Here is a 72,089-nt window from a genome sequence, read left to right as displayed (position 1 = left end):
AAATCAATTTGACAAGTCTTTTAACTTTTGTCAGCTAAATATTTGTTCTTTACATGAACGTATGATGTGTTAATGATCATTATAAATAATTTAATAAATGACCTTTTTCTCAAAATAATGTAAAAAAACGTTAGGTACCATCTTGCACTGACCCCTTCTATTATAATGTACAACATGACCAAGTTCCACATCCCCGGGACAGTATAGAAGCTTTTTCCGAGAGAAGGGAACAAATTCTCTCGCTATTGAAATGCATACTGCAATTATGTTGGGCAAAACGAGTCAGAGTTTTAACTTTTATCTGTCCTTGGCAAATTCTATCACCAATTTCAAGTCTCAGTTCTGATGGCCTCGATAATTTTTTTTTTGTTAGTTCTCGCTTTTAATTTGTGTAGGAAGGACTGTACTTAAATTTGATGGGTTTTCATCGTTTCCTTAACACAATTTGTGCTGCGAGTATTTTTTAGGTAAGTTAATTTATGTTTTATACAGTCTCTTAAATTAGACTATTTTAATATTTAATGTTTTTAATATTTTACAAAAGAGTCTGGTATATAATTGATACTATGTGTTATGCAAATGTTGTAAAGAGCGCTAAAAAATGTGCACTCTCTGTATTATAGATTACACAGACTGTAAAAAGTGACTGTTGGATCGGATTTACTGATAATGGAGTAAATCAATTTGGGTAATTATCGTCTTGCATTCTTGCTTTCTATTTGATTAATTGTGAGCGCTGGCACACTCTACAGGGATCCTTTAGAATAGAGTACCAAAGTAGAACACTGTTTGGTGGTCTACACTCAATTAATTAGGGTGCACTTTACGGTAGAAATGCGCATTGACAAACTCAAAATGATGATAAATAAAGATGACAGCGGAACATGTAATTGACGATAGAAACATAAGCAAAATAAAAGGAGACAATTTCACGTTTGTTTTTCCCCATGGTCAAATGACAGTGTGATTGCGGATATACAGCTTCTTATTAAATTCTGGAGCACTATTCGCTGAAAAGTGTCAATTAGAGATCCCTCAAGGGTGTGAGAGAGCGCGTAGATACCCTACCTTAGTTCTCAATGTAAAAACGGAATTGATACATACAGGTACATTGTAAAACGTAAATTATAGACCAAAAGGGATCTACAAAGTGATATGCCGTTTAACTGATACACCGTCAGTTGATAATTTACTTAAGTACGAGTATCTATTGATTTTTTACAAAAATAAAATTGCTACATTTAACATAATTAATTCAGTTATTTCTCAGCAAAATATGTTTGGTTCTTTTTTTCTGAACATACTGATTTTGTTATTATTGTCATAGATGGACAGATGGCAGCCCTTCGGATTTCACACACTGGAATGGTGGAGAGCCGAATGATGCATTCGGAGCTGAAAAATGTGCTCAAATTAGAGCTTCAAATTGTAAGATTAAAATTCAGAATCATAAGCGTTTGCATAATGTCATTGACATTTTAAGATTGATATGCAAATATTCAAGCGCAAGATAGTATTACTGTTTTTCAAGGAACGTGGTGAAGCTAAATAATGTAGTACAGTACAAAAAATCCGTGTTTTCTATCAGTGATTCGAAATGACGTTGGTGACGAAATACCATTAGGTAGCGGTTGAAATTACATTATTAATTCAGATATGGCATGAATAAAATTAATTGTTTAATAGAAATGATATCAACCGTCCATTGTAAAATCCATTCCATTCGACATTATATTATAACAATCAATATTAACGACATACATTTAACAAGGTCTCGACAAGGAGTGGGGTTATTTAACCTGTTGTAAACATGCCGATTTGATAGTTTGCTGAGATACATTACAATTTTAGCCAAACACATTTTTCAAAAAATAACGTGATGCTTAAAAAATCTTTGATTGGTTGATAGTGACTTAAGCAACTTTTCCCTTATGTTGACAATAATGACAGCTAAGCCGTTCTTAGTATTTTCTTACTTTTTCTCTTCAAGAAATACATGTGTATACGTAATGTAATATACACATTAAACAAAACATAAATTTAGAATTAATTAAACATCTTTTAAAAACAAAATCTTAATTATATATGTAATATTTCAGCGTACTGGAATGACAATGATTGTAACGAGAAGTATCATTTCATCTGTAAACGCCCAACAGGAAATGTTAAACCTACCAATCCAGCGCCGACCACGCCCATAGCTGGAGGATGTCCGACTGGTTTTACTCCTGTTCCACATGGTAATGATATACTGAACGCCTGTATTACAATCCATTATGTAAATGATGTCATCGCATATAAGTTGGTACTTTTACAAATCGTTAGTAAATGATTTCCGAAAATATATGTCAAAAACTTAGATGTTAAATTGCCAACAGAAAATCTGGCTCTCGGACTTATCCAGTCAAGTCAAAGTGAAGAAACATGGGCATTTATGATTTGAGTTCTATATTCATACTTGCTGAATGCGTGTAACAAATTTGCTCAGCTTTGAATTTAGATCAGTCCATACTACTGTCAGGGAATTGCAGTTTTAAAATACGACAACGCTGTCAACAGTTAAGAGCCTGGTCAGACTGTAATGATGTGCAGGCTAGCGTAGTTCTATACGTGTTACAAAGTCTTAAGTCACATTTGGATTAAGCAGGATAAAGGTTAAAGAATCTGCATGAAAAGCAATTGTTCATTACATGAAATGCCTTTGTGTTCACTATGTACAATAAGTTACAAATAACAATTCGGAAGTATATAGATATATTTTGATACATACAGGAAATAAATGTTACAAACTGATTGGTGCTCGACAAACAGCTGACAGAAGAAACTATACTTCAGCTAGAGATACATGCAGGCTGTATGGTGCCGGGTACGATATTGCAAGTGTTACAAACCACTTAGAGCAAGGTAAACTTATTACTTTAAAAACAAATGAGCCATGTCACGACAAAACCAACATAATAGGTTTGCGACAAGCATGGATCCAGATCGGCGCAGTCTGATCAGGATCCATGCTGTTCGCTTTCCAACTCTTTTACAAGTAGAGAAACTGATAGCGAACAGCATGGATCCTGATCAGACTACACGGATGCTGGTCGCAAACCCACTATGTTGGTTTTGTCGTGACACGGCTCAAATATGTTATGTTTGTTTGATTGGATGAGTTTTAAGTCACATCGGCATTTTCGAAGTCAAACAGCGACTTTCAATCTTTACCGCTGGAGAACACGTGCGGTGCCATTTTGTAAATTGTTTCAGGAGAACCACAAACATTCCATTATCTAGATTTCTAACCTGTGTCTTATACTGTAAACAATTATACATATTGGTTTTGACTATCTCGTCGATGTTTGCGTCGACGTTTTTTAAGCTCTTTTGTTATTGTATATTTTTTTAGCAACAAATAAACACTATTCACACCAAAACTTGAACGCATGCGTACTATCTTAGGGTGCACCGTATCAAACGGGAGATAACTTATATATTATCCTGATGTCTTAATGCATTTCAAAGGGCCGATAAACTTTTATTATTTTTTGCTGTTCGATACCCTTTTCACCCATGCTTAATTGTATTGATACCTTCCACCCCTGACAAAAGTGGAACGTGCGGTCCAAGTCAAGTTCATGTTCGTCTTTTGTTATCAAGATGCAGCTAGGGTTGCTTCAAATATCATGATATCATACATATGGATATGACCTTAGACAGTCGCACCGATCTTTTTAATTTACAAAAGAGCCGCGTCACGACAAAACTAACGTAATGCGTTTGCGACCAGCATGGATCCAGACCAGCCTTCGCAGTCTGATCAGGATCCATGCTGTTCGCTTTCAGTTTCTCTACTTGTAAGAGATTTTGTAAGCGAACAGCATGGATCCTGATCAGATTGCACGGATGCGCAGACTGGTCTGGATCCATGCTGGTCGCAAACGCATTATGTTGGTTTTGTCGTGACACGGCTCATATATTCCTTATTAACAACTTGAATTGTATTTGATGTTTATCTACCTGCAGCATCTTTGATCGTCTTGGTAAATGGAATGATAATAGACCAGGCTGGGGTATGGATTGGAATGAATGATTTGAACAATAATCAACGGTTTACCTGGCAAGATAGTTCCAGACTTCAGTTCACAAATTGGGATAAAAACCAGCCACAACGAGGAGTATGCCAATGGACCTTTTAACGCTTTTAAAACTTTTGGATGAACTAGTTTAAAGTCTTTCTTGTATTGATTCCATTACATTGATTAATTTAATAAAATTGTTTTGATCAATTTTTGATACTTTTAAAAATCGATTCTTAACCTGCTACTTTCAATTTCATTAAGAATCACAAGTACCAAATTAAATTTGTCGAAAATTAAGCAATCAGTTGCTTAGTCAGTTTAAATTAATTTTTACATTTAAAATGCTCAAAAAAAGAAGTATTTTTATTTTCGTACAGGGGAAGTGTGTTGAGATGTATACAGATATGAGGCATGCTGGGAAATGGCATAACATAGATTGTGGGGATAATAGACCTTTTATATGTGAAATTGCTGAAAGTAGGATTTTTATCTGTATATGAGCCGTGTCACGACAAAACAAACATAATGGGTTTGCGACCAGCATGGATCCAGACCAGCCTGCGCTATCCGCACAGTCTGATCAGGATCCATGCTGTTCGCTATCAATTTCTCTACTTGTTATAGAGTTGTAAGCGAACAGCATGGATCCTGATCAGACTGCGCGGATGTGCAGGCTATTCTGGATCCATTCTGGTCGCAGACCCATTGTGTTGGTTTTGTCATGACGCGACTAATACATATCCATCCATCCATTCTTATTTCACTTAAAAAATGTTCAACATTTATGCTCTGATATATAGAATTATATCCCAATACATATAAACAAATTATACACAAATACTAAAATACAAAATACAATCCCGCATTAAAATTGATTGAAAGGAAAATTATGTTCACCTATTCATGCCTATTGAAGAAAAAAAAAGAAAATAATTTTCAATGTTGAATTTAAAACAGTTTTAATTTATTGAAAAAATGCGTAAAAATCAAAACGGTATTATACTTTCAAAAACTTTTTTTCTGTTTAGATTTTTATAAGTGAGAAACAAACCAAAATCGACAATGCGCCCCCAAAATTGTATTGCTCCAAGCAGGATGTTTCCTAGATTCTACAGAGTGTTTTTATTTTTTTGTTCAGGTAAATCTTGGAAGTATATTCCACCAGCATGTACAACCGGAAACTTACCTGGTTATACTGATAACAATATGGACTGCTACAAGCTTGACACTGTGTATAGAACCTGGCAAGATGCAATGGATAACTGTCAAAAGGACGGAACATCACTGGTATCTGTTGTAACAATATACGAACAGGCGTTCATTGACACACTGATAGGTACTTTATCAACACCTGTATGGATAGGCTTGGCAGATCAGCAGGTAATAACACATGCGTAAAAGACTAATGAGCATGTAAAATAAACACATTTTCATGATTTTATACACATTTATATGACATGCGTCAGGAACTTTATTATGGCGTTTATATATGAGCCGCGTCATGACAAAACCAACATAATGGGTGTGCGACCAGCATGGATCCAGACCAGCCTGCGCATCCGCGCATTCTGATCAGGATCCATGCTGTTCGCTATCAGTTTCTTTACTTGTAAAAGGGTTTGTAAGCGAACATCATGGTTCCTGATCAGGCTGCGCGGATGCGCAGCCTTGTCTGGATCCATGCTGGTCGCAAACGCATTAATTTGGTTTTGTCATGACGCGGCTCAATTATTTTGCATATCCGTTAGTCTACTGGTACCTATGTATGGCAAGATGGAAACAGTGTGAGATACACAAGCTGGGACAAAAATGAACCAACGTACGGTGCAGGAAAATGTGTTGCGTCACAGAACGGTCTCTGGAATGACCAAATGTGCAGTAATCGGTATCCATCAATCTGCAAGAAACCAATTTGTGAGTAATTTTGATGATAAAAATTTGATGATAAAATACCAATATCAATGCCTCAATGTCGTTGAAAGGTCCTTTACTCTTGTATGTCACATTAAGACATTTATATATTTGAGAATTTGGACGTTTTGACAAAATGTTGGACGTGCTGACCAACAATTAAGAAAGTTGCTCTCATCTACAACCATTTGAAAACAACTATACTGGAACATAATAAACAATTAATTAATTATACCTTTTACTTACTTTAAAAAACACTGTATAAATTATCGGACTTTTGTAATCAAGCATGAATAACTAAGTAATATTTCAATTGTGTTCTTGTAGTTCCCCCGATGACCCAAAAGACACCAAATCCGGGCGGATATTGTCGGGACGTAACATGGAAACAACACAACAACTTTTGCTACTTTTTAAGCCTGAATGTAAGTAGAGTTACTGAACTTAGATTAAATGTTGCCAAATACGTAGTAAGCATGTCTCTCGTGGTCATATGTGCATTATCTTACGTTGACACTTCAACAATTATACAACTGTATATTTTTTATATTGCGAAACAGTGATAACTGGATTTTATTTTTTTTAAATTAAAAATTAAAAAAGATATTTCATATCAATTCGGGGCGATCGGATAACAAATGTACATGTGCTATGTATGATAATTATTTCAGCGAACGCGATCCTACGCTGATGCAGAAGGAGATTGTACAAGTAGGGGAATGCAGCTAGCTAGCATATCGTCAAAAACTGAGGAGAATGCCATTCTCACGATGGTTGATAATGACCCATCAACCTCCATCAATATTTGGATCGGCTTTAGAAAGAAAGGTGTGTAGAGTTTTGTAACAGTTTTGATAGTTTTCGTAAGCGTTCTTTAATGATTTGATTTTCATTTATTGATTCTACCTTTATTTGTTCTATTAAAGTAATAAATTAAGTTTCAACTGTAAATCTTTGTGACTATATTGCGTTGCGTTGTTCAGCAAGGTGACTAGTTCTGCTTTAATATTTAATATGCCTGTCAATAAAATGTATGCCTTCATTTTTGTCCTGTAGATACCTTTAGTAATAAGAGTACACTTTAATGTATTGTCTCATATTTGGATAGCTGGTTTTTAATATTAAGGCCTATCTAAATATTGATATGTGTACATTATGTTTTCAATTTTGTCTATATATAGATGCACAGTTGTTTTAATTGTATATTTATACTGTCTTTTAACTGAAAAAAGAGCAGAAAATGCACAATTTAAACATTGATTTAAACAGATACCGCCTTTTCACTACTTAAGTACCATAATAAAAATAGTACATATTCACATTATATCAGTTAATTACATTTACATAATATTCATATGTTTAAAATAGTGAAATATAATTTGTTTTATAGGAGGATTCTTTTCTTGGTCGGATGGATCCGGCGTTGCGTATGTTAATTGGCTGAATGGACCGACTGGTAATGACTGTGTTATGATGAGACATACGGATGGGAGGTGGCAGGACTCTGTGTGCACTTCACGAAAAGGCTACATCTGCAAAGCTCCTAAACGTAGGTTTTTAATCATTTTAGGCTTTTTCATATATATATTCATGATAAATAAATTATATATGTTTATCATGTTCTAATGCGTTCCAGTACCGATGATGTTTTAATGTTGTTTTTATGTTGTTTATCTTTGGTATATATGTAAAAGATTTATGGGGTTTTTACAGGATTGCGTTTTAAATTAAGTGTTCTAGCTGTGTTTTAAATAACATCAAGTTGATGTATTATTAAAACGCCTCAAACTGTCCTTCATTAATATATCTTATTAAAGCCTTTTCATCAAAGTACATGCATAATTGTTAGTTATAATATGATTTTTGATTTTTTATCAAGTGCCGCCAACAACCGCCCCGCCTACAACAACAACGTTAAGCACTTCCACAACACCATCGACAACATCATCAACGATACCCTCAACTTCTACATCGTCATCATCATCCTCACCCACATCACAATCACCAGCTAGAGTGCCGCCGTTCACAGCTCCCTCGCTTAATACAGCAATAATTAAGAACCCAACTTCCAGCCCTGGAAAGACGAGCGCGGTAAATAAGTCATTCCAACCAAAGTTCTCTAGGCCCGCAGTCACTATTCCATCAGTTGCAGATAAACAGAGGCAAAACCAAAATCAATCAAACGGTAAATGATGATGAATTTATTTGTACTAATGTACATTATATGTATTTTTATTTTGATATTTGCACTTGGAACGATGCACATTTTGTATATCTTCAAAATATCGTCCAGTATATTTTTATAGAAATCTGTATATCTAACAGGCATAAATGAATAAGATATTCTACGTTTGTAACTAATTGCCTTCGTAACTTTATATAACTGTGAGATAAGAATGGTGCATGGTTAACATTGTTGAAGAATTGATTGTTTACAAACATGTTGTAGAATTAGTAATGAAAGAAGTTTGTATAAGGACATACCAGATTTTGAATATATTTCGTTTTTCATTTCAATTTTTCTGTGATAGTATTTTTAACTTAACTTTAATTAAATTATGTGCATCTCCCATTGTTCTTTTCTAGGTGATCTAAGTGCGGGTCAAGTGGTTGGTATCGTTATTGGTGTAATGCTTTTGTTGGCAATAATCTGCGCTGTGCTCTTGGTCGTGAAGAGGCGGCAAGGTGGCGAGATGTTCTCGTTTCAGCGGTTAAAATCTCTCCGGTTAAGAGGGACTGATACTGGGTTTGACAATGCCACATATGACAGAAGTATGGATAAAGTGAATATTAATGATTCAAATGGACATATTCATGAAAATGGGAAAAATGGACGGGTTTCAAACGGAAATAGTGTTGGTTTCAGAGACTTTTCAGAAGACATGGACTGTTAGCTTATTATACATAGAGTAAACTTCTTCATTTTCATTTACTTTAAATAATGGCATTTATAAGGGAAAAGTGCAATTAACTGTGCAATAATTGTGATGTGGAAAGCTGTCTATGTTAAATATGCATTTTGTATTCCAGTTATCATTGTATTTTAATTTCACTGTATGCTTGATTTAGGTTTTATACTATACGCGTTTTCAGTCATCCGTAATTGGAAACATATGATATGATAAGTTTCTATGTTATGTTTAATGAAAGATACATCCTGAGTTTAACTAGCGTTGAAGTTGAGGAGAATAGTTTGGTTGAATGTATTTATTTAATTCATTTTACACGAAACTTTGTGTTTTTCGCATAGTTATGCAATTACTGAAATTTTCTATGTTCTGACATTCACAGGGGAAATTACAGGGTACGGCATTAGCATCTGTTTCACACACATTATATCATTTTTAATATTGTATATCGAGGAATATATGTATGTTTATTTTAAGACAGGAAGAAAATATGCGTTACCTGATAATAGAAGCGCTGAAAATGCATTAAAGTGTCATAACGGCAGCAAAACGTAAAGAAAGTTTTAAGATGACTGCAATACCTTTCAAAATAGTAAATTACTATATAATTACACCAATTTTAAAAGAGCAGCTTTATGGCAAATAAGTAACCTTTTAGAAAATTTAAATGTAACAGGACACCAGCAGTATAGGTGTTTTGTGAAATAAAAAGTGTCGTGTTTTTTTAACAGAATGTGTCTTTATATGTAACAGTTAATTCTAATTATGCGTAATATTCCGTAATTGTTAGTTTTCATACAAATTTTAAGGACAAATGTTTCGTAAGAAATGGAATATTGTTCTTGTTTCATATTTTCATCATGCTATCATGTTTTATATTTAAGTATATTTCAGTCACATTAAACCTCTAGAATGAAAAAGATAAACAAGTTGAAAATATTTGTATGTATTTATATCATCTTTTTTCATGAAATTGATACCTTTTAGTTAACATTAAAGCTTTAAGTGTATTTTGTACTGTATTTTAAATAAATTCTAAAACATTTTGTTATCGTTGTTTTTATTTCGCTGTATGTACAACAGAAGACACAATGGGCCTTTAGAACTAAACTTGAGCCAAAATACAAAAAACATATGGTGGCTGATTTACGCCATGTTGTGTTTTTCGCTTCTTTGCTTCCAAAATGCAAAAGCACGGAAAGAAGACAAAGTCATTTTTTCGTCTCTCCCTGTTTTAGCTTTTTCGCATTTTCAGGGCAACAATAAGACACGTAAAATATGTCGTCTATATGCATTTAATCTTTCGTATGTTCACTCTTTCGCATTGTTGCATTTTGAATTTTTCGCATTGTTTTCAGATTGATGGACTTTGACTTTTTGCATTGTTGTGCTTTCGCTTTCCCGCATTGTTGTATTTGTACATTTTTGTATTTTCGCTTTTTGGCCTGTAGCAACAATGCTTCATTTATGATTAACATATGGTGGTTGATTTACGCGATGTCGTATTTTCGCCTCAAAATCCGAAAACACGGAGAGACGACAAAGTCGTCCCTTCATGTTTTCGGATTTTCGACAGCGACAACGCGCCACACGACAACGCGCCGTTTTTCGTGCTTTGCTAGCGACAGAACACCAATTTAAGGCTCCTACGTTTACATTTTTTTGTAAACGTTTACACGATTGCAAAGAACAGAAACGATACCGTTTAAACGGTGGTGCTTCTATGTGCTACACTAGTCGCCAAATGATGACTTACTTTCTATTTTTAACACAAGTACACATGATAATGTTCAGGGCTCATCACGATTGAGTCGGCACACATTTTCTGCATTGTATCCTCATTTCGCTCTTTTGAAAGATCAAAGGAAATAACTTTTCAAACAATTTATTATGTCACGAGAGATTATTGCACGGTAATGCTGTGTGGAGGGTTGTTAATACCTATTTTCCGTATTTTACTATTATAAACCAATTACAATTGACAGAATTCATTAATTACAGGCCATGAGTAAGATATTTTGTAAGACAATATGGTCATTTCGATTAAACGGTAAAAATTATCGTAAACGTTTACGACTGAAAATCGAAACGAATCCATTTAAACGTGGAACCGTGGGGGCCTTATACATCATGGTCTGGCAAAAAGTTCCTGACCTTATAACTATGGACGCCACGCCACGGTTACAGATTATAATTACTATTCTTACCACCCGGGACTGTATACCATTGGAACAACTCACCACCCACTGTTGCCCTCAGAGATCCAGTGCAGTCTATCAACAAATATTTTAGTTGACGAGCCTTTTGAACTTTAGAATTAAATTATTTTACTCTTCTATGGTGGCTGATTTTAACTTGTTAATTTTCGACTTTTCGCTTGTCGGGGTCGCGGGACGAAAACACGAATGGCACAAATCAACCACCATACCCTTCTGACATTTGCCTTCTTTTAAACAACGTCTTTTAACCACTTTCTGAATTTGCAGCACGCTCCTCTAGGGGGCATTTTATCAACGTTCTACGACACGTCGAACGCTATTTTTGTCGCAGGTCGGTAAGGTCTTTTTTATGACAGCTTGTCGTAGCCTACCACGTTGTTTGACAAAGCTGGGAGTTGAATCCATTCAATTTTTAGTAGTACTGACATAAAATCAATTTCATTTACAAACCTGGCCTATTGTTTATGATACGTTTTTCTTTCACGAATATACCTTCTTCAACAAAAGAAAATTATTTTGACATAAAATACGTTCATTAAAGGATGAAGGTAGATGCTTGAAGTGTACAAGAATGATCATAGCATAAACTGTTTTAGACTTTTAAACATATAAGCTTTAAAGTATAAAATCCATATCACGAACGCCCTCTAGAATACAGTCAAGCGGCACTGTCACTGCAGCTTAACCACTTTTACACTTCGGGTGAGTATTTGTTATAGATTACAAAAATCCTACTTTCACCTTACTAAAAGCGTACAGGACCGAAACTATCCGCACAGATTTGTTTCTATTACTATTATCATTTTCTTTATTTAGTTGAAATAACCTATTGGTGAAAAGTTATCATTTTGTTACATCTACAAGAAAATATATCTCACACAAAAATAAGTTTTTTTATTTTACATTTTATAATGTTGATAATGGCAATGGTAGAAAAGTTAAGGAGGACCACTGCGTAGGAGTTTGAAACATTAGGTTTTTCAGTCATAACATGCACGGCCAGTCAATTTATTTAAACAAAAATATTAACAAAATTGTTCATGTAATTAAAATTTAGAAATTCATTTGTGGACTTTTTTAATCGACGAGGAGCTTAGTCAAGCCTTATTAAAATCTTGTTCCGTTCTTTCTCCGTACTTCGCAAAGTTAATTATCGTTATCAGTCAGCCTGTAAGAGCGTGAACGTCTCTAATAATCTATTATTGACTGTTGATTATCAGTGAAATGGTACGGTCAAATTGATCAGTAAATAATTAAAGTATTCAAGTGCAATATTTTATTTCCAAGATTTGACATCGATACACTTAAAATGTGACAAAGAATTAATAAAAATAAGGGCGAGTATTTGCATTTCTTTTCAAAATTTCAATCAGAGTTCAAAATGTCATAAATATTCTTTAATAATACCATTCCTGTATCAGTTGTCATAATGAAAAGGTTAAACATTTCTGACGTGTAAAGTACCTGATTACAAATTTAACTTCATACATAGAACAAATGAATTTAGTTTCAAGCTTTGTCACGTGATAGTTTGAGATTGCACACTTCAGTTTTCGGGCGTTTTGCAAATAACATATTTCTAATTTGATAAAAATAAGTTTAACCCGTGATTTGGTTTCAGATTTTAACATTAGCAAGGTGTCTAGTCTTTTAAAATGATCAACAACGTTACAACAATGTTTCATTATAAATCAAGATTAAATCATGATATTTTCATAAAATAAATCACTCTGATCGTTGATCATTATTATCTATTTGATTATGTTTATAACTCATTTAAATTTAAGCGAAACATCCGGTAGAGCATTTCAGCAGACATGCACGTGCTATGTTTATATCACATTGTTACGTAAAAATTCTTCATGTCTCATGTTTATTTAAACAAATAATAAGACGAGAAACGACTTTCATCGATAGGGATATAATTATATTATATTGTTATATACAAGGTGATCATTTAGACATTTAGTTTAAATGACAAATAATTTTGCAACATTTAGCAGCGGTTGCAGCTTCTAAGAGAAATTTTGCGACATTTAGCAGCGGTTGCAGCTTCTAAGAGAAATTTGCGACATTTAGCAGTGGTTGCAGCTTCTAAGAGAAATTTGCGACATTTAGCAGCGGTTGCAGCTTCTAAGAGAAATTTGCGACATGTAGCAGCGGTTGCAGCTTCTAAGAGAAATTTTGCGACATTTAGCAGCGGTTGCAGCTTCTAAGAGAAATTTTGCGACATTTAGCAGTGGTTGCAACTTTTAAGAGCAATGTAGTGATAGTGAGAAGCAAAAGGGTCATTTAGCAGCATTTTGACATATAACTGCTACACGTATACATACATGTATACATACATGTACAAGCGGCAATTTGATAACATTTTTTGAAAGCAAAACAATGGTAATTTCAGTGAACTCGTACACATAATCTTTCTCAAAGCTCTTTTGCATAATTGTACTGTCTCTTAATTCAATTTTAGTGAATAGTAAGATAAAAAAAAAGTGGTATTTATCGATATACAGGTTTTTTTTGGGGGTATTTTTTTAGAATCACAATGTTCGTTCACTTCATCGCGCTTTTCCCCGTAAAAATTTTAACAATTCCTTGGCATGAACTCATCCTTAAAAACGCAATATAGTTCTCACGAGTTTGTAATATCACCCAGCGATGCCCCATCTAGCGTATTTATCTTTAGTCAAGCATCAGGTCCACTTTGCTCATTTTAAAGGTATGTTGAAATTATTTTTATTGTACTACAGGGATACTTTATTTGACACTAGTACTGTTTGGTCAGTAATCAGGGTAATAAAACACAATATTTCCTGATTTATTGTATACACTTTACACATACTTCACTATAAGTATTTATTGACCTGTCTTGTTATAGGGTCACCTAGGAAAAATGTATTGTTTCAAATTATTGATAAAATTCAACCTTAATGACATGTTGACAGAGTAAACGAGGGTTGTTCCTTTTTTCTGCATTCATATACTTTAGCAGCTATAGATTCTGCCATTCCGCAAAAGATTTTTAACTTGTATAAAATTGTTGAAACCAAAAGAAAAAAAACATAGTTGTGAAATTCATCGTACAAAGTCTTTGATACAACCTTATTTTTTGGTTATGCGATAATATATGAACAAAGAACACTCTCGATTAACAATGTATTAAAATAGTATCTCAGAGTAAAATGGTTATCTTCATTTGCACATATAACTGATTATTATTACCATAAATGATTTTCTCTTTCTTTCAAGTGGCATTATATAATTTTAATTTACATCGTTTTCATTTTGTAGGAAATGTGTTTTCATTCCACCTATAGGACAGGACGTGCACCTGCACTGTTTCAAACTATAGTTTATGTTATGGAAAATGATATTTTATATAAACTTTTGGAAAGTATTTTTATCTGATTTACCGAAATAGCATTGAACTTAATGTATATTTGACGCGTATGCATGGGTATTGAAGTTCATTGGCATATGCAATTAGAAAAAACAACATTTGAAGACGACATCGCCTTCCAAAAACGATAAACGCTACATATACATGCACTGATGATATGGAGTATTAACTGGCTGTACTGATGATATTTGGTGGTCGCCGGCAAACCCTGAGGTATCGATCCGTCCTGTAAAGATTCATTCAGATACTAGAGAAGTAGTCCTGACAAACTTTTAAAAGAAATAGGGCCATAGTTCTGACAAAAATCATGGAACTGTAAAATGCCAACCATATTTACAACTAAACCTGGTACTGATCATTCCGGTAAAGTTTGGATGCAATTGCACCAGTAGCAAAATTAAGCAAGTAATTACCTGAAAATCTGCATAATTCTTGAAAATCAATTAACGAACATTAATTCAGTTTAACCGGAAAATGAATTTTGACCGACCCTTGAATTGGATGTTTCAATGTACTGAATTTGACTTTATAAAAGCATCTGTTACCTTTATATCTACCTTTATAAGACTATACTTACCGAGGAGACAGTTGTTCTATTTAGCGAAACCGTCCAAGACGGGCGCGAGGTTTAATTCTTTTTAAAGTGATGGGACGTAAGGGCGTGTTTTGGTTTTTGATGACTTTTATGATAACTATAGAAGGAACATGTAAGTTTAACTTATTAAATTGACATTAAAGTAATTATTTTTTTATATCACAAAAAGACTGGTTACAAAAAAAATCGGAAAAAATAAAGAATTAAAATAAGATTAAAATAAAATAAAAGGAAAAATAATGAATAAAGATAAATGCATAGATAAAAAGAAAGGAAAAAATGGAAATGTACACTTTCACCAATTGCAATGTAACATTTATGGTTGTCATAGATGATAACTATTCTAATTTTGCTAGAATTTTTAAAAGAGTCAAGATTTATTTAGATTTCTTAAGAAACAAGTTTTTTTCAGATTAAATTTAGAAAATGATTTTGCAAAAAAAAAAAGGAACATAGGCGCCTATCTACAGAGTAACATCGGTGTAAATAATTTGTTTTGATTTTATATACAGTTCAAGGTTTTGTCACTGGACATTGATTTTAATTATATTTTTGTTAAATAACCAATACTTTCATTTTATATAGTACATAAACTGTCATGTACTATGCAGATTGATTTATTTTTCTCCCTTAAAGCTGCAACGAATATTGCCCTCGGACAACCTGCTGTACATACTCAATCCCTCGATTTTGCTGGATATATGTGGGAAGCTGGGCTAGCGGTTGATAATGGTAAGCCACCTTTTCCGGACAACAATTACGAGAATTCTAAAAGTTGTAGCTGTAGTATCGCTGATGGTGAAAACACCTGGACTGTTTACCTAGACCAACCTTATGTCCTCCAAAACGTTATAGTGCATGGGCGAAGTGGTAAGTGCTTTCGTTTATTTTTTTATTTTCTTCCCATTTATCTTTTGAAGCGGCCATATAGTGTTATTGTTTCAATAAATTAAATGTTATGTTATTGTTTCAATTTATGTAAGATTAAAGCATTTGTATTTGATTTGTATGATCTTCACTACATATGTGTTAAACTGCACACTTTGTTCAAGCGTTGTGTAACTGTTTTGACAGTATAGAGTATACATTTTTGTATAAAAGGCGCCCTTTTGGTAGCGGAAACACCATGGCTCCTTTATTATTTGACTTTTAGTGAAATGCGTGGACTGTAACACGTGATAGACATTATCTTTCAATAAGCGTTTCGCACTACGCATATCACAAAAGGTCACGTGATATTGGCACGCACCGTGGTGTTACAGAAAAGGTGCGCTTTTGGGAATAAATTCCTATAATCTGGGGACATATTGCCCTTGTCTTTGTTCTCAAGTAGATTTATTTTTGTAAAAATGTAAAAATGTGTCATATGATATTGAATGGTTTCTAAATTCACAGATAAAAAGGAATATTTCTAAAACGAGGTAGTTTATGGCATGTCATAAACGTTAAATGGCTGATAATAATAATAATAATAATAATAATAATAATAATAATAATAATAATAATAATAATGATGATAATAATAATAATAATAATAATAATAATAATAATAATAATAATAATGATGATGATGATGATAATAATAATAATAATAATGATAATAATAATAATAATTATTATTATTATAATAATAACTACTATTATTATTATTATTAAATCTTAATTTAGAGACGGTAATATACAAAGTTTACACAAAAAGAGGACATCTGTTCTTATTTTCAGTACAGCTTTTTGAATAACCAAAAAAATAATAGTAGATCTAAAAAATGAAATTTAGTTTTCAATGTAAAGGTTAATATATATTTTCATTCATTCATTCATTCATTCATTCATTCATTCATTCATTCATTCATTCATTCATTCATTCATTCATTCATTCATTCATTCATTCATATTAATCATAGTAATTATAGATTAACTCATAACAATTAAAATCATAATATATCAACATTAACAATATAAAGTAGTAAATTTTCATCTAATTGTAAATTTAGAAAAATGTTTTAATTTTTATTAATTCAAAGCTGTGTCATTCTAGACATTGAAACCCAGCTAGAGAACTTCCGGCTTTACATTCGTCAGGACCAGTCTTCTCCGGAAGTACAAGTATATGACAACAATGGCGTTCCATACGATAACGGATATTTTGACATTCCAATTTCATCAAGTATGGCGGTTACTGAAGTTACTATTAAAAGAAATCCAGGTCCGCTGACGCTCTGTGAGGTTGAGATATATGCTGGTAATTATTTCTTAATATTTCCGGTAATAAATTGTTTTCGTGATTTTTCGGCACTTGTAGGCACAATCCGTGACTTATTGTCTATAGTTTAATAAACGAAATTCTCTGAAACGTCGAAAACATGACACTTCTAAAGTACGATAATTAAAAACGGTTAAACATCAAAGTCTGATGGCGAAATTTTCAAAAGAATGATGATTAAAAACTCAAAGGAATGATGGTGAAAATGCTACACCTTTTTAGTTCTGACATCGCTCGTGATATCGTGCTTTTGGAGAAGCTGCACCGTCATAGGCATTGTAGGCATTACCTCTTTTGAAATGATGTTACCCTAACTCGTCTATTTGTTTTTTACGAGTACATCTACACTTCAGAACATTTCTATTTGTCACTTCCTAGAATTCGTTGTTTCGAATTTTTTCTCTACATATTTTTGTTTACATATCAATATGACGAAACAATTTTTTCCTATTAAAATCTACTATGCGTGACCAAAGTAAAAAACACAAAAAACAGATTTCAACCATGGGCAGCACGAGGAAAGAATGATTGTTTGTATCAAATGTTGTAATACATTCCATCCCTATTCATGGTATTGAATATTTAATTAGAAAAAGAAAAACACCATAATATTTGCCAAAAATGTCAAAAACAACTTAAATGTTGGCCCTTTGAACTTTTTTGCGCCTGGTTTTTACATCAATGTGAACATTAGTTACAGCAGAATAATCTCATAAACTTGCCGGACTGCATAGAATAATACTTGCAAGAAATAATAAAAATCCCATCGTAATTCCACGTGTTTTACTTTCCTCAACGTATCTTTTACTCATCATGTTTTGCCACTTACGTCAGCGTGCATTCGATTTTTTTCCCGTTTACATTTCATCTGATTTCATTTATTTTATTTAAGGCGTTGGCCCAAATGGAATTTTGCACAAAAATTAAAATTAAAAAAAATAATAAAAAAAAACAGTACATGTATATGCGAAAATTGAAATATTATTCAATCCACAATTGAACACGTTTTTAAAATTGAATAACGAAATGCACATAAATGCACGTTACTGATACAAAAAGATATAAGTACGCACTGTTTTTCTGATTTTCAAAGCAATTACAAATATCAACGTGGAAATCTATTATAGCAGTTTGCTTCAGAAAAATTATATACTACAATCTTTCTCTGTTTATTGAACAAATAAATCACATAGAAGTAATGAAAATATTTTATCAAAAGTGTTTGAAAGTTTATAATGTCAAAGTTTCGCAAGTTCGATCCTTCGCCTCTGAAACTAATATGGCATTTAGTTATTTGCACAATGGTCGCAGATATTGAATATAAATAAACATTTTCATACACATGCTTCATATATTTTTAAGAAAAATCATCCTTAAAACACGTACACGTTATGTCATTCAAGTTGAGCCGACCACTAGCACATCAACCGAGACGCCAACAACTACAACAACAGAAGCAACAACAACAACAACAGAAGCAACAACAACGGTCACAACAACAACAACAACGGCCGCAGGTCCTTCCAGTAAGTACAAACTTTCAGCCAGTTGAATGTTTAGACATACGCGTAATAACTTCTTTTCCTATTGCATATTTCAGAGTTTATTTGAATAATTTGAATTTGCCAACCGTGGGTTTATTTGTATAAATATTCAATAAATTAACCGTTGTATATTTATTTTCAGGTTCGATTGTGTCTAGGTTTAAACCAACAAATCAATCCTTTACCTTAGACTACTTCTTTCTCTGGACATCTGACAAGGCCGTTGATGGCGACTACAGAACAAATAATCCAAACTCGGACGAAAGCTGTGCCACCACACAACAACCTACTAATAACGAGTGGAACGTCAACCTACTATCTCAGTTCCTCGTGGACAAAATTGATATTTACTCGCGAAGTGACGGTATGTTAAGTTTGAAAGTAATATTTAAACTAATCTCATTTGTGAATTTTGTTCTTATACTTGAAATGAGTATTTGTCTGTCAGTACTATTGTTGCCTGTGCCATATAAGAAATCGTTGCAATGATCCACTTCTCTGATGCCATATAAGAAATCGTTGCGATAATCTTGTTATCTGGTGCCATAAAAGAAATCGTTGCAATGAATTAGTTGAGTGATGCCATTTAAGAAATCGTTGCAATGATCTTGTTATCTGGTGTCATATTAGAAATCGTTGCAATAATCTTGTTATCTGGTGCCAAATAAGAAATCGTTGCAATGATCCACTTCTCTGATGCCATATAAGAAATTATTGCAATGATCTTGTTGTCTTGTGCCATATAAGAAATCGTTGCAATGAATAAGTTGAGTGATGCCATATAAGAAATTGTTGCAATAATCTTGTTATCTGGTGCCATATAAGAAATCGTTGCAATGAATTTGTTGAGTGATGCCATTTAAGAAATCGTTGCAATGATCTTGTTATCTGGTGTCATATTAGAAATCGTTGCGATAATCTTGTTATCTGGTGCCAAATAAGAAATCGTTGCAATGATCCACTTCTCTGATGCCATATAAGAAATTATTGCAATGATCTTGTTGTCTGGTGCCATATAAGAAATTGTTGCAATAATCTTGTTATCTGGTGCCATATTAGAAATCGTTGCGATAACCTTGTTATCAGGTGCCATATAAGAAATCGTTGCAACGAATTAGTTGAGTGATGCCATTTAAGAAATCGTTGCAATGATCTTGTTTCTGGTGCCATATTAGAAATCGTTGCGATAATCTGGTTATCTGGTGCCTAATAAGAAATCGTTGCAATGATCTACTTGTCTGATGCCATATAAGAAATTATTGCAATGATCTTGTTGTCTGGTGCCATATAAGAAATCGTTGCAATGAATTAGTTGAGTGATGCCATATATGGAATTGTAGCAATGATCTTGTTTTCTGGTGTCATATAAGAAATCGTTACAATAATCTTGATTTCTGATGCCATATAAGATAATGTTGCAATAATCTTGTTGTCTGATGCCCTATCAGAAATGGCTGAAATGATCGTGTTCCCTTGTGCCATATAAGAAATAGTTTAAATTCATTTAGCTGTCTGGTGCCATATAAGAAATTGTTAAAGATCGTATTGTCTGGTGCCATATAAGAAATATTTGCAAAGACAAATATATACTGTAAGATACAGATACACGTCATGTTTGCCTCTGAAGTACAACTGATGGTAACACACCATTATCAGCAGAACCACAAGCACCATTAGGTATAAACACTTGTATATACAAGATTTGTGTTACTTATTTTAGGTCAAGATCAAATATCCGGTTTCCAGGTGTACGGACAGGCAGATGACGGGTCTCCCAAATTCCTGATTTATACTGATACCCAAATGCCTGGAACCAGCTTCTTTACGGTTTATGTGGTACCAGCGACAAACCTGAAATATATTACAATTAGAAGAGACAGTATTTTGACACTGTGTGAAGTTGATGTGTTTAGAGGTTGATTTTTTCGATATTACTATATATACATTTACGAAATATATTTATTCTACAAAATTTTATAACAGTCTATAAATAAAATGCAAACAGCATTTAAATGCTTACAATGGATATTCTTAGTCATAGGATTTATCAGGATTATGTTTAAAATTTAACTGCAAATATAGTATTGTTACACGTACATTTTTCGATTGATACCACCCCAATCAGATACAAAACAAGGGTAGTTAATAAATCATAATTTAATCCCATAAAAGTGTACCTATCTGCTATCAAAATATTCGTCTACTATTATTCAGTCACAGATTAAACTCACTTCACAGTAAAAAATACGGGTATACTCATGGATATTATATTATTGTATTATATATGGATATTTTATATCGCGAAAGATTCATTTTTGGACTTAATTTATTTTTTTACAATACATGTATATCTTTAAAATGTTTCATTGTTCACTTTTACTTTCAAAATTAACCTGACACAACAGCAGCACCCCCAAGTACAGAAGCTACAACAACAACACCACCACCAACAGAAGGAACGACAACAACGGCCCCAAGTAAGTAAGATAGATACTTTAAATAAGTATTTAATTATATATTTCGAACATTCATTATCGTCTGTCAAAGGTGAAATATAAAAGGAGAAAGGAAATGAATATCTTTACAATGGTTAATTATAGATCAAAATGAAATCTAAAATGGGCCCCTTTTTGTATCAAATTTTATTAAGATAGCAAGGTAATAATAAAAAAGACACTCGCATCCATTACATAGAAATTATTCAAATATATATATGATAATTTTTAAAACAATTTTTCCTACCGCATTTTACTAGCAAATAATGATTTATAAGTTCAGCGAGCAAGTTTAAATTACACAATTTTTACCAATAGTTGGCAACGCAATTTGGAAACAATTCCTCGCGGTGACGAGCCGCTAAATATCAATATACTAATATAAAAATAATAAACAACAGCAGCAACAACAACAATAACAACAACAATAACAAAACCCGTACAAATGTCTACTCAAGCGGTCACTAAACTTTTTTGTCAGACCAATAAATAATTTACAATCTGACTAAAATCCAGGGGATTTTTTTTTCTTCTCTCTCTGTTAAGGGCTGTTTAATTTTTTTTTTTCAATTTTGTTAAGCTAAGTACTTCCCCATTCTATCCAGGGTCCTAAATTTTTTTTTGAAAGACCCTGTTCTATCTTAATTCTATGGAGCATTTTGATTGATAATTTATAAGAAATATATAAATACATGTGTGTGTGTGTGTGTGCGTGCGTGCGTGCGTGCGTGCGTGCGCGTTTTTTTTCTCACTTCCATTAATTTTGTGTAACTATTCTTATGAAACTATCCGGAATATATGTATTATAAAGTTTGACTTTGTGGGAAGGGCTGTTGCTAATGTTGTAATAACTTGTAGCCCCACCCATTTGCACTATACTTATATGTACATTTGTTTTTGTTTCTTTGTGTGTTATTTATATCTTACATGTATTATATAGTTGCAATAAAATATTATTAAACTAAAATCCAGATCATCTTAAGTTATTTCTTGTCTAATGCATAGCGTTTATGAAAGGCGCGCTAACACTTACATAATTAAAATAAAGAGGGAACACCTTTATTCAAGAAATCATATTAGTTTAACAGAAAACTTTGCTCACGTTCGCTGACAGAAATGAAGTTATATTTCGGCCCAACTTGTCCATGCCATTTTATGGCTTAGTTTACACCTAGTACCCTGTCAAATATTTCAATGCGAATTTTACTGATCCTTTTCAGGAGTGAGTGTTGCTTTCAACAAACCCGCAAGTCAGTTAGAAGATTTGAATTATGGGTTTGTGTGGTTTGCCAGTTATGCTGTTGATGGTTGCTATGAAAGGACAGACCCTAACAACGTGCAATGTTGCTCCACGTCAATGGGAACTGTAAATAACTACTGGACGGTTGACCTTCAGACTGCAGTTTTCGTTGACCTCATTGTTATTTATGGAAGAGCTGATCGTAATATATTTTACTTTATTAATTATCATAATCTATAAACAATATTTTATTTCCAACATTTTTCAAAGGCGACCCTTTCATCTACTTATGCTTCACTCCGCTACAGAAGTAAATTAAGGCGCAATGATTGCTGAGGTTTTAACATATTTGACTTTTCGATACTTTCCCTTCACTGTATTTTAAAAAAAAATGAAATGATTACTTTAAATAGTAATTGAAACAAAATGCTTTGAAGTTTATAAATGAATATTTTTAAAGTCATTTAATATTACCTTAACCATGTAACTATATTAACTTGAGCCTTAAAGGAACTCCAGCGAGGTCCAAAAGCCTAAAAAACAAATTCTTTAATTTCTTGCAAAGATTAGCTGTCGCACTTAAAACAGAAAGGCATGCAAAGATAAATAGGAAATATATTTAGAAATACATTGAAAATCGAAGTTTGCGCTTGTCTCAGTACTATCTGAGTGAAAAGCTTGCAAGGTGGGTGATATTTTCACAATTAGAATAATTGTTCTTGACAAACAGGGCGAGCGAATGATCTGAATTTATGGACATACGTTGTTGGTCTAGACCTTCGTCAAATGGAAAATTATCTTAACAAGATATTTCCAAGCCCTTTATTAAAAAAAACAGTGGAGTCCCTTTAAAGTCATAAGTTTACTGTAATTCTAGAGGATGATCAGTTACCCGGATTTCAAATGTTCTCTATCGAATTTGATGGTGACGCCGAAGACCTTGTTTACGACAGTACCGGCGTTCCATATGGTTCTGGAATTTATTCCATTCCAATAGACCCACCAAAGCTAATGAAAAAAGTAACGATTAGACGAGATGGCATTATATCATTGTGTGAAGTTGATGTTTTTGAAGGTAAGGTGTTCTGAACTGTACTTTGCTTCTATCTGTGTGTGTAAGTGATTGTTTGAATTGTTTGATTGATTGTAAAAACAAAGGTGTAAAAGTTTAAATTACTGAAGGAAATGTGTTTGATTTTGTGATTCTTTATGCAATAATAGCGCCACTATGACAAAGATCATCATCATCACCATCATCATTGATCATCATCAACAACAACTACAACAACAACAAAAAAACAACAATAACATCAACTTACTCTTAAAATTATAAAGATTAACAGAAATTGTCGAAGTTTGCCAAATAGATACAAATGCGATATAAAATATCAAAACTGCGCAACAAGGCGTTCAATTGATGTATGTATATAGCATGTAGCACAAGCTGACTTTAGGCGAGTACGAATTAATTATAAACAAAATCACGATATTTTTTTGCGCGTCATAAATCCAATTATCACAACCATTGATGTTTTATATTATAGCTTTGCTTTAGGCATGACGGTAATCTCAATTTTAAGGGACCATCGCACCAACCCCTGCGTATTCTAGGCGGACATATTGTAATTGCAACATTTGTAAACGATTTATGACATTACAGCTATTAATGTTCCAACCGAACCTACCTCAACATCACAAACAACATCAAAAACACCAGCAACAACAACAGATTTAACAATCGATACGAGTTCAGAAGGAGACACAACAACAACCGGTGTAACAGTAGAACAAATAACCACAGTCGTCACATCAACAGACACGCCTACTGCACCGCCTACTGCTTCGCCTACTTCTGCGCCGCCTACTTCTGGTACTAAGTTTGCCTTGCTTGCGTTTTTTCATCAATTTTGAGTACAGATTGAATTCATTTCTTCCTTATTCTGACAAAAAAAATACAAATGATAAAAAACGAGACAGAAAATAAAGATTCGCAGCGTTTTTCACCAAACTTAAAATAAAATATGAATGTTAGTATTAAGTAACGGTTTGTGTATTATAAACTTTCAAAATTGTTTTTCAAATCGATGCATTTTTGACCGACACAATTTAAATGCAAAAGTAAAATGTCAACTTCTTTTCTTCGTGATTTTATTAAGAGGTTTAGACTGTAATAATTTTATTTACAAAACACCATCACCGCAACATCTTATTTTTTCTGTGAGTTGGCAGTTGATTGTTCTTGTCTTCGCGCATGCGCGTCTGTCAGCGAAGCGTTTAGTGTCATGGCAGTTAAAAATTCTTGATAGTTATTAAGTACATGTTACTTACACAATCGTGTATCTTTTTCCTTGCATTATTTCAGCACCGGACACGTCAACTGCTTCAACTTCGACAGAGCCAACCACCCAGCCAACAACACCACAGCGTGAGTCTAAAACCTTTTTTGTCTGTATTATAATATCAGTTATAATCGTTTGTATGAAGTTTTTCTTTTTTTATGTCATCTGTTACAAAGTTGTACTACGAATTGCCAGAGTAGTTTTTATGGGTAAATTGTTATGGTGTACGTATAAGGAATTAGTTTTATTATCCTTTTTCTCAATAAAAGAATCAATTTAAAGGACCAATCAAATTAATATGTTTTATCTACTGATATTTGTTGGTATGGATTTTTATGATAAATTCTGACACATAAGTTTGAACTAAGTCCCCCCGATGAACAGTTTTAGTTTAAATAAATTTTTGGTATGTTTTCTTGCTAAAGTAAAAGGGTAGACTAAATAATAAATATACATTTTAACGCTATACTTGTATTTCGTGCTTCGGGGTCTTATATTTTTACTTTAATACATGATATCTTAATGACAGACGCATAATACTAGGGTGACATTCAACCAAATTGTGATGAAAATTCTTCGCTGACCATTTAATCGAACTAGTAAATGCAATTACATTTAACAAGAATAGTTTTATTTCTATAATTTTTATTTTTGTTGCAGCTACTAACGTCGCTTTAAACATGTTTGCCAATCAGACTGATACTCTGGACTTTAGCGGTTACCTTTGGGAAGCAGGTCTTGCTGTAGACGGTTGCAAACCGCCCTTTGCTGGAGATGATTATGAAAACTCTCAATGCTGTAGCGGAAGTTTTGCCGCCGAGAACACATGGACAGTGTACCTGATCGGACATTATGTGATATCCCGTATTATAGTTATAGGACGAAGTGGTAAGTGTGTTTACCTGGTTCAAAGGCATTCATTTTATGATGGGTAAAGTATCTTGCCTAGCCTGTAGTCATTTGAATGTAAACTTTCCCTTTTTTTAATTTTCGTTCTTGGTTCCTTCCCTAGATTAAGAAAGCCGAAAGATAATCTCATTTCCCATTGGTTACTTGTAAGCCCATAACCTCCTGACAAAGAATTAAGTGATCTACCTATCACAATTCTGTTTCCTCTCTTTTAACCTCAAACAAGTCTTTACAGCACCGCAGCTTGTCAAGCCGCAATGATTGAACAGTTTTTCTGAATTAATATTACCGACTGATAGTATGTATTACCTGTACATGTTTTACGTGAACACAATTGCAAAACATATATCTAGTTTTTAAAACTATTTTTTTGCCCAATAAAATTGCAGTATTTCAAATTAACCATAGCACACTTACTTTGTTTAATTTAATCAGTCTTGTAAATCGACAGTTCTTGACCAATTTAATTTTGTAAATGCTTACTAATAAACGCTAATCTGTTACAGAACAAAATTTGGTGTGAATTGTTTTATCTGTTTACAAGTTTGCATCAATTAAGGCAACAATATATTTTTTTTGTCCATTACTTTGTCAATAACAATAATATTACACATGTTTCCTTGTATCAGATCAGTCAACTCAGCTGGAGAATTTTCAAGTGTACATACAGGAAAATTCGATGTCTCCCGAGATACTTGTTTATGACAACTCCGGCGTTCCATACGGAAGTGGATATTTTGAGTTTCCGGTTGTTTCTATGGTACCCGTGTCTCGGGTTATTGTTAAAAGACTGACTGGGCCTCTGATCATGTGTGAGGTTGAAGTATATGGCGGTAAGATTTTTTATGGCGTTAGATTTATTTCAAACTTATGAATATACATTTGTTTAATTACGTTACGTATCGCTTATTTTATCGACTGTCAGTGTATTGTTTTCGTGAAAAGTGTGATGTATTTGTGTTTCGTTCTGGTTTATTTGTTAAGTTTTGTGACAACATTGATTCCACCTTGATTTACATTTAGGGTATATTTAAATTTTTATTTCTATAAATGCAAGAGTTATTTTCATCGAGTGGTATGAAAATAGATATGGCACGAGTGGCAGTGTGCCCATAACACGTGACTTAGATGTCTTTTTTTGTTGTTGATTATACGGTAAGCAGAAATAGTAAATGAACCACTCGATTAAAATATTCAAAATTCACTTAAGTTCTTCATGTCTTTATTAAATATGACAGAATAAAGTTCACGGTAATGATTTTTTTGAAAGATGGAAGTTTTGATGCGAAAACGGGTAAGCTTTATCCCCAACCATCATGTTTTTCCTTACCGTACACATATTTAGGGTGAAATATAGTTTGTTCTCGTTTACCTTCAGTCGGGCCCAAATTGTCCAACCTAAAAAAAGTTATTACCATGCACTTATAATATACAACTTTTCTCTGAGCTAAAGAATAAAAACGTTTTACTTATAGTACCGTTCGTTGACACACCGTCTACAACGACGACAACAGCTGTAACAGAAACAACAACAACAGTTGTAGACACAACATCAACCGGAATAGAAACAAGTAGGTGTCCACATAATAACTTGATTGCTGATGTAAAAAGATGCTAAAAGATTGAGTTTTTGATATTGTCTTGAATTTATGAAGAAAAATATTGAGAATTATAAAACAGTTGTCATTCAATATAGCCCTAATAGTATGTGAAATGTTTTTAGAAATCTCACTTAACCTTACTAAACCAACTGGCAGCAACTGGGTCCACCGATGTGACTATTACAGACTAAGATCAGCTATCTGATTATGGTCTGCAATGTTCTAAAGTGGTTTTGTCCAGATTGAAAGATGGACTTATCAATTTATCATACTCAGAGTATTAGACCAGTTTTATACAACGTTTCTGTCATGAGGCTAACCTTAGTATATACATAAAGAAAAAACAGTGTAAGATTTTGTTATTATATAATCTTATCCATCGTCGGATACCCACGACCGAACCTTTATCAGTTAAGCCCATCTCACACAGGACACACGGCTTACACGGTTGGCCACCCGTGTAAACCGTACATACAACCGAACTAACCGTAGCGTTATCCGAGTTACACTCGGGCCATTCGAGTGTATCCGTGTAAGCCGTGTATGATTTTTAAAACTTTAAAAAAACTGGTACGGATGCCATGTCCGTGTATGACCGTATAAGCGACCGTACAAGACCGTAAGAGACCGCGTGAGACCGTATGATACCGTATATACAGCCGTATGTGAAATTCACTCCACGAGTGAGCCCAACCGTATCAAGGTCGTATATAAATCGTATGGAATCGTTCGAGACCGTCCCCAAGTCCTACATCCAACACCTGATTAACACCCAAATGTCACAAGATCACGGTACGATTCAAACGAGTGCACACACGGTTTCATACGATCGCCATACGACCAATACGGTTCATATACGAAACATACATGGCCGACACGGTAAAGTACGGGTATACAGGGTCTCACACGGCCTCGTACGGTCTAACACGGCCTCTACGTCAGCAAGAACTTACAAAAAACACAACTACCTGCTGCCACCCTACCAAGAGTGCTTGCTGCATCACATTAGAATGTATCCAAGAAGAAGTTTTGGACGCATAGAAGGAATACAAGAAGAGCCATCCAGGCCCACCAACCACTCCAACTTATTGACCCTGATAAGCTAGAGGACTAACCGGCAATAACCGTGTCTCCCAGGGATTCAGACTCCAATGCCAGCTCGGTGGACCCTCCAGCAACCGCTACACAACTGAAAAAAGACACATTCATTTTACATTGCTTCACTTTTTATTCATTTATTGATGTTAATATTAGTTATAAAGATTGTTGACAGGTTATATGGCCTTATATTAACGGCTGTTTGTAAATATAACCCGATCCGCTAGGCGAGGGTTATATTGCAAACAGCCGTTTATATAAGGCCATATAACCTGTCAACAATCTTTATAACGAATTTATAATACAGCAAGCATCATTTTTAGAGGAATAAAGCGAGATTTCTTTATTAATCGACAGCAGCCGTGTATATAAAAATGTATAAACGTCACGATTATCCAATGAAAAGCGACGTTACAAACGTGCAGTATTATAATGATCTTTCGTTGAAATTTCGAAAATTCATGAAGCCAAGTCATCAAAATGGGTTAATTTATATCAAAACATACACAAATGTGTGATATTTCGAGCCTTACTCGAACAAAAGTCGGCGGGACCCTATGTAAATCCTGTGAAAGTCGAGTAAATCGAGTAAAAGTCGTGTTTAATCGTACCAGACCGTACTAGACCGTACTTGGAACCGTACAACAGTCGTATGTATTCGTACGCAAATCGTGTTCAAACCTTGCTAGACCGAGAATATCCGTGCTCAATTCGTACATACTCGTGCTATATTCGAGCCTAATTCGTGCCAACTAAACCACAAACACGGTTGGAGCTCAAAACTCGTACCAGTCAACCCGTGTATAACCGAGTATACCGTATGGGAATCGTGTGTCCAACCGTGTTTTGTGTGAGACGGGCTTAAAGTCAACCATAGGCATCCGACGTTGAATCTTATCTTACATTATATTTAAAGCAAACACCTTCAAGTGATAAAAGTCGAATTGCAAAACATAATTTACTAAATGATGTTACATTGTAAAATAATCAACATTTTGATATGTGATAGATGTAGAAAACAAGATAGTTTATATACTGCAGTAACTATATAATGTAGCTGCTTTCATTTACAATGACTTGTATATTATCCACGTGTACTATTATTAGAACTATATGTTATTATCTTAGTATCGGTATGCTTGGTTCTTTGTACATGTATAGATCTAGCTGCTTTCAGGTTAAATATATGTAGTTGAGCTAAACTATATTTTCATGGTAACAAACCTGTTCAAGTTTGAGAACTTGATTATTATCTATAATAAAAACAGGTTAGAAATAGCATGAAGAAATAAATAATTGTGTGTATTACGGAAAGCAAGCATTCAGATATAAGTTAATCTTAAATTGTTTCATTTAATTTAAGTTTAAAATCTATTTTTTTTCTTTGAAAATGATATTTTGTTTTATCAAGTGTACTTCATTGTCTTGTCTGTTTAGCAAAATTCTAAATATCACATGCTGTTGCAAGCTGGCGCTTTTCAATTCTATTACAACTGGTTCAGGTACGGGTGACACGCAGACGACAACAGACGCAAGCGCAACAACCACAATATCATCATCAACTAGTCTTATGACGTCAACGTCAACAGAACAATCATCATCAACTGATCTTACATCGTCTGATAATACATCCCCGCCAAGCGTAGCAACAAGTACCTCGGGATCGTCTGCTACGTCGCTTCCTTCCGGTACAATATCCATGCGCATGCGTCATATTTTTTTTTTAATATTTGTGTTGCTTCATTTTGAGCGTACATTATTCAATATTCTACTATCTCATATAATTTGATGTTCATTTCTATCGAGAACTAGACCACTTCTTTTATTCAATAAATGCCGTGGCTGAATGAATGGAACCCGAATCATAACAATGTCAAAATGCAATGCCAATAGCAGCTATAGCGTCATGGTTTTTTTTTACTTTCTCTGAAGGCGAATTGTCAAGAATGTGTTATGGTAATCACAGAATTACAACTACACTAAGAATGAAAACTATGCCAGCTGCATTTATATGCGCAATGCCAATATTATACATATTTTATATGTTTAGATAATAGCAATATATATGTTTTATCACTTGCAGCAACAACTCAGTCTGACACTACAAGTCCCGACCAAGGTTAGAATGACAATATTTTGAATTTGTATCATTTAACATTTGAAGTCTTCCATTGTTCATATTTGTATACATTGCAAGATAAGTAACGAATCATAAGACCTGATTATTTCATGTATATTTAAACAAAACATCTGCTAAATTAGCTTCTCATATACTTGCAAATTTGTTTTGATATAGCTTTATCATATCCTTTTAAAAATAATATAAATTCTATGTAATACATTCAGTATTATGTGTCTTAACAAAACAGTTTGTGTTTTATAGTATTAAATAAAGGAGGGGAGATAACTACGATTGACATGAAGTCGTTTTATGTACATATTTGGATAATATTTCATTGGATATTTATTTTAATTAAATTTAGATTTTTCATTTTTCGGGCACAACCCAACTTCAAAAAAATTTAAATGGCCGGGGGGAAAAACGTTTTTGGCCCCCTGGGCTTTAAAATTTGAAAACGAAGGCCAAAAATTTTTAAATAATACCAAATGCATTTTTTTATTCTTATAAAAAATTCCGTTCAAAATAAAATTAAAAATAAAAAAAACTAGCCGACGGGTTTTTTAAAGGCCAGGTGGCCAAATAAAAACAATTTATATTTTTTTTTTAAAAGCAAATTTAAAATTTTTAAAAAAAATGTTTTATCATTTTAAAAAGCGACCATTTCATTACATTAAATTTTCCCGGCCAAGGTTAAAAATTTTAAAAATTTTCTTTTTGAACAAAAAAATCCAAAAAAACTTTTCCCCATTTATTTGAAAAATTTGTTTTGATTAAACAAACCCCTATTCAAAAACTGAAAAATTTTTAAATTTTTTTCTAGGGGTAATACCTTTCAATTCTTTTGGGTTTAAAACAAAACCCCAAAAAGTTTGGGGTTTTCCATAAAAAATTTTTGTTTTTTGGGGGGTTTTTTAAATTTTGAATTTTGAAAAAAATTTTTTAAAGGGTTAAAGAAAACCCGGGGTTAAAATCCTAAAAAGTCCAAAAACCCCAAATTAAATTTAAAATTTTCGTTAACGGGCCAAAAAATTATTTTAAAAGGGTTTTTTTTACAATTATTTTTAAAAACCCCTTCGTTTCCCTAGTCAATTTTTTATTTCTCCAAAGCGAATTCTTGGCCAAACAATTTTTTTTTTAAAAAAAAAAAAAAGGGCGTTTCAAAATGTTTTAAAAGGGTATTTTCCGCATTAAATTAAAATTTTGGGGAAACAAAATTTATGGAAAAAAATTTCCCTCAACCCAACAGGGGGCAGGTTACAAAAATTCCCCAAGCGAATAGTGGTTGGCGGTATTTTTTTCCTTTTTTTGCTTTTTCCCTTTTAAAAAACAAATGTTTAAAAAGGGTTTTAAAAAATCAAAAAGTTTTTTTTGATTTTTTTCCAATTGTTTACCCGGTTTTTTAAAATGAATTTGTTTAAAAACGTCTTGGTAGGCTACTTTTTCTTTTAGAAATTTAGGGGAAATCTTTTAAAATTTTTTTTAAAATTTTTTTTGGAAAAAAAACAAGATTTTGGTTTCGAAAATTTTAAATTTGGAAAAAAAATATTTTGTTTTATTAAAAGTGTGATAAATGAAGATACACAATATTTTTTAAAAAAATTTCTAAAATAACTTTGGGAAAAAATTTAAACATTTTTTTTTAACAGCTTTTTTTTTAAAATACTCCCTTTGCCAAATTTTTATCTTGCCAGGTTGTTTTTCTTTGGGAAATTTTTGTATATTTTCTTTTCTTGGGACTAAAATATTTAAAAAAAAATACGTTCAATAACTAGTTTTTTTTCTTTTGGGCCTTTAAATTTTTTGTTTACAAAAAAGTATTTGCCAAAAAAAGATGCTTTTGAGTTTTAACAATTTTACGGGAATTAACATTTTTTATTATTTTTAATAAAAAGAAAACTAAACAAATTATAAAGTATAAACAAATTTGGTTTAAAAAAATTTAAATTTAAAAGTTTCCCGATAAAAAATCAGTTTTATTTTTTTTCCTTGTTAGTCAAACTTACACATTTATTTTTTGGGCTTTGGGATTTTAAAAATCTTTTAAAAATTTTAATTCGGAGGACGAAACTTTTTTTTTTTTTATAATTAGTAGTAATTTAGTATTTTTTAAAATTATAAAATTGCCCATTTTCTAAAAAAGAATGCAAAAACCCAAAAAATGAAAAAAAAAATGGGCTCCCCGGGAAGCGGCACTAAATACAAAAAAAATGTAAAATCCATAATCGTTATTTTTCAAGAATTTTAAAAACCATTTACCAATATTTTCTGCTTTTTAAACAAAAATTTTTTTGGTTTTTTTTTTTAAATTTTTTTGCGGAATTTGTGGAGTCTTGAAAATGAGGGCCGCTTTTGAAAAAACCAATTCAGAGAATTTTCTTCAATCTGAAATACTTTAAAGTTTTTTGTTATCAGAAAGTTTTTGCGTTTTGGTTTTAAAGCTCTGAAAATTTAAAATTTTCGGGAAAATTTGTTTATATGTTTGAAAAAGGGCCCTTTAAAAAAACCGGACACTTGCAACCCGGAAAAATTTAATAGGAACTTTCGGGGAAAAGGGGGAAGGATCGCTAAATTTTATGATCATTCCTTTGGGGGAAATCGCCAAAAAAAAAACAAAAAAACCAACCCAGCACAAATTTTACAAAACAAGAATGTTTTATTACAATTAGTATTTAAAGGTAAATATTGAAAGATTAAATACTATTCAGTTTTCATCTGTGACGAGAATTATTCCTGATTGCAGAGCATCTAGCTGTTATAGATAAGATAATTATAGATAGTACTGCATTATAGAATCACACACATATAGACATATCATATTGTTGTCTAAAACCATAAAGATCTTGAAAATGCTCAACTATGATAGGTATTAATGTTGCGCCGGGTCAAATGGCAACTCATCGTAATGACTTGACCTACAATGGTTTCGCATGGACTGCGGACAAGGCTATAGATGGATGTTATGACAGAGATAATCCGGATGTTTCTCGATGCTGTAGTTGTAGTGAACAAGTCGTTCCTGGTGATAATTTCTGGCAGCTTACATTTTCTCAAACACAAGCACTTATGAAAATAAATATATTTGGACGAGGAGGTAATAAGCATCACCTTATTTATTTATTCTCTTTTTTTCAATTGCAATTAAATTATTTGATATGAAACATGTGACACATATGTATTTGAAATACATGTAACGACAAGTAGTGAGATTGTAGGAATTTAACAACCTTGCAAAGTCTTTATGAAATAGAAGTTGCATACACGATGAGGAAAACCGATACATACAACTAGAAAAAGTGCAAGAAAACAACTTGTTTATAAAAAATAAATGACAATTTATATTTTCCCCAAAACAGACACGTTGAATTCACGTAACGTCATACTTTGTCTGGCATATCTCAAACCTGATACAACGTCTTGTTGATGGCTGTAATTTAAGTGATCTTAAATCATTTCTTGTTTTAAAAGAATACTGTCTGATTTTCACAGGCTTTCTGTATCTTTTTATTCAGATTTTGGATCACAGTTGGATGACTTTATGCTATACATAAATGATACCACAGGGTCTCCAGTTTTTGATGCTTCAGGGATACAGTTCACAGACGGTATATACGAGATTGTACTTGAACCGGAAGAACATGCTAACGCCATTATTGTAAAGCGTCCAACTGGACCCGAATATACTTACATCTCTCTATGTGAAGTCGAAGCTATTTCCGGTATGCATGTTAGCAAACTGTTTTTAAAAAGTTAATTATTTAATAATTATGCTTTTTATATGATTGTAAGGTTGATTTGATTCGTTTTATTTATTTTTATATACATAGTGCTAATTTAGTTAATGGTAATTTAACAATAAATACAATGTGACAATCAACATGTGTAATAAGGCATTCAATGTTACAAACTACATAAAGTGGGTGAAAACTAACATAATACATTTGTGATTGAACATTGATGTCTATTTATACATTTATATGCGTAAAATTATGTCATTGAATTTACCAAAATATATCGGAATATTTTTTACAATAATTATTGATTGCAAATGGTCTGTTTTTAGCTTGTGATGACGGTTTCTTTGGTAACCAGTGTGAAAATAAATGCGGTAAATGTTTGGACAAAGAAGCATGTTATAAAATCACAGGAACCTGTCCTAACAAATGTGCAGCCGGATATCAGGGAACACAATGCTTCACTGGTGATTACAAATGATATTTCAACCATTGCATTAAAGAACGCACAGTGGCAGAAATCAAAAATTTCTTAAATTAATTGTTCTCACCATTCTAGAATGATTGTGGCGGTTACAAGCAGTACCGTTCCGAGATACTTTTTCCATCCCGGCACGATATCATGTGGTTACTAGTATCTGAAAATGTGCCAAGCTACATACGAAGCGCCACTAATAAACATGGCAAATTGATTTAAATGTTACAGTCCTTGATCACTGGCTTAAACTTTGGTACATATGTATACTTTTAAGTTGATACCAGTAAAATATTCAACAGTTGATACCAGTAAAAAAGGTCTAGGTCCGTGAATATTAATCATTATCATTGTACATTAAAAATAATAACTACGTCATTACTACCGCAGTACTAAAGGTCACCGCCCTAAATGTTGTTGAACCAAAGTCATTTAAAAATTTTACCGGTTCATATAAGAATAAATGAAGTAAAGACTGGTATGATTCAATATTAAATATATCTTCCTTTTAAAGAGTTGACTTTAAGATCAACAAACTATCATTTTTTGTGTCATTTTGTTTTCACGTTATTTCCCAGAATGCGTCAATGGTACATACGGAGAAAATTGTCAAGAGTTTTGCGGGAACTGTGATGCTGGGGCATTTTGTAATACTATTACCGGGTCCTGTCCCTTAGGATGTGCCCCTGGTTGGAAAGGCGAGTTATGCAAAACACGTAAGACATTATTTATTATAATTCTTCATTCAAAAAATATAATACTTTTGATAATGTTTCTTACAGTAAATTATTTTTCAAATATAAGTTTATTGAAAAAGGATGCACATTCAATTTTGAAATCAATAACTATTGTCATTTATTGTTAAGGACGTTTTCGATAGTTTTCATATAGACATATACGCAAAACATCTTTGTAAAATAGTATTAAGTCCACATATCATATAAACACCAATAATCAAACCTAATAATTTAATAAGTTAACGCATTTACATTCCTAGCATGTGATGTAGGCGAGTATGGCGCCAACTGCCAGAATCCATGTGGACAATGTGCCCCACCCACCACTTGTAATGCACTTACAGGGATATGTGAGAGCGGGTGTGCCCCAGGATGGGATCCGCAGGATTCCATGTGTTATACAGGTAAGCGAAAAAAATCAACATCAATCTATTATCCTATATGGTTTATATCAACAAAAATACTTAAACAGTATATTCTGGTGTAAAAATTAAAATGTAAATAACACTAAATATACATGTATCAACGAGAGGAAGGCTGGCTTTTTATGTTTTAAAGGCCCATAATGCTCAAGAAATACATTAATCATTCATTTTCAAAAGCTTTTTATGTTTGATGTTCTGTTTTAGTTTCTAACAGGTTACTGATTGGCCAATTACATGCACCACATTTTGCCTATGTTGGCTTTTGACAGATAGAGCAGTAAATGTTACATTGATCGAGTATTTTGTACGGAAGTCAAAATACTAATTTGTTAAAATTTTACTACTTTCATGACAGAAAATATACATTCAGTGCTATTTCTTTCATTTGAACCATCCAACATGCTCTTAAACCATTAATTAAATGTTATAAAACTAATGTTTACCCTTTCTAAAGACGGAAAAAATATTCTTTTCCGAGGCTTAATGTGCCTTTAACAACATTTAGTTTATACTGATTTTTGTGTGTGTAATAATATTATCATTAGTTTGATTGTGAAGGAAACTACGAGCTTAAAACACTGTCAAATCCATCCCTGTAAGAAACCAATACTGAGCATTGAGTAACAATTCCTGCTCAAGGAAAGAACGGCTGGTCCCAGACCGAGGTTGAACTCATATGGCTAGCAGTCCTTAGGTTGCTAATTCTTACGTTGCTATTCTTACGTGTTAACCTCTCAGCCACCCAGACATTACCTAACAGTTGATTATAGTTGGTATGTTTTAACTTAATTTTTTAGAATGTGCAGATGGATATTACGGAGCAGGCTGTACAACGCCGTGTGGTAATTGTTTAATGGATGGTATATGTGATAATGAGAATGGAACTTGTCCTGGACAGTGTGATCCTGGCTTTCAAGGAGAATTGTGTATACAGCGTATGATTTTAATTTACTTTGTGTCTTTTTTTCCTTTTATTTTGTGCTTTTGTCAAATGTTTTTGATATAATAATCATGTCACCTTTTATTTTATATATTTCTTTGTTATGTACAACAGCTGTCAGCCCCGCACATGTTTGGCGACAATCTATGCATTGCGAATACATTGTATACATATGACATGCAGGCTGCTGTAGAAATTAGAAATTTTGGAGTTTTATATTCTTGTTCGTATGTTCAGTTTAGATTAAACCTATTTACATTGTAAAATAGTTTAGCCTTCATTTAATAAAATTACACGACGATGTTTGAACTATAGTAAATATATGTAATAAAGAAACTAAAATAATTACCGTATCGATGATTAAAAGCAAATACCACGCCATATAATGAACATGATGTAATTCCAGCATGTTTTGATGGTAACTACGGTATCGATTGTTTGGAAATATGCGGGCGGTGTCAGGGAGCAGCAGCATGTAGTATTTTTAATGGAGATTGTCCCGGTGGCTTATGTGATCCTGGCTTTATCGGCACTAATTGTAAACAAGGTATTTTCAAATAATACTATAAATCCTGTAACTACTAACTTTACAACTCGTATTTATATGCAATTTTATATCGTTCCTGTTTCAAATAAAGAAAATAAAGGGAAATAAAATAGGAAATAGGTATTTAGTAGGTAAATAAGAACAATTAAATAGTAAGACGCGATGCTTTTATTGTCAAAACAGTGATTATATAATACATACTGCAGATGAAAGTATATAAATATCTTAACGGTTCATGAATTTACAGAATATTTCTTAACGAATCTACATGAATCTACAATGATATTTACAATATCATTTGATAAATCCAGAAACATTTTCAAAACACAATAAATGCAAAATACACGGAAGACATATTCAATATAATTATATATGCATTATGTATGTGTAAATGAATGATATTATGAATGAAAACAAAATATTTATAAATTTACTTTGTAGATTGCCCCGATGGATTTTACGGATTTGGTTGTTCTCAGCGATGTGGAAATTGTTCTCAAGGTGCGAGTTGTAACAAGGAAAACGGCACATGTCCAGGACAGTGTGACCCTGGATGGCAAGGTCCATTGTGTAATCAAGGTTCATATTTTATACCTAACTTAACGAGTGAGCAGACATAACGTCATAAAGAGAACCAGGATGTCAACTTGTATCATTTTAAATTATCCGACTCATTAATGCACGTATCATGCTATGCTGTAAATCTTATCCATAATAGTAGCTACTCTCTCAATCGTAGCTACATGTACTATCTAACATAAGATGGGTTAATCGTAGCTACTCACCCACACAAGATGGTAAATAGAAGCTACATTCCCACACAAGATGGTTTTAACGTCGCAGTTTCTCACCCAGACAAGATGGTTATTCAAAGCTACTTTCAAACACATGATGGTTAATAGAAGCTACTCTCCCGAACATAACGATTAATCAAATCTATTTTCCACACAAGAGGACTAATCGCAGCTACTCTCACACACATGATTCTTATTGCGCATAGCAAAAATATAAAATAAGTTTTTTTAAATTTTTTTTTTTAGTTTTTTTTTTTTAGTTTTTTTTTCGTAAATATGCTATATGTCAACAGACAAAGTTATGGACCGGACACAAAATATACCCTGTAACAGACTATGTTAATATTTGATCTCCAAGTGTGACCTTGACGGTAGGTGACTGGTTTGCACATGACACAACGTCTGATTATTGTGAACAATTATGGCAAGTATTTACAAAATACCTTCATAGATAAGAAAGTTATGGACCGGACAGGACATATACCTTCAAATAGACAATGTTGACCTTGAATGAGCAAGTGACCTTGATCCTCGAGGTAGGGGTCTGGTTGTTGCGCATGACACATCGTCTTATTATAATAAACATTTGTGCCAAGTTATTTCAAATTCCTTTCATAAATGACAAAGTTAGTGACCGAACACGGAGCCTATTTTTATATCCCCCTTTTTCTTCGAAAAGGCGGGGGACAAAAAGCCATGAGTTTTTCATATAATTGAGATATAATGTTGTTTTGTTCTACAGGTTGTTCAGATGGCAGTTATGGTGTTGATTGTATGGAATCATGCGGCCCGTGTCTCGGCGGCGCCGCGTGCGATGATATCACGGGAGATTGCCCGAGCGGTTTGTGTGATGCGGGCTTTACTTCATCAAATTGTAAACAAGGTAAAAAATCAAGACATATGGTTTACAAGTCAGTTAGTTTATACGATATGAAGGAGGATTTCTTATTACATTGATGCATTCAATTACTTAGTGTTTCATGTAACATATCAATGTTGTTTCCATTTCAAAGTTTTTCTTAGTAAAGAAATATAATATGTTTCAAGTCGAAATAAAGGACTCCACTACAATTTAAATGTACTCAATAATTATGTTTTAGAATGTCCCGCTGGAACATATGGCTTCCAATGTGCCGGAACATGTAGTAACTGCTTAGCAGACGAAACTTGTTATCATGTCAACGGAACATGTTTGAATGGTTGTGCTGCAGGATTTCAAGGGTCGCTGTGTGATTCGGGTAACATTATTAAATTAGATTTTGGTATCAATGAACTACGCTTTTCCATAAAAACTCGTAAAACTACAATTTCCAGATGAGTTAGCATATTTTAAAAGACCACTGAAAACGGATATTCCCAGCTTTTTTTTTTAAATAAATGGATAAATATTTAAAACCTATATGCTGATTCGTCTTTTCTTATAGAAAATTAAATAATCATACCTATTTTTCAACCAGGGGGATATTATATGTACATGTACATTATGTGCAAAGCAATAGCCGTTGCCTATTTTAAAAGCATACCACTCTGTACTGTAAACTAACAGGATATATATGTTTATTATATACATGTACTTATAAATTAAATATGACACATATTGATGAATTACAATAAAATGCATATTTTCATTTTACGTAATTTCATTTTTGAAATTTGTTTTTCACTGCTATAAAACATATTTTCTGTATCTTCACTGGTATGTGCCGGACAATTTTTCTTTTAAATTCAGCTAAACACTTAATGAAATGAGAAGGCTTTCGAATCGCTTGGTTGAAAAAGAGAACAATTAACAGTATAATTAAAGAACCTTTAGTTTTTTCTATAAATACAAGATTTATTTTCTGGAATAAAAATTATCAGATTTCATTATTTTCATAGATTTATTTCCATACCAAGGGTTGAAGATTTAAGCCTGTATTTAAAGGAAAACTAGAATATCCTCTTTACATTTATTTTTGATAATATTGAAGCGTGTCCTACTGGGCTATACGGCTTGAACTGTGAATTAATCTGTGGACAATGCGAGTTTGGAGTTACATGCAATGCTGTGAATGGAAGTTGTCCTGGTAATTGTGCAGCAGGTTGGCAGGGACCAAATTGCAAACAAGGTACATGCTTTTATTTAAAAAAAATCAAAGTTCATCTAACACAAGCTTAAGTCGATCCATAACTAGTATACGTTTTTTATAAGTAAGTAAAAACAGGTATTTTGAAAGATAAATGATTTTAGTCCGTTTAATTATTTAATGTATTTTTAATTTGTAACAAAATAACGGCTTATCATAATCGTATGATTCACCTCGCTGTTGTGCGCAAAACAAAGATATGTTTATCTTTAAACTATTTGTCAAATAAAATAAGTTTGCTTAAATATTTTTCTATATGTTGTTGTTACGACATACATACACGGCATTATGCAATGTTCAAAACTTTACTAATTTAAAAACTTGATGTTACTCCGTTTCCCTGCCTTGTATTCAACTGAAATCCAAGTTCTGCACTGTTTTTATCAGTAGAGCCGAAAGCTTCCCAGTTAAGTTTAAAGGCTATAGTTCTTTGTTTTTAAAATTGAAGTTTTCAAACTCAAAACTTACTCCTCAAGAAATAAAAAGCAGGACTAACCTATGGCAAACAGTTTGGCATTAAATTAAAACAGAGCAACTTTTGACAATTAGTTATACATTGAGCCTTCCTTTTTTCTGGTGATTAGCATCTAACATGCTCAAAAACTATTGTTTTTACGTTATAGATCTAATGTTTGCCATTTCTAAAATAGGAAACAACAACAACAACAACAACAAAAAAAAAAAAGACCTGTAATTCACAGTATATAAACCAGTCTACTTCCTGTGTTCGCAAAAAAAAGATACAAGTTAAAATATATAGGCTCCCATGAAGGATACAGTGATCGGAAGTTATATGTACTTGTACTCGCAAGACAGGGTACATATTGAATTGTATAGGCTCACAAGACAGGGTACAGTGATTTCGTTTATATGCTGTGTATTTGTTACCACCATGTAATCTCACTATACTTGCCGACAAATTTTCAAAACATACGGATAATAATGTTTTTACCGAATTTCTATTAAAAATAACTTCATTAAAGTGTGGTATACATGTATACTGAGATATAGCGTATAAATTTATTACTTGCATACATTACACGTGTTTGCAATATTTCAAATGCTGTTTAATTATATAAACTGTTTTACTTTAGAAACGGAACTTATTTTTCACACATAAGTTATGCGTTCTTCGTACAAAAATTACGATTGTTCAATGAATGGACGAGAATTGTATGGACGACTGTATAAGGATTAGACAAGTTTTTAAATAACCTGGTCTAATCCAAAGACTATACTAACAGTTTAAAAAAGCTAAATGCAGTTTTTTAAGAAAAACAACTGATGACAGTTAACACATTAATAAATTAGATAAATAACATAAACAATTAATTATGAATTTGCATTTCTATAAAGACGCTTTTTTTGCATTCGATTCTGATATACGAACTTTTATCTGAAGTCAAACGTGTACAGGCTTAAACAACAAAAGGATTTATCCATCTTAGCGTGCTTGATTTAAAAACCGTTTGATAAAATACAAGACGGGGTCCGTACTCAGAGTGCCTAAAAGGGCGGATGGACCCTCATTAAGCTTAGACCACAACAACATGGTTAATGTTAACTAAGGTTGGCTAGCGTCATGTAGCACCGAAACCATGATTTACAAAACATGAATAGGATGTTTTCTGTGTGCAATATTCCTTTATTAATCTTTCTCACACGATTAGATAGAACAATATAATTCCGATAGATTTTGCATTATCAACCAGACTTTAATTTTTTTCTTTTATTTCGACTTGTAATAATGAATAAGTTTGACGTCATAGCTATAGGAAAATCCATACGCCAAATTCTGCAGAGTATTTCAACCCAGTAGCTTTATTAATTGCTTCATAAATTAGTCTAAATATGAAGTTGAATTTTAAGTAATTTGATCGTTTGCTTATACTCCCAGCGTGCAGTCCCGGTACATATGGAACAAACTGTCAATCACCTTGTGGACAATGCGAATCTGGTGCCGATTGTGATTCAGTTAATGGGGCGTGTCCTGGAAACTGTGCTGCAGGCTGGGAGGGTACAAACTGCGACCAGGGTAATATAAATCTGCTATTATTTTATCATATAACTAAATTACAGTTAAGTGAAGTTTTATATATGTATATAGTTATTCTTTTAAAGTAAATTCCAAACATCAAAGAATCAGGCGGCACGGATGTCCTGGCTCATTTTGGTCTGCTTTGGATGTAATGGTATATTGAGTTACCATCAGCAGATCCAATGTTTACTTATCTTAACAACAATTAAATGCAACAAATTATTATCTTATGGTCATATGTACAAAGTTATGTAAGATGAAAAATTAAGGGTCCATTATCAGAACCTAATGGATGACTATCATATATGTTTCTATAATGCAAAAGCCCATAGCCATCAGGCTCTTGTCCCGGTTGTTCGATCTCACTTTCTCATGATATATTTTATTTTAGCAATTCCAAGCACAACTACTGTACCAACGACCACGCAAGGTAAGATAGAAGAAGTGCAAGTGCGTAACTTCCTAGTCATAATAGTACATTTATCCTTACTAACCTGTATTTTCTAGCTATTTCGCATGGACTATGTTTGTTTCATTCTTAGTGACGCGCTAGTAGTGGCATTGAATGATTGCGCTACGCTAAAATATAACCCTTCTATCAATATCCATCATATCAATTATTTCAATATAGTTTCTTCTCTAAAATCAATAGTTGATAAATATTACATTTTACAAGGTGAAAGCACGACTCAGACAGCACCTACCACAACACAAGAAACAACACAGCCTACAACGAGCAGTACAACACACGTTCCTACAACTTTAACAACACAAGTAACAACAGAAAGGTCAACAATAAACACGGGACAGACTTCAACTCTAAGCCCAACGACCAGTTCTACACCGTCTACAACACAAGGTCCCACCGCTGATTCAACAACAACAACAACAGCAGCAACGTCACTTTCCACAACAACACAAGCAGACGTAACAACAGACAGTGGTAAATATAACACCTTATTGTATCGTACAAATTTTGATCGCATTGGAACAGTTTCTTTACGACGTAATATACTCGTACCATTTTCAAAAATGAATTGTTTTGCGCCTTTAGTAGTTTGAGTGCGGGCACACTCAAATGTTTAGATTAGTGTTCGAATAAGTGGTACTCCTACTTGAATATAACATATATAAGCATGTTAGATAAAGTGCATGTTTTTATATATTTCTGATCTGTCTGAGGCAGGCAATTAAGCAGCTTAGATTCCATTAATCCATACTAGAAATACAATGTCAATTTTGTACTTAAATCTATGATTACATTCTCCTAGATAAGCTTCCTTAATTTCCGTACTTTGTTACCTATTCTTTCCGAGTAGCCTTGTTCTTATATGAAAATGAGCCCAAAATTATAGGACCTTCACTCTTTTACTGATATTGTAAACATATTTGAAAAGGAACTAGTTCAAGCACACACTCTGCAACGCCCACTGACAGACCGACCGAAAGCACATCTGTAAACCCACCAACAGTATCTACACAAAGTTCCACTGAATCCCCTACACAAGGATCCACGGCTGGTCCAACACAGGGTTCCACAGCTGGTCCTACACAGGGTTCCACAGCTGGTCCAACACAGGGTTCCACAGCTGGTCCTACACAGGGTTCCACAGCTGGTCCTACACAGGGTTCCACAGCTGGTCCTACACAAGGATCTACTGGTGGATCTTCGTCAGGATCGTCAACGGGTACAACTATGGGTAAGAATATCACATTCAAGCGAAAAATAATAAATGTAGAGTACTTTGTAATTTACAAACATAAAAACATTACAAGCTGCCAGATACAATATAATATCTAAGCCTGAAACAATAATATTTACCTAACCTTACAATGAATTACATTCGCATGCTGTTTAAATGTGAGAATAATGCTACGTTTGAAAAGGTTTTTAGTTACTTTTAGGTAATTAAACGTAAAGAGACAACTGAAATGCATCAAATATGAGACTGTTAAACATCATATTTCTATGAAAACACAAAGAAAATTGTAGTTATCTATATATATATATTTGTGTAGTAATCTGTCTTCTGAATACATGACAAGCTAATACACACGATTAAAGCAAATAACATTTATTTCTACATTTTTTCTATAATTTATAATATTATTAGAGATTGTGTGATCTAGCATAACTTTTATTGGCGGGGTTATCTTTAAAATTGACTTCACGTTAGATAACCAAACTTGAAGATCATACATAAATGTTTTATAGGACAATTTCAAAGAATTACAGGGAAATTAATTTTAGGTTGGATATATGAAACCGTATAAATGGGTTTTTGTGTCTGTAGCTGTTACACAAGTTTATTTTACTATGATCAAATCAATTTTTTTTCCATAGAAATCACGTACCTTAAAAACGATAAGATCTTAATATTCTGATATCTGGCTGGATAAAAATTAATAATTGCTAAAATAAGCATGAATTTGAAAACGTCAAAAACAACATAATAGAGTACCTATTTGTTTCCAGCACATATTGGTGACTGGTGTTAGTTTTTATTTGTACAAACGATGACACAACAAAAAGAAAAAAAAAATTACAAAATCTATTTTCAGATCCCTGGAATACAGCGCCATCTTTTACCATATCTGGTATATTGGTATTCGTCTCGGGTGTCACGTTTTTGTTTCTTTGCAGCGTAATGTGATGTTAGACGATTGAATAAACAGTTGCACACGATTGTTGTTTAATAACTGGCTGTTATTAAATGCAACATTGTTGTTATTACTTGAGATTTGACCATACTCGACAAAAATGTGTCTATGGAAGTGTTATGACTATGTTAATGCAGAGATACATTCGCACAAGATGTTAACTATTATATTGTTTCTGATAAATCATCTTCATTTTGTTGAAGACATTCAAATGGCACGTAACAGAACAATTTTGCAAACAATACTATGTATCTGCCCTTTGTTATTTCTACATTCAACAATTATTTGAAGTGATATAACTATCTTGATGATCACTGATGACTCTTGAATTTTTGTTAAATGGAGAAATGTTTTTGTATATTTCTTTTTCATTTTATTTCACTTTAAATAAAAATCTATCCCCAGTTGTGTTTGGTTTTGAATGTTTTTTTTTTTAAATACAGGAAGGGTTTGTCGCTAAGTATCATTGTTAAAAAGTAATCAGAATCTTATTGCAAAAAAGATAACACCCGACAAGATAATTGCTGCTCCAGGAAGTACATGTTTTTATTATAATAGTTCATGCCTACCGTTTACATATATTGCTATTTTATCTAAATAATTTCTATAAATAAAAACTATTACAAATATAGTCAAGGATTCTCCGTGAAAATAAGGTATTAAAAAATTCTTTGTTGCAACATCGTTGAAATATTTAATATTCAGTCTCAGACATTCAACAAAAGTCAAGCAATTTAACTATAAAATATATAAAAGTATGAAGATTTCTTTTTTTCAACTAGAGTAAAACTTATCCATATACCGAAAACTCTTTAAAATTTGTACCTAAAAACTAACCGATGTAGCCAACAATTGCATCTAATAATGTTTGGGACATTTCATAGGTCGATTTTTTTTTTTAAATTTAAGTTTTATAAAATACTTATACCATACCTAAAGAAAACTTTAAAACCTTATCTGTTTCGGTCAATTTTTATTTTCTCTTGCCTAATATCGTCACTTAATATGCCCTAAAACCGACACCCTCTCTACATGAATGATAGCTTAAACAAAAAAATTTTTTTCTTTCATATGCATAAATTGAATTCAAAATAAAAATATCAGAACAAGACAAGAGTCAATTCAATTCTAAATCATTATTTATGACTTGATAAATTTTACAAGTACATGTTTTCATTCACATAATGGACAGACAGATTGCATCAGTTCTTTTTCCTCTCATCCTCATCAAGTACCTTAAATTCAGGCGTGTTTGCACAAATAACTCAAATTGAGGCCTGTTTGCACAAATAAAATGCCAGCGTTTCATGCACTCTTCGCAGGTTACCCATCGTGATGGATTTTAATCCCCTTTATTGCACGAGGGACACATCTCAAACTCCTCTTCAAACTCATCACTATTTACATCATCCACAAATGCCCTAGACTTATACTTGTAATCAGACTCGCTATCACTGTCATCATATTTCCTCCCTGTGGTATCGTTATTATCTTAAGCGCCTCCTCACGTTCCCTTTTCTTTCATTCCCATTCTGCTTCCCTTTGTTTTACGCATTCTCTCCTCAATTTTTTTTATTTTGCCATTTTTTTTTATCTTGAACATTTTCTTTCTTCTTTTGTTCACGCTCTCTAAGCATTTCTATTGCCGCTAATCCAGATATTTCCCTTTTGAAAACTTTGCAAGACAATCGCACCATTTTTCTTTGTCTTCTGTATTTAGCTTCTGGAAATGTCAGGCTTTGCAAAATCTGGAGCTGTGTTACCATATCTATTTTTTAAAAACCAATTAAATTTCCCTCTTTGAAATGTTTTTTTAGAATCATCTCTCCTTACTTAGCCTATTTCTTGACCTGAAACTCTAAATTTTTATTGCATAAAACCCCATTATTTTCCCCTACAAATTTTGGAGTTTTAAAATATGTTTTTTATCTTCTTCCAAATTTTCCTGCCAAACTGGTGGGTTTTCTACTTCTTGAAAGGGGTAACTTACAGGGATCAATACCATTTACTATTAATTGAAATAAACATGACTTCCGAAATCTATGAGCAGCATTTTCAAATATTGCCACTTTATTCCAGACTTTCTTTAAAATTCCAGGAAATTCTTTCTTGCTCAAAGCAACACCAATGTTCTGTATTTGCCCGTTTTTTGCAACAGATGCCAAACTCTTTTTATTGGTTAAAAGATTTTGAATTTAGAAACATCCGCAGATGTGTTCATACAGCGGCCATAAGCTGACCCTAAAAGGGGCCAATCACATTAATATGAGCAAACTTGATAAAATACTACCCAAGAATGATACAAAGTTTGGTGATCATCCATCAATTAGTTCTGTTGGAGAAGACGTTTAAAGTTTTTTTTTATTTTTAGCCCTAGAGAGCCCTAAAAGGGGCCAATCAAATTAATATGAGCAAATTGGTCCACCTGGGCTCATTGCCACTGGTTCTTTTGATGCTGGGTCATATGGGGGTTGCGTTCATTGAACGCCGCCTTTCCTTGTCATATTTTGATAAAAGACTACCCATGAATGCTACAGACAAAGTTTAGTGATCATCCATCAATAAGTTCTCAAGATATAGATGTTTAAAGGTATTTCTATTTTTAGCTTTAGCGGCCCCTAAAAGGGGCCAATCAAATTAATATGAGCAAACTTGATAAAGACTACCCAAGAATGCTACAGGCAAAGTTTGGTGATCATCATCAATAAGTTCTGTAGAAGAAGATGTCTGAACGTTTTTCTATTTTAGCTCTAGAGACCCCTAAAAGGGGCCAATCAAATTAATATGAGCAAATTTGATAAAAGACTACCCAAGAATGCTACAGACAAAGTTTGGTGATCATCCATCAATTAGTTCTATAGTAGATGTGTTTAAAGGATTTTTATTTTTTAACTTTTTTGGCCCCTAAAAGGGGCCCAAACAAATTTAAAATGAGCCCCAAAATTGAAAAAAAGAAAACCCCAAAAAAAATGATTTGAGACAAAGTTTTTGATAAACCAAACCCCCTTTGTTCTCTTAAAAATTTTAAGGTTTTAAAGGTAATTTTTTGTTGGGCGGCCCCCGTAAAAGGCCCAAAACAAATTATATGAGCAAACCCTTTATTAAAAAAACTACCAAAAATATACAAAGGTTTGGGGATCAATACATCCATTTTTTCGTAGAAGAAAATGTTTAAATTTTTTCTATTTTAGCCCAAGAGACCCCCAAAAAGGGGGCCAAAACCAAAATTTAAAATGAGCAAATTTTATAAAAGACTTTCCCAAAAAATCAAAGAAAAGTTGGTTATATCCATCAATTGTTCCTTTTTAGTAGAAATGTTTAAAAAAGGTTTTTCTATTTTTAGCTTCTGTTTACCCCAAAAAGGTGCCCAATTGAAAAGACATGAACAAAATTCAAGTGGTGACTGTCACAAGGATGCTACAGAAACAAATTTGAAATAAATCTGCCCAGCAGTTTCAGAGAAAGAAAAATACGATTTTTACGCAAGACGACGGAGTTTGATACTAATAGCTCACCCCGAGCCTTCGGCTCTGGTGAGCTAAAAAAGAACAATAATTAAAAGATCACAAGGCAAAAGGCAACGTTCACAGGCCCCCACGCCCCCGACACATCAAAGTAGGAGCACCCAAAGGCACCCAAAACCAAAACCTGGAGTGACATAAGGGGGTGAAAGGAGAGGGAACATGTAATGTGTGAAATAAAAAAAACTTTAAAACGGGCCCCATAAGGAATTTGAAAAGGGATAAGGGCATATGTAGAAACATACAAAACAAAAGCTCAATGACCATAACAAAAGTACTCAATGTCTTAAAGGAAGACAGAGCAACAAGAAGTACACTTTAACAAAAAATGTCGTGCCAACATCCAGTTAAGATGGACAGCACCACTGTTTTAAAAATGATGACAGAATTTAAACAAAAAATCAATCTACATTTTGTCACACATAACGTTTATTTTCCTATAAAAATACAATCTAAATCTTGCAGGTAATCTTGTTTCATACTGTTTTGGTGACACTTTTGTGTCCCTTGTTGTTTTCTCGTCTAGGGGTTAGTATCTTCCCCTTTGCCCCTAGTTTTTATTTATTCCCCCTTCCCCGGGTCGCTTGTCCCCTTTCTCTGTGCCCTTTGACTTTATGGGCCTATTATTCAATCATTAATTTTGTTTCTTTTAGTTCCTTATCAGTTACTTATTATTTACTCTTATGTATGACTTTCTTTAGGGATTCTTATTTCTCTCTATTTTATCGCCACATCAGCGTTGTTTGTGCCGTGTGGTGTGGAGGCCGTAAAAAGTCGCCCCGTACATTCAATCAGGGATGTAATATTTCCGATCCTTAAAGCCCTTTTCCCTTTCTCTCCCTTATGGGCCTGTTTTTGTTTATATTATTTCACTTAACATGTCCCGCTCCTTTCGCCCTTGGGTCCACTCCAGGTACTTGTTTGGTGCCTTCTGGGTGTCCTGCTTGGGTGTGTCCGGGGGCGGCGTCCTGTGAACGTTGCCTTTGCCTTGTTGATCTTTATTCTTGTTATATTATTTACACTGTCTTGTTTATAGGAACATGGTGGGGCTAAGAGCGAGGTTTGGTGCACCGTAAACCGGTTTAAACTCCCCAGTAGTCATTATTATGCTGCTGACCGTTCCAAGGCGGCGCCCCTCTGTGTTCCTCAGATGTATGTCTATGTTGTTTCATACTGTTTTGGTGACACTTTTGCTGTTGTCCCTCGTTATCTCGTCTACGGTAAGTATCTTCCCCTTTACCCCTAGTTTTTATTTCTTTGATTAAACCCCCCTTCTCCCGGTCTCCTGTCCCCTTCCCCTGTGCCCTTTGACTTTGTGGGCCTATTATTCAATCATTTATTTGTTTTCTTTGAATTCCTTATCAGTTACAAATTATTTATCTTTTAGTGATTAACCTGTCCGTGCTCTCTGTCTTGTGCCCTATCCTGTTTTTGTTTGGGGTCCTCCTGGGCTCCTTGCCACTGATTCTTGTTGATGGGTCGGGTGGGGGTTGTGTTCTTTGAACGCCACCTTTCCTTGATGATCTTGTTTATCATATTTGTCTGTAGCATTTTTTCGTAGTCTTTTACAAAGTTTGTTTATATTTATTTGTTAGCCCCCTTTTATATGCTGCTGAAGCTAAAAATAGAAATACCTTAAAAAGTCAACTTCATGTACAGACTCAATCAAACCGAGTCTGCAATTCTTATGTTACTTTGTTGTGATTAATGCTTCCGAGGGATCACTTTGTTTCCAGAATTCAACGACTATTGGTGCTTTCTGGGTGCCCTACTTTGGTGTGTCGGGAGCTGCGTCCTGTGAACGTTGCCTTCAGTGTTGTTATATTTTCTGGTTCTTCGGGATCATTGAGGCCAGCACTATGAAGTGTTGAGAACTGAGTACCGCTAAGCCGGTGCTAAGGGGCGTAAGGGATGTTGCACTTATTCATTATCTCTCATGTACAGACTCAATCAAACCGAGTCTGCAATTCTTCTGTAATTTTGTTGTGATTAATGCTTCCGAGGGATCACTTTGTTTTCAGAATTTTTCCAGTACCGTCCATGAACAGGCTCAATCAAACCGAGCTTGCAACATTTTCAATTTTGTCGTGTTGGACTTTCTTTAGGGATTCTGTATTTATCTATTTCATAACCTCAGATCCTCTTTCAAAATTCCATTTTATTTAGTTCCGCCCATTGTTTTCTCGTTTAGGGCACACGCTTTTTATTACTTGGGGACCATACGCCGCTTTTCATGGAATGGCACGAAAGTGTCACATTGAAGGTTCCATGATAACCGCCGTATGAACACATCTGCGGATGTTTCTAAATTCAAAATTTTTACCATTTCATGTTTAAATGTTGAATTCTGCTTAAGCCGGTGCTAGGGGGCGTGGACGGTAACTTGCACTTTCCAGTACCGTCCATGAACAGGCTCAATCAAACCGAGCCTGCAACATTTTCAATTTTGCCGTGTTGGGCTTTCTTTAGGGATTCTGTATTTATCTATTTTATGGGAATCATCAATATCAAGAGGAGATGCGCATATCGTCGGCTTGTTCCGGTCAGACACTTAAACTCAGAGTTATGGCCCTTGATTAGTTATGTAATATGCATATAGACTAAAATCGTTTCCGGAGTAGTTCTCTGCAACTACCGGCTGGAATTCAACGAAACTTAATGGGAATCATCAATACCAAGAGGAGATGCGCATATCGTCGGCTTGTTCCGGTCAGACACTTTAACTCAGAGTTATGGCCCTTGATTAGTTATGCAGTATGCATATGGAGTAAAAATCGTTTCCGCACTACTTCTCTGCAACTACTGGCTGGAATTCAACGAAACTTTATGGGAATCATCAATATCAAGAGGAGATGCGCATATCGTCGGCTTGTTCCGGTCAGACACTTTAACTCAGAGTTATGGCCCTTGATTAGTTATGCAGTATGCATATGGAGTAAAAATCGTTTCCGCACTACTTCTCTGCAACTACTGGCTGGAATTCAACGAAACTTTATGGGAACCTTCAATACCAAGAGGAGATGCGCATATCGTCGGCTTAGTCACTTTAACTCGGAGTTATTGCCCTTGATTAATTATGCAGTATCCATATAGAAAAATATTTGTTTCCTCGCTACTTCTCTGCTACTACTGGCTGGAATTCAATGAAACTTTATGGGATACTAAGAGGAGATGTGCATATAGTCGCCTTGTTCCAGCCAGATACTTATAACTCAGATTTATGGCCCTTGATTAGTTATGTAGTATGCATACATCTCATTGGCATTTCCAGATTTTACTATTTAACACAAAGTTATGGCTCTGTTATTGCCCTGAATATTTATCAAGTTCAAAGAATATTACTGTTTATGCCATGATTAATATATAAATAAAAAATCTGGAAACAAAGTGATCCCTCGGAAGCATTAATCACAACAAAATTACAAGAGAATCACAGACTCGGTTTGATTGAGTCTGTACATGAGGGATAATGAATATGTGCAACATCCCTCACGCCCCCTAGCACCGGCTTGAGCGGTATTCAATTCTCAACACTTAATAGTGCTGGCATCAATGATCCCGAAGGACCAGAAAATATAACAACAAATTATATATATTCCGGTTACAATTCTGTACGCATGCACAACAAAACATATGCGCATTTAGCCAATGCTACACTATAAAGTGTTGAGAATTGAGTACCGCTCAAGCCGGTGCTAGGGGGCGTGAGGGATGTTGCACTCATTCATTATCCCTCATGTACAGACTCAATCAAACCGAGTCTGCAATTCTTATGTTATTTTGTTGTGATTAATGCTTCCGAGGGATCACTTTGTTTCCAGAATTTTGTACTTCACAACAGCAGGTGTCAAGTGCCGTGTGGCAGCCGTAAAAAGTTGCCCCGTACTTCACTTCAGTGTTGTTATATTTTCTGGTCCTTCGGGATCATTGATGCCAACACTATAAAGTGTTGAGAATTGAGTACCGCTCAAGCCGGTGCTAGGGGGCGTGAGGGATGTTGCACTCATTCATTATCCCTCATGTACAGACTCAATCAAACCGAGTCTGCAATTCTAATGTTATTTTGTTGTGATTAATGCTTCCGAGGGATCACTTTGTTTCCAGAATTTTGTACTTCACAACAGCAGGTGTCAAGTGCCGTGTGGCAGCCGTAAAAAGTTGCCCCGTACTTCACTTCAGTGTTGTTATATTTTCTGGTCCTTCGGGATCATTGATGCCAACACTATAAAGTGTTGAGAATTGAGTACCGCTCAAGCCGGTGCTAGGGGGCGTGAGGGATGTTGCACTCATTCATTATCCCTCATGTACAGACTCAATCAAACCGAGTCTGCAATTCTAATGTTATTTTGTTGTGATTAATGCTTCCGAGGGATCACTTTGTTTCCAGAATTTTATACTAATAAAAAAGAACCATAATTGCAAATAAATATACACCACATTATACCTGATTATTATCTGGCTTTTTGTATGGATAATTGAAAATTTTACTGTCTTGAATGTCATGATTTTTCACAGGCCCGTAATAGATTTTATTAGGTAAATTCACTCACTCAAAGAACTTTTTAATACAATTCCGTCAAAAACATCATTGATTATTTGAAAGAGATAAACTTTTTTTCTAGGGTCTAATTGGCTCTTTTTTAATGTCATTTACAAAGTTTAACATAACATCTTCAGCCTATTATAGCATTCGGCACGATATGGTCAGTTATGTGTTGACGTGCCGTAAAAATCCAAACAAACAAACAAAAAAGTATGGATAATTTAATTTGCGAGATTGCATTTGATATGTTAATTGTAATGTAATTGAATCAAGTAAGTTTTGTAAATTCAATCTTTTTCAAGACCGCTCTAAAAAGAAGACCTTGTAATATTTTCTAGTTATACAAAGTAGAAAGTGACTGATAGGGATTGTCTCTTAATAGAGAGTTAGATAGTTTATGTAACTGTTATATTTTAACTAAAATCTGTGCTTACTGAACTTAAGATTAAATTTATTTTTTTTAAACCTTAAACAGAAATGACAAACCGCCTAACTTCGATAGACACAATGCCAAACTTAGAGGTTATGAATAGGTGCAGGCTTGACAAAGGAGGAATAAGGTATTTGGAGCAGTTATTGTATAACAAGATTCAACCCCTGGCCAGGAGAAATAACAGTTTGTCTGTCAGAGACAAGATTTTGGTAACTCTTAGGTAATTGGCCACCGGATCCATTCAGCTGAATGATGCTGACATACATGGTGTTAGTCAGTCTACAATTAACAGAGTTGTGACTGAAGTAGTCTCGGCTTTAAGCAGTCCAGACATTGTTGGAAAATTCATCAAATTCCCATGCACCAGAGAGGAACTGACAAAATCAAAAAGAATTTTATGGCATTGCCAAATTCCCTAAAGTTGTAGGTGTGATTGATGGCACACACATAAGAATACAGGCACCTGCAGATAATGAAGAGCAGTATGTAAAATAAATAAATACAGAATCCCTAAAGAAAGCCCAACACGGCAAAATTGAAAATGTTGCAGGCCCGGTTTGATTGAGCCTGTTCATGGACGGTACTGGAAAGTGCAAGTTACCGTCCACGCCCCCTAGCACCGGCTTCAGCAGAATTCAACATTTAACATGAACTGGTAAAATTTAGAATTTTGAAACATCCGCAGATGTGTTCATATGGCGGTTATCATGGAACCTTCAATGTGACACGGTAGTGCCATTCCATGAAAAGCGGCAAACCGGAAAGGCTTTCATTCCTTGAATGTTCAGCTACATTTGATCCCTTTGATCAGATTATAGACGTAGTATGTAAATAGCTTGGATCTGTTTATGACAGAATACTACAGCAAAGTGGTTTAACAACAATATTTGAAGGTGGACACATGCCAGTGTGACAGTGCCATCTGTTGGGAGATTCAGGCTATCCATGTAAGAAATGGTTGCTCACACCATTTATAAATCCCCAGACTAGTGGTGAAATTGGATACAACAGGTAAATAAACTAGATTATAAGTATACATGTTATAATAGTTAATCTATAATAACTTTTTTTATTTAAGTCAAAAACATTATACAATGTAATTCAATTTATATTACTACAATAATTAAAGAATTCAGAACATCTTACATATATATATTTTTACAATACATGTAACAGTTAAGTTAACAAGATATGTTTGTAAAACATGTATGCCCCCTATCGGCAGCCAATTAGTCATGTGATCAGGTTATTATGCATGGCTTCTGACCCAGTGAACAAACAATTAATAAGGGTTATCTAGTATCTACTGGTCATGACTAGTCACAAGGTAATAATTATTGTGATCCCATAGGTTGTGTGCAGCAATTTAAGTTATTACAAATCTTACCAAATAATATATGCATAAATTTAATGAATCACGTAGGCCTCATTAATGACAGCCAAGTTGTTATATTACATCAGACCTTCAAATGTGTATACAAAAACCATTTTAGTTTAATATAAAAATATCAACCAAGGCAACTTGAGTCGTTGAGTTATTGGTCAGAAACCCTCATTAAGTACAAGGTCAATATGACATTGACCCCTTGACCCCAAAATCAATAGGGGTCATCTACTGGTCATGACCAATCATCATACCAAGTTTGAAGTTCCTATGCCTAAGCGTTCTTTAGTTATTGATCAGAAACCGTTTTTACCTACAAGGTCAATGTGACCTTGACCTTGGACCCCTTGACCCTAAAATCAATAGGGGTCAACTGCTGGTCATGACCAATCATCATACAAAGTTTGAAGTTTCTAGGCCTAAGCGTTCTTTAGTTATTGATCAGAAACCGTTTTTAACTAAGATGTCAATGTGACCTTGACCTTTGACGCATTGACCCAAAATTCAATAGGGGACATCTGCTGGTCACGATCAATCATCATACAAAGTTTGAAGTTCCTAGGCCTAAGCGTTCTTAAGTTATTGATCAGAAACCGTTTTTAACTAAGAGGTCAATGTGACCTTGACCTTTGACCCCTTGACCCAAAATTCAATAGGGGACATCTGCTGGTGACGACCAATCATCATACAAAGTTTGAAGGTCCTAGGCCTAAGCGTTCTTTAGCTATTGATCAGAAACCGTTTTAACCTAAGAGGTCAATGTGACCTTTGACCCCTTGACCCAAAAATCAATAGGGGTCATCTACTGATCATGACCAATCACCATATCAAGTTTGAAGTCCCTAGGCCTAGGGGTTCTTAAGTTATTGATCGGAAACCGTTTTTACCTACAAGGTCAATGTGACCTTGACCTTTGACCCCTTAACCCCAAAATCAATAGGGGTCATCTGCTGGTCATGACCAATCACCATACCATGTTTGAAGTTCCTAGGCCTAAGCATTCTTAAGTTATTGATCGGAAACCGTTTTTACCTAAGAGGTCAATGTGACCTTGACCTCTGACTCCAAAATCAATAGGGGTCATCTACTGATCATGACCAATCACGATATCAAGTTTGAAGTCCCTAGGCCTAGGGGTTCTTTAGTTATTGATCAGAAACCGTTTTTACCTACAAGGTCAATGTGACCTTGACCTTTGACCCCTTAACCCCAAAACCTATAGGAATCATCTGCTGGTCATGACCAATCACCATAGCAAGTTTGAAGTTCCTAGGCTCAAGGGTTCTTTAGTTATTGATCGGAAACCGTTTTTACCTAAGAGGTCAATGTGACCTTGACCTTTGACCCCTTGACCCCAAAATCAATAGGGGTCATCTACTGGTCATGACCAATCACCATACCAAGTTTGAAGTTTCTAGGCCTAAGGGTTCTTCAGTTATCACTCGGCAACAATTTGGTCTACGGACCGACGGACCAACAAGTGCAAAGCAATATACCCCCTCTTCTTCGAAGTGGGGGCATAATTAACAAACATACATTATATATATGTAAATGTTAAAGAAGTTGACATTAAAGGCCCATTAAGCCTTCGATATCATATTTCATCATTATCAACATACAAGTTTGGAACTAACTAAAATAATTTGTCATACAATTACAAGGGCCAAGGTTGAACGTGGAATGGGACAGCTGAAGCGGAGATTTGCTTTTTAAATTTGTCTTTTGACGTCTTATCTGTGATATGCAGGCTTCATTATCTCAGATCCCCTTTCAAAATTCCATTTTATTTAGTTCCGCCCATTGTTTTCTCGTTTAGGGCACACGCATTCTTTTACTTGGGGACCATACGCCGCTTTTCATGGAATGACACTACTGTGTCACATTGAAGGTTCCATGATAACCGCCGTATGAACACATCTGCGGATGATGTTTCTAAATTCAAAATTTTACCATTTGTGTGTTTAAATGTTGAATTCTGCTTAAGCCGGTGCTAGGGGGCGTGGACGGTAACTTGCACTTTCCAGTACCGTCCATGAACAGGCTCAATCAAACCGAGCCTGCAACATTTTCAATTTTGCCGTGTAGGGCTTTCTTTAGGGATTCTGTATTTATCTATTTTATGATCACATCCGTGTTATTTGTGCCGTGTGGCGGCTGTAAAAAGTCTCCCCGTACATTTAATCAATGATGTTATATTTTCGATCCTTGAAGATCGTTCAGCACGACATTATTGTTGTGCTTGTGGTATTTTTAGTTTCAACTTTTCGGCATTTTCTAGTTGGGTGGTTCCAATATTCCTACTTGAATAATGTTGAATCACCCTTAGGATATGTTGCCTGCTTTTTAAATTTGTCTTTTGACGTCTTATCTGTGATATGCAGGCTTCATTATCTCAGATCCCCTTTCAAAATTCCATTTTATTTAGTTCCGCCCATTGTTTTCTCGTTTAGGGCACACGCATTCTTTTACTTGGGGACCATACGCCGCTTTTCATGGAATGACACTACTGTGTCACATTGAAGGTTCCATGATAACCGCCGTATGAACACATCTGCGGATGATGTTTCTAAATTCAAAATTTTACCATTTGTGTGTTTAAATGTTGAATTCTGCTTAAGCCGGTGCTAGGGGGCGTGGACGGTAACTTGCACTTTCCAGTACCGTCCATGAACAGGCTCAATCAAACCGAGCCTGCAACATTTTCAATTTCGCCGTGTTGGGCTTTCTTTAGGGATTCTGTATTTATCTATTTTTTGGAGTTTCATGGAGAAGTGTCATTAATGCCAGAAAAAGTTTGCAAGTAAAATCATTTATTTTTCTTATTTTTCTTCATATAAACCCCCAAACAGCTGGCTCTAGTATAAATCATGTCTAAAAATATATACGGCGAAATACACCCTTAAAAGTTTTGACAGAGATGTGGGCATAAAAATTCATATAGGAAACCTGGGCAATCTCTAGTGATCTTAACCTTGCAAATATTAACCTAAATTGTGGTCATGATAATTATTATTTGTGCTACAATCCATAAATAAATGATGACTAAATGGTCCTCAAACACAAACTTTGACCTCTCCATTTTACCTTGACTTCTGGTAGCAGGGACCTGGATTATGATCGGTAACCTCAGATCCCCGTCAATGAACAGGCTCAATCAAACCGGGCCTGCAACATTTTCAATTTTGCCTTGTTGGGCTATAGTATAAATCATGTCCAAAACATATATACGGGCGAAATAAACCCTTAAAAGTTTTGACAGAGATGTGGGCATAAAAATGCATATAGGAAGTCTGGGCAATCTCTAGTGACCTTAACCTTGCAAATATTAACCTAAATTGCATGTGTCACACTTGTGGTCATAATTATCATTTGTGTTACAATCCATGAATAAATGATGACTAAATGGTCCTCAAACACAAATTTTGACCTCTCCATTTGACCTTGACTTCTGGTAGCAGGGACCTGGATTATGATCGGTAACCTCAGATTCCCGTCCATGAACAGGCTCAATCAAACCGGGCCTGCAACATTTTCAATTTTGCCGTGTTGGGCTCTCTATAGGGATTCTTATTTCTTTCTATTTTATCGCCACATCGGCGTTGTTTGTGCAGTGTGGAGGCCGTTAAAAGTCACTCAGGAAATACTGTTGAATCACCCTTAGGATATGTGGCCTGCTTTTTAAATTTGTCTTTTGACGTAATATCTGTGATATGCAGGCTGTTTGTTAAACATTATACTATGTGGACCTGTGACGAAGTTTGTAGAGCACTCTCTTTTCTTTTAGACAACATATATATGAAATATTATAAACAAGATCAACAAGGAAAGGCGGCGTTCAATGAACGCAACCCCCATCAGTCAGGTTTGGTAATACCCTATTTAAACAGATCATAGGAATTCCTATGGGTACTAATTGTGCACCCCTGGTCGCCGATTTGTTTTTGTACTGCTATGAAAGAGCTGCAACATTTTCAATTATGCCGTGTTGGGCTTGCTTTAGGGATTCTGTATTTATCTATTTTATGATCACATCCGTGTTATTTGTGCCGTGTGGCGGCTGTAAAAAGTCTCCCCGTACATTTAATCAATGATGTTATATTTTCGATCCTTGAAGATCGTTCAGCACGACATTATTGTTGTGCTTGTGGAATTTATAGTTTCGACTTTTCGGCATTTTCTAGTTGGGTGCTGAATAGTGTTGAATCACCCTAAGAATATGTTGCCTGCTTTTTAAATTTGTCTTTTGACGTCTTATCTGTGATACGCATGCTTCATAACCTCTGATCCCCTTTCAAAATTCCATTTTATTTAGTTCCGCCCATTGTTTTCTCGTTTAGGGCACACGCTTTTTATTACTTGGGGACCATACGCCGCTTTTCATGGAATGGAAGTGTCACATTGAAGGTTCCGTGATAACCGCCGTATGAACACATCTGCGAATGTTTCTAAATTCAAAATTTTACTATTTCACGTTTAAATGTTGAATTCTTTTTTAGTTTCAACTTTTCGGCATTTTCTAGTTGGGTGGTTCCAATATTCCTACTTGAATGATGTATTATCACTGCCTGCTTTTTAAATTTGTCTTTTGACGTCTTATCTGTGATACGCAGGCTTCATTGAACGCCGCCTTTCCTTGTTGATCTAGTTTATCATATTTCATAACCCGATCAGAGGTTATGAAGCCTGCGTATCACAGATAAGACGTCAAAGAGACACATTTAAAAAGCAGGCAACATATCCTAAGGGTGATTCAACATTATTCAAGTAGGAATATTGGAACCACCCAACTAGAAAATGCCGAAAAGTTGAAACTAAAAATACCACAAGCACAACAACAATGTCGTGCTTGAATTCTGCTTAAGCCGGTGCTAGGGGCGTGGACAGTAACTAACACTTTCCAGTACCGTCCATGAACAGGCTCAATCAAACCGAACCTGCAACATTTTCAATTTTGCCGTGTTGGGCTTTCTTTAGGGATTCTGTATTTATCTATTTAATTATCCACATTTAGATGGAGACGTACCCCATGCAACATCTTACGGGGTTTGTTTCTCAGTTAATTAGATTCGCTAGAGCTTGTAGCAACGTAAAGGATTTCAACGAGCGGAATATTTTTATTACCAGCAAGCTTCTAAAACAGGGCTACCGCTATCATAAATTACGGAAATATTTTACTAAATTTTACAATCGTAACTTTGATTTAATTTTTTAATTCTATAGTGATTTAAAAACTCTTTTGCGACAATAGATTAACCAGCCTGGTTTATATGGCGATGAGATTTACAAACTATTTCATGTTTAAATGTTGAATTCTGCTTAAGCCGGTGCTAGGGGGCGTAGACGGTAACTTGCACTTTCCAGTACCGTCCATGAACAGGCTCAATCAAACCGAGCCTGCAACATTTTCAGTTTTGCCGTGTTGGGCTTTCTTTAGGGATTCTGTATTTATCTATTTAATTATCCACATTTAGATGGAGACGTACCCCATGCAACATCTTACGGGGTTTGTTTCTCAGTTAATTAGATTCGCTAGAGCTTGTAGCAACGTAAAGGATTTCAACGAGCGGAATATTTTTATTACCAGCAAGCTTCTAAAACAGGGCTACCGCTATCATAAATTACGGAAATATTTTACTAAATTTTACAATCGTAACTTTGATTTAATTTTTTAATTCTATAGTGATTTAAAAACTCTTTTGCGACAATAGATTAACCAGCCTGGTTTATATGGCGATGAGATTTACAAACTATTTCATGTTTAAATGTTGAATTCTGCTTAAGCCGGTGCTAGGGGGCGTAGACGGTAACTTGCACTTTCCAGTACCGTCCATGAACAGGCTCAATCAAACCGAGCCTGCAACATTTTCAGTTTTGCCGTGTTGGGCTTTCTTTAGGGATTCTGTTTTTATCTATTTTATGATCACATCCGTGTTATTTGTGCCGTGTGGCGGCTGTAAAAAGTCTCCCCGTACATTTAATCAATGATGTTATATTTTCGATCCTTGTAGATCGTTCAGCACGACATTATTGTTGTGCTTGTGGTATTTTTAGTTTCAACTTTTCGGCATTTTCTAGTTGGGTAGTTCCAATATTCCTACTTGAATAATGTTGAATCACCCTTAGGATATGTTGCCTGCTTTTTAAATTTGTCTTTTGACGTCTTATCTGTGATACGCAGGCTTCATAACCTCTGATCCCCTTTCAAAATTCCATTTTATTAAGTTCTGCCCATTGTTTTCTCGTTTAGGGCACACGCCTTTAATTTTTTTAATTTTGTTGCTGGGTCATATGGGGGTTGCGTTCATTGAACGCCGCCTTTCCTTGTTGATCTTGTTTTTCATATTTTATTACTTGGGGACCATACGCCACTTTTCATGGAATGGCACGGAAGTGTCACATTGAAGGTTCCATGATAACTGCCGTATGAACACATCTGCGGATGTTTCTAAATTCAAAATTTTACTATTTCATGTTTAAATGTTGAATTCTGCTTAAGCCGGTGCTAGGGGGCGTGGACTGTAACTTGAACGGCGTTCATTGAACGCCGCCTTTCCTTGTTGATCTTGTTTTTCATATTTTGCACTTTCAAGTACCGTCCATGAACAGGCTCAATCAAACCGAGCCTGCAACATTTTCAGTTTTGCCGTGTTGGGCTCTCTTTAGGGATTCTTATTTCTTTCTATTTGATCGCCACATCAGCGTTGTTTGTGTCGTGTGGAGGCCGTAACAAGTCGTCCCGTACATTCAATCACGGATGTTATATTTCCGATCCTTAAAGATCGTTCAGCACGACATAATTCTTGTGCTTGTGTTATTTTAGTTTTTTCTCTTCGGCTTTTTTCTTGTTGGGTGGTTCCAGTATTCCTAACTTGAATACTGTTGAATCACCTTTAGGAAATGTGGCCTGATTTTTAAATTTGTCTTTTGACGTCATATCTGTGATATGCAGGCTTCATAACCTCAGATCCCCTTTCAAAATTCCTTTTTATTTAGTTCCGCCCATTGTTTTCTCGTTTAGGGCACATGCATTTTTTTTTACTTGGGGTCCATATGCCGCTTTTCATGGAATGGCACTAACATGTCACATTGAAGGTTCCATGATAACCGCCATATGAACACATCTGCGGATGTTTCAAAATTCTAAATTTACCAGTCCATGTTGAATTCTGCTTATGCCGGTGCTAGGGGGCGTGGACGGTAGTATGCACTTGACAGTACCGTCAATGAACAGGCTCATTGCGTTCAATGAACGCCGCCTTTCCTTGTTGATCTTGTTTTTCATATTTTCAATAAAAAATATGACAAACAAGATCGACAAGGAAAGGTGGCGTTCAATGAAAGCACCTTTTAGGATATGTGGCCTGCTTTTTAAATTTGTCTTTTGACGTCAAATCTGTGATATGCAGGCTTTATAACCTCAGATCCCATTTAAAAATTCCTTTTTATTTTGTTCCGCCCATTGTTTTCTCGTTTAGGGCACATGCATTTTTTTACTTGGGGTCCATATGAACGTGTCACATAGAAGGTTCCATGATAACCGCCATATGAACACATCTGCGGATGTTTCAAAAATTCTAAATTTACCAGTTTATGTTAAATGTTGAATTCTGCTTAAGCCGGTGCTAGGGGGCGCGGACGACAGTATCGTAAATGAACAGGCTTAATCAAACCGAGCCTGCAACATTTTCAATTGTGCCGTGTTGGGATCTCTTAAGGAATTCTTATTTCTTTCTATTTTAAAAAAAATATTATTTAATATGAAATACCAATATTGCTACAACTAAGAAATGACCAAAATTTATCTTTGAAATTTGAATATAATAAGTCATATGACACCTTATATATCCCTTACAGACACATAAAGTAAATGTACCAAAAGTTCTTAAATGCAAGTGTTTTTATAATAAAGTACATTTTGTGCATGTATAACATTTTTACTGATTTGACAAGTTCATCATAGCATTGTGTGCATATGTTTACTCGTAAATATACTTTATATGGAATTGTTTGCACTTATGTATTTATAGAGTAATACTAGCATGTGCAGTGCTACATGACATTTGCAAGAGGCTAAACATCCAAATGCCATTACAAGATGATGATGATGACAATGATGAATAACAGTAATCCTCGAGACAATACAATCAATGGAAACAATGCTGCTTTTTCACATGGTCTAAGATTCAGAGGTCATATAGTATAGACATACTTTTGGTGATAAAGTAAGTAAAAGTTATTGTAGTTTCCATTCAGTAAAGTAGAACTCAAAATGAAAAGCTCAAAACATGAAGTTTTTTTTTGTCAAACTTATAAACAGACATATGCGTTTAAAAAATCCAAGTGCTTCTTTGATTTATTTTTGCTGGACATTTAAGCTGTGCCTGTTGGTATTCAAGTAATTGTAAGTAACAGGCAAAGTGACAGTTTTTTAAAGTAAGTAATATATCTATATTTAGCAGCTAATAATGTTTACTAGAAAAAATATGAAATGTTATTCACTTATATGTCCACAGATCCAGACTGTTAAAAAAACATTGTTTAAGCTCATTTGAAACATTTAATTAGCACATGTTCATGTGTGAGAAAAAAACTAGCATTCATTGTTCAATTCTTGAAAGATACTGAAGTTTAAGTTTAAGTTTCTTTCTTTTCAGTTGTCTCATATTGGAAACAGTCTAAACATTGGCACTTTGTGCAAGATGTTGATGGAAGATTACTGTTTGATGTTTTTCTATATGAATTACTGAAGAAAACAATGTACACATTTTAGTTCATACAAATGGTAAAGGATAAATGATAACCTTTAATGAAAAGCTGATCTTTTTTTGAATTCCAGATAAGTATTGTTCAAAAGAGAGACCATTAATTTAAGTTCATAATGGATGGCAATTACAAGATATTAGGCTTAGACACATCCAACATTTTTGTATACAGTATTGCAAATGAGTAATTGAAAAGTAAAATCGGTACATGGATGGCAATAACAAGATAATAGGCTTAGACACACCTAGCGTTCTTGTATAAAGTATTGCAAAATCAATAATTGAAATTTAAAATTGTTATATGTCAATAGCCTGTTGAAACACAATAATATAATAGTATTATAATTTAAATATAATAAAACTGTTTCAGATGAACTGTTATTTTGAAATGAACTATCACCTGCTAGGTCGTACATACATGTACAGCGTATGTGTTTACCAATCTTGTATGCTGTATATAAACAGACTGGCTTTATCATACACAAAATATACCTTTATTGGTATATACAATTTTGTGATGTAAATAATTATTTGTATTCATGAAAGAATTGGGTTTAACTGACATAGTTATGATGTTCTTAAATTCTGAATTTTGGTAACACAATTTTGTGACAATTGATGGAAATAGTTTTATAAAATGTCTGTATTGTTACAATATGTTATGTCAAACAGAACACAGACTGTATACAACTATACCTTTACAGGTTAAGTGTTTACTGTATGAAATGATTAATAAAATGATAACTTTCTAACATCATCAAGGAGGAATCATAACTTGTAGAATCAGAAATTCCTCCCAATTACATCCATTACTGCCTCAGTCATTGCAGATATCTTTCCTGGTTGTGGACCACCACCTGAAAGTTGTGGCGAATGTACTGGTAGTTTGTCAATTTGTTGTTTTAACTGGATAGCTGCCCCATGATATTGGCTAGTAAAACATAAGTCATTGGCAGAAAAATTAGCGTTACGACACTTCTTCACGTCTGCTTCCGCCATTGTAAAAATTAGACGCTGCGCGCGCACAATCCTCATTTCCGCTACTATTTTAAGCGATGGAAAAACCAGAAAGGCCTAGCAACGTAGAAAGAAATGAGAAAATTCTCAACCTTAAGAAAAATTTTAGCTAAGAAATTTCTTAAGTAGCTTTTTAAGTACTACTTAAGAGTAAAAATATCTTATCTTGAGTAAAGGAAAATATCGTGTAAGAATAAGAAAAATCTTAAGATGTATATTGAATACGGGCCCTGAAATAATAAAAACAAATTGGACTGAATGATTGGCATCTAAAAAATTCTCGAGATCATATTGACAAGGACAACCTTGCATCACTTCAGTACTACAGATGCTTTAGCTAACCAATCATTAAATTTTCAAAAAACTGACTTATTGTTACCTGCTTGTGAATTTCGACCGGCTATAAATAAACTCGTATCATCTGAATGGAAAGCAAATTGGGACAATGCCGTTTTTAATAAATTTAACGATATTAAACCATCTCTTAATGTGTGGTCACCATCTCTATCTCTGTCATACCGCCATGATCAAACAGTTCTTCTTCGATGCCGAATTGGACACACTAAAATTACCCACTCTTATCTGATATCTCCTCACGAATGACAATGTCCCTTTCTGTGTAGCTTGTAATGAAAATTTTACTGTCGAGCATTTTTTTCTTCTTGAATGTCATGATTTCTCACAGGCCCGTAATAGATTGTATTGTGTAGTTTTACTCAAAGAACCCTTTAATACAATTCCATCAAAAACATCATTGATTATTTGAAACAGTTAAACTTGTATTCTAGGATCTAATTGGCTCATTTTTATTGTCACTTACAAAGTTTTACATAACATTTTAGGCCTATTATAGCATTAGGCACGATATGGCTAGTTATTTGTTGACGTGCCGTAAAAAGTAGTATACAATCATAATCACTGAAGTCATCACTTGATTAAACAATTGTACATAAAGACACTGGAGGAATAGTTGTAGGTATGTTTTAAGGACACGAACAAATCTTCCACTTCTCAAAATGGTTATGTTTCAAATGCATTTTAAACTGAATCTGGATGCTCTAATGTTGCAGCTTCCTAAGAAAAGTTCTTTATGTACAGTGCTTTTTAGTCCCCTACCGGTTTACCGGAGGGGACTTTAGGTTTACCCTCCGTCCGTCTGTCTGTCTGTCAGTCCGTCCGTCTGTCCGTCCGTCAGTCCGTCCGTCCACAAAACTGGATCCCGCGATAATGCAAAAAGTACTGAAAATATTTTAATGAAACTTGATACATGGATAGATGGCAGTATGGAGATTATGCACGTCTTTTTCTTTTATTCCTATGTTGACAATTCTGGTTGCTATGGCAACAAATAGACTGAAAATATGGCAAATTTTACACATAACCTGGATCCCGCGATAAAGCAAAAAGTACTGAAAATATTTTTATGAAACTTGATATATTGATACATGGCAGTATGGAGACTATGCACGTCTTTTTCTTTTCTTTGTATGTTGAGAATTCTGGTTGCTATGGCAACAAATAGACTGAAAATATGGCAAATTTTACACATAACCTGGATCCAGTGATAACTCAAAAAGTACTGAAAATATATTTATGAAACTTGACATATGGGTAGATGGCAGTATGGAAATTATGCACATCCTTTCCTTATCTTCCTATGTTAAAAATTCTGATTGCTATGGCAACAAATAGACTGAATTTCAAGATTTCTGAATCTAGTTTTTAAGTTTTTTCACTATAAGTTCTTTATTTCTTAAGGCATTTTCAAACTTTAAATATAAGTTGCTTGTCATCAACCACACCATATGTGACAAGATTTACAACTCTAGCACAAAATTAATCAGAATTACCTCCCTTGAACTTAAAATTTTTATGAAAAAAACATTTTTTTTTTAATAACTTCTTTCTCTGAATGTATCTACTTCAAACTTCATATAAATGTTTCTTATTATCACTCAACATTTGTGAGTGTTCAATACTCTAGCAAGACTATTTCCAGAATTATGCCCCTTTTGAACTTATCCTTTATTTTGAGAAATTGGTAATTTTTACTCCAACTTCTTCAGTCATGATAGGATTTTAAAAATGTTATATTTTGATAACAGGGATGTTTAAAAAATAACTTTAGAGTGTCCTTCAGTCCGTCAGTCTGTACATAAAAACTGTTTCCTGTGATCACTTTTAAAGAACCTTTTCAACAAATTTACTTAAAATAGGAACATAGTGAATGGCCAATGGCCCTTCAGAATGTTGCTTGGGCCCTTACCGGTAGGGGACTTATGGATTGCTTGCAATACTATGATAATTGCTTGTTAAACTATAGCTCGCCAAACTGCTACACCAATTTGGCCAGGTGCTAAAAAAGAAAAGCAGTCTACATATATGTTACCATAGTTTGTCACTTGGCACGATGGACAGTCATTGCAAATATAAGTTTTATTATGTGTATAATCAAAAATCTCAAATCTTTCGGGATGTACCTGATGTGAATTACCATTGTAATTAATTACTAGTTGGAATTTCTTGAAAGTTTATGAACAACACCACTTTGTCCTTTAATAGTTGATTATTTATATTCTTGACAAGTACAACTAATGCTCCTTTAAGCAGAAGATTTTTTTTGAAAAAGACATTTTAGTAGAAGCTGTGATGCTCGTGTGAGACGCTGGGACCCAACAATTATTAGGGTTTGCCTAGGCATTCTCATAAGATACCCACTTTAAGGAATCAAGATTTTAAAGCGACTTTCAGATTCAATTTTCTGTAGGAAAAACAATAATTGTGTATTGTTATAAACTAAGCATTTAGATGATTTAGTTTGGAATAGTTTATCATATCACTGTTATGTCTTCTTCAAGGCAACGTCCCGCGAACTATTATTGCGCGTCAGTGACGTTCGTTTCTTAAAATAGAAGATAGGTGGCAAGAATCGTCCGCTTAACTAATTTAAATATAGAGAGCGGACCGGTATCGACGGTTTCGTTATTGTAAATGTATTTTATAGTTGTCAAATTCATTTTCCACCTTATTTTCTTGATATGACAATTATATGAAACGATTTATCTAAAAATAAATTTAACCTTTAGAAAAGCTGAAGGCCGCTTTAAGTATTACTATCTAGACCAACCCTTCAATATTATAAAAATTCATTCAAACAAAGTCCTGGATTTAACTGTGATAATTTGGAATAGATGCGGTATGAAGCTTTCGGAATTTGGCATACACGGAATAACATTATAAGATAAAATTGCTTTTCGAGATTATCTTATCATATGTAAAAAAGACAGCTTGGAAATAGTTGAAATGATAAAAACGGGCGAGACAAAAAAACGGAAGAGACAAATAACAATATAAAAATATTTCTGATGGGATGAAAAAACTCAAATGGCTACACATATGTTACAGTTTGTATTCCATGATTCATTGGCAAGGTAAAGTACAACTATTTTCCAATTTCAAAAGATGTAACTTAATTCACTATATTGATATTATTTATAATTTGAAATTAAACGAAACTTACCTTAGGAAGTTGAAGTTCAATTATAATTCTATGAGTATAGAATTATGAGGGATTAAATGAGATTGTGCTCGCGCATGCGCATCAGTATTTAAAGCATATTTTTTCCCATTTCTACAAAAGTTAGTTATTCTATGTTTAAACATTCGAATATTTTGTAGGTAGGGAGGGAGGCATTTAATCCCTCATAATTCTATACTCATAGACTACTATTGTCCACACCTTTCACAAATCGTACAATAAGTGGATGACTACCTGCTTGATGGGTATCTTACATTATACCAAGAGAACTTGATGATGATCTAGCTGTATTCAATGAACTGTAGCCTTAACCTTTTCCGTACTGTGTTGTCAAACATTCAATCACATCATTTTTAGACACTGACATTGGATCAATTTTCCGTTCAGTGCAGTACTGAAACCAGCGTTTAATATATATTTTGTATTGGTATTTGGTAGATTTTCGCCAAGCTGACATGAGGGTGTTTGTAGCTTGTCTAGAAAAGCCTTGGCTACTAAAGGATTCCCGATACCTTGCATGCAATCAATGTTAACTTCAGAGGATGAACTTTTGCTTAAATCTTTTTGTTAAAAGATTTTCCAAATGGGATAGAAGTACAAGCTTGTCCACTAAAATTCTAATTAACGCCGTAAACCATGGTTGAGTAGGCCAAAGTGGAGCTACCAATATATTCATTTTGCTTTGTCGATTGTTATCTTTTGAATGCATCGGCTCACTAAACTGAAAGGACAAAATATATAAAACAGACTACTAGCATCAAAATATTTTGCATCTGGATTCTGGTTTCCAAGCACAATAAATAAGTAAACTTTGTATTCAGTCTGGAAGCATATAAATCAATGTCTGGTAGCTGTCATTTTTTACAAGTTTGTTCAAAACCTCCTGTATTTAATTCCATTCTAATTGCTCATTAAATTGCCGTGAAGGCTTGTCTGCCTGATTATCCACCCCGGCTATATGGGAACAAGTTATCAAAATGTTATTTTTGATACAAATTTCCCAAATCTCAATTGCAATCTTATTACACTGAACTGACTTAATGTCACCCATGTTATTAATGTAGCACACTGCTGTTGAACTATCACTTGAAATAAGTATATGCTTATTTTTAAATCTATGCTTGTTTGTTTGTTTGGATTTTTACGGCACGTCAACACATATATCGTGCCGAATGCTATAATAGGCTTAAAATGTTATGTAAAACTTTGTAAATGACAATAGAAATGAACCAATTAGATCCTATAATACAAGTTTATCTCTTTCAAATAATCAATTATGTTTTTTTGATGGAATTGTATTAAAAAGTTCTTTGAGTGAATTTACAGAATAAAATCTATTACGGGCCTGTGAAAAATCATTACATTCAAGGAGAAAATGATTGACAGTAAACTTTTTATTACAACCTACACAGAAAGGGGCATTGTCATTTGTAAGGAGATAGGAATTGGTAATTTTAGTGTGTCCGATTCGGCATCGAAGAAGAACTGTTTGATCACGGCGGTTTGATAGAGATAGAAGTGGTGACACATCAAGAGATAGGTTTATATCGTGAAGTTTATTAAAAACGTCATTGTCCCAATTTGCTTTCCATTCAGATGATACGAGTTTATTTATAGCCGGTTTAAAATCACAAGCAGGTAACAATAAGTCAGTTGTTTGAAAATTTAATGATTGTTTAGCTAAAGCATCTACTTTTTCATTTCCTCGTATTCCTACATGACTTGGAATCCAATATAATTTATGCCTTCTGGGTGTCCTGCTTGGGTGTATCCGGGGGCGGCGTCCTGTGAACGTTGCCTATGCCTTGTTGATCTTTATTCTTGTTATTTTAACATATTTTGTTTTTAGTATATCATGAAATCGTAAAAGAAGTTTCTTTACCATGATATTGTCAGATTTTTTATTTTTAATGGATATTAAAACAGAAAGCGAGTCAGAAAATATCACAAATTTATCGTGGGTATGCTGTGCTATGTATGACAATGCTAAATCGATAGCTTCTGCTTCAGCAGTAAAAATTGATGCATTATCTGGTAACCTCATACTAGATGTAAAACAAGAAAAGCATTGATGCAAAGCATCAAAGGGCGTCCAAGCAAGAAATGCAGCAGGTGCAGATGAACTATAAGTAGATATATGATGACAAGATATTCTTATAAACTTTTCAATGGTTCATTGGTTTTTACCAGAATTGTACATCACTTATGAATGAACGGACGAAAGACATTGTTCATTACTTATAACTTTGATTGGCATGCTAGAAATTAGAATTTTACTTGTTATTTCTTTATGATCGTGGTTTTTAATAGCAACGGATATACATGTATACAATCATTTATAATCCATACAATGCATGATCAACACCACACTAAAGTCTTGTGTATTGTCCCTTATTATGTTATCGCTATTAGCGAAGACCCCCTCTTAAAGTATCTGTTCACACTTAGTAACAATATGACACTTGTTATATTACCATGTTGAGCATAATTGTTAATAATACAATAATTGTAATATTTATTTTAATTAAAAAAAATACAGATTTTATGAATATTGTTTTCTTTTCTTTTTTGTGTTTTATGCGCTATTTTAATACTGAGTTTTTACGTTTACTACTATTTTAAGAATTCAATTGTCATATTGACCGACGATTATAAGTAAAAACTTAACTGGAAAAAGTCAGTAAACTATGGTTAATCTTTCGAAATATAATATTGTTTATTCTTAAACCATATACATGTACATTTGTATTTTTCTTTATCATTTTTTAGCTCGACTTTTTTTTTTGAAAAAAAAAAAGTAGAGGTTATGTTATAGTCGGGTCGGCGTTGCTGTTGCCTTTGCCGTTGCCGTTCCCGTCCGCAAACTTGTACCTGGATCATAACTTTTTTATTTCTTGGTGTATTGTCTTCATACTTGGCCACAACAACCCTTGGGACAAGACTTTTCAGTAGACCACACTAACCTTGACCTTCATCCATAAATGACCTTGACCTTCAAGGTTAAAAGTCCAATTTTTGCTTGTTCATGCTGTTAGTGCCTGTAACTTTGTTATTTTTGAATGGATTGTCTTCAAACTTGAACATAATAATCTTCAAGGATATCCCTTAAAAATAACCCGCCATACATTGACCTTCACTCATAAATGACCTTGACTTTGAAGGTCAAATTATTGAAAATTTCATTTTTTTGCTATTATTGGCTGTAACTTTGTTATTTTTGAATGGATTGTCTTCAAACTTGAACAAAATTATCTTAAGGGATATCCCTTAAAAATAACTAGACAGACCTTGACCTTCACTCATAAATTACCTTGACTTGAAGGTCAAATTATTGAAATTTTCATTTTCTTGGCTATAATTGGCTGTAACTTTGTTATTTTTGAATGGATTGTCTTGAAACTTGAACATAATTATCTTCAAAGATAACTGTTAAAAATATACCGAAAGACCTTGACCTTCACTCATTAATGACAATGTCTTTGAAGGTAAAATTATTGAAATTTTCATTCTTTTGGCGGTAACTGACTGTAACTTTGCTATTATTGAAGGGATCAACTTCATATTATAACAGAACATTCTTAAGGACCAGACCTTGTTGTTTATCAAACCCAAATTTGCTTGGGCTCTTTAATGACCTTGACCTTGAAGGTTAGATTACTGATTTTTCTCACATTTGTGCATTAAATGACCATAATTATATATTTA

At 34.1% G+C, this 72,089-nt stretch overlaps 3 protein-coding genes across 5 annotated transcripts in view; all 3 read left to right on the top strand.

Moving 5' to 3' along the window:
* The window catches only part of LOC132720725 (macrophage mannose receptor 1-like), a 42,789-nt gene extending 32,857 nt beyond the window's left edge, over positions 1-9,932 (top strand). Inside the window, exons 28-40 of the mRNA XM_060704912.1 lie at positions 624-688; positions 1,328-1,428; positions 2,100-2,240; positions 2,773-2,904; positions 4,012-4,163; positions 4,445-4,544; positions 5,206-5,447; positions 5,816-5,981; positions 6,306-6,403; positions 6,650-6,806; positions 7,369-7,527; positions 7,858-8,163; positions 8,565-9,932. Coding sequence (XP_060560895.1) covers positions 624-688; positions 1,328-1,428; positions 2,100-2,240; positions 2,773-2,904; positions 4,012-4,163; positions 4,445-4,544; positions 5,206-5,447; positions 5,816-5,981; positions 6,306-6,403; positions 6,650-6,806; positions 7,369-7,527; positions 7,858-8,163; positions 8,565-8,872 — 2,127 coding nt within the window. The 3' untranslated portion in view covers positions 8,873-9,932. The remainder of the gene's footprint in view (positions 1-623; positions 689-1,327; positions 1,429-2,099; positions 2,241-2,772; positions 2,905-4,011; positions 4,164-4,444; positions 4,545-5,205; positions 5,448-5,815; positions 5,982-6,305; positions 6,404-6,649; positions 6,807-7,368; positions 7,528-7,857; positions 8,164-8,564) is intronic.
* Positions 9,933-14,953: 5,021 nt separating this feature from the next.
* Positions 14,954-28,533, top strand: LOC132720724 (integumentary mucin C.1-like). Its single transcript, XM_060704908.1, has 15 exons — positions 14,954-15,213; positions 15,738-15,971; positions 17,140-17,343; positions 18,768-18,890; positions 19,051-19,272; positions 20,629-20,823; positions 21,314-21,385; positions 22,624-22,845; positions 23,521-23,718; positions 24,304-24,513; positions 25,006-25,068; positions 25,643-25,870; positions 26,521-26,724; positions 27,367-27,462; positions 28,391-28,533. Exons 1-15 carry the CDS (start codon positions 15,153-15,155, stop codon positions 28,531-28,533), a joined length of 2,475 nt encoding a protein of 824 aa, XP_060560891.1. The 5' UTR covers positions 14,954-15,152.
* A 5,008-nt stretch (positions 28,534-33,541) lies between these two features.
* Positions 33,542-45,585, top strand: LOC132720727 (multiple epidermal growth factor-like domains protein 10). 3 transcript variants are annotated; one of them, XM_060704914.1, is made up of 16 exons: positions 33,542-33,803; positions 34,222-34,428; positions 34,773-34,910; positions 35,497-35,634; positions 35,916-36,059; positions 36,878-37,015; positions 37,427-37,567; positions 38,009-38,146; positions 39,104-39,244; positions 39,462-39,599; positions 40,332-40,469; positions 42,385-42,522; positions 42,917-42,955; positions 43,202-43,468; positions 43,923-44,225; positions 45,088-45,585. In XM_060704914.1, the coding sequence occupies exons 1-16, from the start codon at positions 33,569-33,571 to the stop codon at positions 45,177-45,179; spliced, it is 2,535 nt and encodes an 844-aa protein (XP_060560897.1). In that variant the 5' UTR covers positions 33,542-33,568; the 3' UTR covers positions 45,180-45,585. The 3 variants fall into 3 exon arrangements, with proteins under 3 accessions (XP_060560897.1, XP_060560899.1, XP_060560898.1); XM_060704916.1 differs by lacking the exon at positions 40,332-40,469; XM_060704915.1 differs by lacking the exon at positions 42,917-42,955.
* The last annotated feature ends 26,504 nt before the right edge of the window (positions 45,586-72,089 follow it).

The sequence above is a fragment of the Ruditapes philippinarum genome, unplaced genomic scaffold (assembly GCF_026571515.1).
Source record: "Ruditapes philippinarum isolate M1 unplaced genomic scaffold, ASM2657151v2 ctg3896_1_1_1_1, whole genome shotgun sequence".
In the NCBI taxonomy this organism is placed as follows: Eukaryota; Metazoa; Mollusca; class Bivalvia; order Venerida; family Veneridae; genus Ruditapes; species Ruditapes philippinarum.
Note: the sequence above shows the minus strand (reverse complement) of the source record. Positions and strands in the feature narration are given on the sequence as shown.

Coding starts and splice junctions, on each gene's coding strand:
- LOC132720724 (XM_060704908.1), top strand. CDS start 15,153: ATGGGACGTAAGGGCGTGTTTTGGTTTTTGATGACTTTTATGATAACT. Junction 15,214..15,737: donor GATAACTATAGAAGGAACAT/GTAAGTTTAACT, acceptor TCTCCCTTAAAG/CTGCAACGAATATTGCCCTC. Junction 21,386..22,623: donor AACGACAACAACGGCCCCAA/GTAAGTAAGATA, acceptor GATCCTTTTCAG/GAGTGAGTGTTGCTTTCAAC.
- LOC132720727 (XM_060704914.1), top strand. CDS start 33,569: ATGATAGGTATTAATGTTGCGCCGGGTCAAATGGCAACTCATCGTAAT. Junction 39,245..39,461: donor TTCATCAAATTGTAAACAAG/GTAAAAAATCAA, acceptor ATTATGTTTTAG/AATGTCCCGCTGGAACATAT. Junction 40,470..42,384: donor GGGACCAAATTGCAAACAAG/GTACATGCTTTT, acceptor TTATACTCCCAG/CGTGCAGTCCCGGTACATAT.